This window comes from Martes martes (genome assembly GCF_963455335.1).
Source record: "Martes martes genome assembly, chromosome: 17".
NCBI lineage: Eukaryota > Metazoa > Chordata > Mammalia > Carnivora > Mustelidae > Martes > Martes martes.
This window is the reverse complement of record NC_137905.1, coordinates 59,533,883-59,595,717: the sequence shown is the minus strand read 5'-3', so window position 1 is coordinate 59,595,717 and position 61,835 is coordinate 59,533,883. Positions and strand designations below refer to the sequence as shown.

Here is a 61,835-nt window from a genome sequence, read left to right as displayed (position 1 = left end):
CTGCAACTATATGTAAGTCCTGCGCACAGAATCTTGGAGGGGGGCATTTTTCGAATTCTGCCTCCCTCCAGGAGACGGCTTACAACGTCTCAGAACCCTGCGGAATCAGGCCCACAAGAGGATGAGGCTGATGTTAGGGCCTCTCTTTCTGCTGAGGTAGCAGCAGTAGCTGTCTGTCAAGGTGAGGGACAGAGACGACCCCCACCTCTACAGGTCCTGGGACAGAAGACAGGGAGAGTCCCTAGAGGCGTGGACGTGGCCGAACCATGTGAGCAAGTGCTACAAAAAGGGGGAACAGCACAGGCCAGCCTCGAGGTAGGCAGAACCACAGAGCCGAGGAATGAGGAGTGATAGGACTGGAGAGGGACCACTGAGGTTGGATGGAGCAGACCCAGGCAGCAGGGCAGGCCATTCTGAGGGGCCCAGATTCTGAAGAAGGACACTGAGGTCCTTAGACTTGGGGTTTAACAAGGTTCCTCGGGGCATGGGCCACAGGATGGACTGCCAGTGGGGACAGTGGTTCCCCTCCCGACCTTCAACGCGTCTACAGCACAGCGGCCCAAGGCGGGAGGCTGGTACTCGGATCTCGTCCTCATCCTGGATGCTGAGTCGGCACCCCTACCCCCATGCTGGATTCCACACCCGCTGCAGGAGGCACGGGGTCCACCGAGGTCTCCGGGACTCTTCTGACCGTTCTGTCCTCCCGACTGCCTCTAGCCCCCATGAGCAAAGTATAAAGCGGGGCCAGCCCACCCCTCCAGCCCCCCGGCCTGGCTCACTGTGTCCTGGATAGCCCGCCCCATCTCAAGGTCCTCGAAAACCAAGGCCGTTTCCTCCGCCCGCAGACGGTCTCCTAAAGCGACTTCTGCTGCCCCCCGTCCTGGCAGACGCACCACCCATCTCACCCCTGCCCTCCCCTTGCTCCGACGCGCGTCCCAAGTGCTGCGTGCAGAAGGGAACCGTCGTTCACCGCTCGCCCCGGGGCAGATGCGCCCGGTGTGTGCGGGACGGGGCAGGGGCACAGAGACCGGCCGCCTCCACCGTCCGCCTGGGACCCAGGCTCGGGGGCGGACGATGGGAGCCGGGGCCTGGGGTGGTGTCTGCCCGTCACTCCGCTGCTCTCCCCGCAGGGCTGGAGTCCGGGGGACCTACGGCTGGTTCCACTCTTGCTACGGGCAGAAGGCCGTCCCCTGGGGTCGCAGTGCAGTCCAAGCCGGCCGAGACCTACCTTGGGCTCCCGACCGCCTTCCCGGCCTCCGCGGCCGCGCGCCAGTTCCAGCCCCGCGGGGAGCGCGCGGGAGCGCGGCCCAGAGATTGACAGCGCAGGCCCCGCCTCATCCCGCGCCTCGGGCCACGCCGGAAGCGTGCTCCGGCTCCGACCTCCCCCGCTGCCCGGCCGCCCGAGCCTCGGCGACTTCAGTTCCCCCTCCGGCTAGAGCCGGAAGAGCGGCCCGGCCGCGACGGCCGATCGCCATAGAAACACCGGAAACGTGCTCTGACCGAGCGCTCCCCGGCCCCACGGCGGCCGCCGACTTGAGTTCCGTCGGCGTCGCACCCCGAAAGTGCGGCCTTGTCGGTGCCGAGCGGGAGAAGGCCAAGTCCCGGCCGAGCGCCGCGGAGGAGCCGAAGGTGCGGAGCGACGGGCATCCGCCGCCGCAGGGCCCGCGGGCGGGCCGGGGGAGGGGCGCCGGCGCTGGGCGTGGCGCGCACGCCGCGGCCGTGAGGGGGCGCTGCGGGATGGGGGCCTGGCCCCGGCGGTCGCGCGGAGGCGGGAAATCCGGGCTGGCTGGGGTCTGCCGCGGGCGCCGCCGGGGCGTGTGCGAGGGGGGCCTCCGCGTTCCGGCTGGGGCGCGGGCAGCCGAGCCGAGCATGGGGGAGGGGGCTTGGAGCGCGGCGCACGGCGCGGGCCGCGGCGCGGCAGCCCCCACGCGGCGCCACACCCGGGAGGGCGGGCCTTTGTTCTGCGGCGCCGAGAAGGCCCTGCTGCGCCGGGACTGAGCCGGGGCCAGGAGCCGTGCGGCGGAGGGCCGGAGGCGGCGGGCGGCGCGGGTGCGGGTGCGGGTCGGTGCGCAGGCCCCCGCCGCCCGGGCGCGGATCTGAAGGTCTCTGGACGGTGCGTGAATAGAGACGGGGAAGGGGCTGGGGCGCAGGTAACGGCACGTGCACACACCGGGCGCGTTTGAAGAATCGCCAGGAATTTTGTCGTGGCCGTGGAGGGCGCGGAGTCCGGGAGGGTCCCTAGCTGTCGGGCGTGCTCCGGCTCCCTCTGCCTGTGGCGCGGGGAATAGGCCGGGAGGCGGGGAACCCAAGGGGGAAGACTCCTTCGGCCTGGGGAGTGGAGGTGTGCGAAGTGGTCCGTGATGGGGTGAGATGTGGAGCGTGCAGGGGGCGGGGGGCTGGCCCCCAAAGAGGAAAGGGGACCTGGGGGTGAGGAACCGGAGGGGGTGAGTCCGAGACCCCGTTAGACTCGGAAGGTTAAGAGAGGCTGCACTCCAGGGCTGTGGGACCCGGCCTCGCCGGGCCGGTGGAGAGGGGGTGAGTGTCAGGGTGCGTCCTTGTTCCAGCCGTTCTCTGATCGGGGTGCGCGGGGCTGGGTGCAGGATGAGCCAGGTATCCCATCTTTGACAGACGGAAGACTGAGCCCTAGTCAGCATGGGACCTGCTTGACCCATGAAGTAGCAGAGCTTCTCAAAATTCCTGGGGTTTCCTGGGGGATGGTGTCCCTTCCCCTTTCCAGCGTCTGACGGTGGGCAAATTAGGTAGAACTAGGAGGCCACAATTTTGACAAGAATCATCCTGATCTGGAGGCCGCTGCTGCACCACCTTTGCCCTCCCAACCACACACCCTGCACAGTCCACACGAGTCCTCTCTCTGTGCCACCCCAACACCTGTGCCCTGCAAGCCATATCGGGAGTCCAAGAACCAGGCCCCAAGAGGTTCCTCCCTACCTGCTGTGGGGGTTGGCCAGAGACAATGTATTCTTCTCTTATGGGCACTTGTCAGGCTGATGCCCAACTTACTCTCAATCCTCTGTGACTATGCACACCCTGAGTTGCTTAGCCCAGGACGCAGGTCATGCCATCCCACCCGCCAGAAGACCTCTGTATACCCTAGTTAACATAACCCAATTCCAAGCCAACAGACCTGGGTCTCCACAGGGCCTTGGATGCTCCAAGGAGGGGGGATGTGGCAAAGGAATATCAAAAAGCTGCTTGGGGAGGAGTCACAGCTGGCCAGGGAGGGGAGTGGGTAGGTGTGGCAGCCAGTTCTGTGTATGGGCCCCTGCGGTCTCCTCCCCAGAGCTGCCCCATTGAAGGGGGACTTTGGGAAGGTTTATGGATTTGGAGTTTGGGGAAGCGGGGGTGGACCCGTATAGGGGAATTTGAGCTCTGGACCCTCCCCTGAGAAGTAAGCAAGACTGGGAGGGAGGCAGGTCTGGGGTATTCCCAGCCTTCCTGCAGGGGGTGTTCTGGGTGCTTCCAAGGTAGAGCTGCGGAGGCCCTGGAGACTGGGGGTGGGGTTAGGCGAGGCCGGTGTGGTGTGTGGGGGACAGAACTGTCGGGCCTTTTTGGGAGGGCTGAGGTTCACAAAGGCTGGGGTTGTGGTGTGCCTATGGGCCTTGTCCTGCTCAAGAGCTCAAGGGACAGGGACAGTGGGGGGGTGTCCCCCGCTGACCTCCTTCCCCCCACCCCCATCCCCTCATGCGGTGCAGATGGCGGCGGCAGAGGCAGTGCACCATATACACCTGCAGAACTTCTCCCGCTCGCTGCTTGAGACACTCAACGGGCAGCGGCTGGGCGGTCACTTCTGTGACGTGACCGTGAGGATCCGCGAGGCTTCGCTGCGTGCACACCGCTGTGTGTTGGCTGCTGGCTCGCCCTTCTTCCAGGACAAGCTGCTTCTCGGCCACTCCGAGATCCGCGTGCCACCGGTGGTGCCGGCGCAGACGGTGCGCCAGCTCGTCGAGTTCCTCTACAGCGGCTCGCTCGTGGTGGCACAGGGCGAAGCCCTGCAGGTGCTCACAGCCGCGTCGGTGCTGCGCATTCAGACGGTCATAGACGAATGCACGCAGATCATTGCCCGCGCCCGCGCCCCGGTGCCGGGCGCGCCCGCGCCCCTCCCCACACCCGTGCCCCCACCTCTTGCGCCCGCGCAGCTACGCCACCGTCTGCGCCACTTGCTCGCGGCGCGCCCTCCGGGCCACCCAGGCGCCGCGCATAGCCGCAAGCAGCGCCAGCCAGCGCGCCTGCAGCTGCCCGCGCCCACCGCGCCCACCAAGGCCGAGGGGTCGGAGGACCCCGCCCTACCGGCGGCCCCAGACGACGGCGGCGACTGCGACGAGGAGACCGACGATGAAACCGACGGCGAGGACGGTGAAGGCGGCGGCCCCGGAGAGGGCCAGGCGCCCCCTTCCTTCCCCGACTGCGCCGCCGGCTTCCTCACCGCCGCCCCTGACAGCGCGTGTGAGGAGCCGCCCGCACCCGCCGGCCTCTCGGACTACGGCGGCGCCGGGAGGGACTTCCTTAGGGGTGCCTCGGCGGCCGAGGACGTGTTCCCGGAGAGTTACGTGTCCGCCTGGCAAGATGAGGATGGCACCGCCGCGGAAGCCTGCCCCCCCGAGACCCCGGCTGCGCCTGACTGCGTCCTGTCCGGATCCCGCGTCCCCAGCGTGAAGACCCCGGGCCCCCCAGTCTCGCTTTTCCCTTTTCATCTGGGCGCTCCCGGGCCGCCTGCGCAGCCTTCTCCCGCGCCCCCGGGGCCCGCTCCTGCACTCTCCTCCGCCTTCTACCCCGCGCTCCAGCCAGATGCGGCCCCAAGCGCGCCTCCGGGGGATGCACCGGCCCCGCCCGCTGCTCCTGCTGCGGCCCCCTCGGCCACCCCTGCCCGAGCCCCAGGTGCCGCCGAGCCACCTGCCTATGAATGCAGTCACTGCCGCAAGACGTTCAGCTCACGGAAAAACTACACCAAGCACATGTTCATCCACTCCGGTGAGCCGGGACGGGTCTCGGAGCCCCTTGGTCATTAGAGATTCAAGCCTGAGGGAGGATTGGGCACTGGGCAAGTGGGGTGGAGGCACTCATTCGGGTCTGATGCTCTTTCGTGACCCCAGGGGAGCCTGGAAATTGAGCACCGAGTGTGACATGTAGGGGGGAGGGGAAGCCCCTCCACTTGGAGAAGCAGGCACTCCTGCAAGTCCCCTACCTCGACTTATTGGTGCAGGAGGAATCCTAAGGCTGGGTAAAGGAGCAGGAACTTGCCCAGAGCTTTTGGAAAGCTGGCAGTGAGGCCTTTACCACTATCTGGGCTGATCTGGAGGAACGGAGCCTTGGCAGGCATAAATAGCAGGTTGGGAAGCAGTGCTGCAGGGAGCCTCCTGGGTCTTCTGGCTGTCCCTGGGTTCATTGACAGACTGGAGGGAGGGAGGATGAGTTCGCTGGCCTAGGGAAAGCATGCAGAGTAGGCAGAGAGGTGCCCTGATCAGGGCTGGGGGTGGCAGACGGGGCTGCATTGTGGGGACCCTGCAGCTGCAGAGGGAGGAAAGGGAAGCTCATTGAATACCATGGGGCGGTCCCCTAAAATCTCAGCTCATCCAGGAGGTGCTCTGCAGTGGCTGAGGGAGAGACAGGGAGTGTGCTAGGGTGAGCAAGTGGAGACTGTGGCACTAGAGGCTGAGGTGGTGGCTGGCAAGTCCTGGGTGTGTTGCAGGGTGTGGGGGGGGTGTGGGGGGGATTCCCTAGGGGCTCAGGTGGAGGACAGGGGTATGGAGTGTCAAAGACTGCTTGCAGGGCTGAACTGAATGTTAGGAAAAGCAAAGATTTGGCTGGGAGTCCTGTGGGAGTGGAGTGGGGAGTTCTGCAGGGCCAGGAATTGGGGATTTCACTGTGAATGGATGGGAGGGCATCAGTGTTCTGAGGTGAGGAGTGACTGAGATGTGGTTTACATCATCATCCCCACCTGGCTGTCTTGAGATGAAGGGGAGAGGATACAGGCATAGGTGTTCAGCCTGTGGAGAGCTGCCAGGGGCCTCAAGGTAGTGCCAGCCAAGATTTGGAGCTTTGTGTCGCCTTAGCCAGGTGCCAGGCCTGGCTGGTCTGGGGGAACCCCCTGCCCAGGCATTGCCCTGCAGTCCCTCTGCCACTGAGATGGGTTTTTTTTTTTTTATTAATACCTGATTATTTAAGAGCCAACACCGCCTGTGCTGTCACCCCAGGAACATTATAGCTGCCAGCAGACAAAGGTTCTGGGCAACAGGGGCTTCCAGTAGGAAGGGGGCAGGTATGCCTCCGTCTCTCCCAGCGTAAGCCCACCGGGCCTTGCAAGACTGTCCTCAGAACAGCAAGCAGAGTACGGAATGCACCATGGGCATCGCAGGAGTGGGGGGAGGGGAAGTCCTTAGAAGTGGGGAGAGACCTCAGTGGTCAGTCACGAGGGGCAGCGTTACCCCAGACCAGCAGGAGTCCTGTTCGGAGGGTACCTGCTAGAGCTGGGGGCCCCTGACAGTGGTATCCTGGTATGACGGTAAGGGTCTGGGACAGGGGTGTCCCCGCTGAGTGGGGGTGTTGGGGGTGGGTCCCTGTTGAGCAGGAAGGTCCGGGAGTGAGGGGCGGTCCCGGGAGGGAGTGTCCCTAACGGGAGAGGGGGATTCCGGGAGGAGAGGGGAGAGCCCCTTCCCAGCTGACATGTGTGCGCGGCATGCGCTGTCGCCCACAGGGGAGAAGCCCCACCAGTGCGCCGTGTGCTGGCGATCATTCTCGCTGCGCGACTACCTGCTGAAGCACATGGTCACGCACACGGGCGTGCGCGCCTTCCAGTGCGCGGTCTGCGCCAAGCGCTTCACGCAGAAGAGCTCGCTCAACGTGCACATGCGCACGCACCGGCCCGAGCGCGCGCCCTGCCCCGCCTGCGGCAAGGTCTTCTCCCACCGCGCGCTGCTCGAGCGCCACCTGGCCGCGCACCCGGCGCCCTGATCCGGTTCCGGGCCCGGCTGCCCCCGGCGCGGGATTGACCACGCCCCCGCGCGGTCGGCCGCCCTTCGCCGGGATGGGGACGTCCGGTGGAACTAGGCCACGGCTGCTGCGGGACCGGTTCATACCTGCCTAGACGCCTGGACCACGCTGCCACCGTCAAACCGCACTTTCCCCAGAGCGCAGGCCTTCCTTCTCCTTCCACCCTTTTCCCCAGACCTGACCAGGGGTCCAGCCTGCCTTACTCCTCTCCTCCCTCCTCCTTAGACCCTCCTGATGGCGGCGGGCGGGGGTTGGTCAGGGACCGGCCATCCCTGAGAACTGGATCACCTCTAGACTGGCTGCTCAGACCCTTGGGCCAGGCCCAAGGTTTGTGGCTTGATGGGGCTGGGCTCTGGAGCTGCTCCTCTGCCCCAGTGTCAAGCTGGACATGATCCTGAACTACCCCTCCCTCAGTCTGGCTTCTAGGGGGCTCAGGTGGACCCATCGTGGACTGGGACAGGGCCTCAGGACCCCCGCTCTCTAATAAAGTACTGTGGGCCATGGGTTCCAAACTCGGAAGCTGTGAACTCCCAGACCCATTCATTTCTCACCATCACAGACTGGTTGTGGGCATCGGGGCTCAGTGCCCCCATCCCTGGGCAGCTAACCCTAACCTCCTAGGCTCCCTGGGCAGAGACAGGACGGTCCGCTTGGCCACTCATGCTTCTCTTCTCCGGGTGGGAATGGGATGCTTATATGACTGGCGCTTGACTCTTCTAGAGCCCTCGGTCCTGTGCGGAGAGGTGTAGGCCAGCCGAGGTGCGCTTGGAAGGGGGAAGCCATATGTGGAAAAGATGGAGATTTTGAGGCCTTTCCCACCAGAACGTCAAAGCCCTTTGGGCTTTAGGCTCCGCTACCCATTCTCATGGGCACAATGGTTGAGCACCTTCCTTGCCCAGGGCGGGGTGGCGCATCCAGGGAGTCTTTGAGGCCAGGCAGGTGGGCATCTGAGCCCCAGGATGCCTACCCTGGTATCTGAAGCGCAGGGAAAGGGGGGCTAAAGGGGAGCGGCAGCCAGAACCCTTGGGCTGCTAACCTGGTGACCAAAAATACTGATCCCTAGTAGCAAACCAGTGTCACGAGACCCTGTATCACGTCGGCTGTCAGCCCAGAAAGTAGCCAGTCATCTGTTTCCAGAACATGGGGGCACCTGACCCTGGGCATCCTGTCTTAAGAATGTAGAGCAGTTGGAGAGGGGTTTGAACTGAAGACGTGCAGGCTCCCAGGTCAATGACAGCACCTCTCTGAGCTCCCCCTCTGTGATTGCCTCCAAGAGATGAAGGGCTAAGGGCTTCTGGTCCAACCATTCATAGACTGTCCTGCCCACGTTTGTGGGGGGCAGTGAGTTTAGCCTCCTGAACCCCAAGGATAGTCCCCATGGATGCCTGGGGGTGGGGATATAAGAACTGGGCTTGAATTTAGGCACTGAATTTGAGTGCCAGTCACGTACCTGGCTAGAGGCAGGCACAGTGAAAAAGTCTGGTTTTTAAAAAAAAAAAAAGGCTGGTGGGTGGAGTCCTGAGGCCAGAAGCATTGCTGTCAACACCCCTGGGGTGGAGGGGTGGGACTAAGGGGTCAGAGATCTAGGCCAGGCAGCCCCTGGCCAAGTCTCTAAGCTTCTGTGGACACTTCTCTGAGGAGGGAGCAGGTGCAATGAACATCTGGCTGCGACTCGCCTTTTCACTGTTGCTGCCGCAAGCCCTGGGGCAGCCCTCATGGCCTGCCGCTGTGGCCCTGGCCCTGCGCTGGCTCCTGGGAGACTGGATCTTGTGTGTGCTGCTTGGCCTGGCCATGCTGGCACAGCCCTGGCTCTACACCTGGATGCCCCACTGGCTGAGTCTGGCAGCCGCAGCGCTCACGCTGGCTCTGCTGCCTCCACAGCCACCCCCAGGGCTGCGCTGGCTCCTTGCGGATATGGCCTATACGGTCAGGATCCTCCACCTGGGCCTGGTGGTCAGATCACGCATGAGACGCCACCCGCCTGATACCTTTGTGGATGCCTTCGAGCGACGAGCACGAGCACAGCCGGACCACACACCCTTGGTGTGGAAGGGGCCGGGGGGCCGCTCGGTCACCTTCAAGGAGCTGGACGAGAAGGCATGCCAAGCAGTGTGGGCCCTGAAGGCCGAGCTGGGCGGCCTCACAGACTTGCTTGGCGGGGAGTCGGCCGCCCTCCTGGTGCTGGAGTCCCAGACCGTTCCGGCCTTGGGTTTGTGGCTGGGGCTGGCCAAGCTGGGCTGCCCGGTGGCTTGGATCAATCCACATGGCCGGGGAGCACCCCTGCTGCATTCCGTGCTGAGCTCTGGGGCTCGGCTGCTGGTGGTGGACCCAGGTGAGGACCCCAGAGGCTAGCAGAGGACGGATGGTGAGGTAGCAGGGGACATACATGGAGGACTGCTATTCAGAGGGTCCTGATGAGGGAGCTGGGAAAGGAGCTCCTTGCTTCCTACCTACCCTCACAGGCAATTAGAGTCAAAACTTAATTGCTAGAAAGTAATTTTGGGGTTACCAGAGGTTTGTTGTTTTTTTTTTTTTGTAAGATTGATTGATTGATTTTAGGGGTGCCTGGGTGGCTCAGTTGGTTAAGCCTCTGCCTTTGGCTCAGAGTCCTGGGATTGAGCCCCGCATCGGGCTCCCTGCTCAGTGGAGAGCCTTCGCCCTCTGCCCCTCCCCCTGCTTGTGCTCTCTCTGTCAAAAAAATCTTTTTTAAAAAAGATTTATTTATTTTAGAAAGAGTGAACAGGGGAGGGGCAGAGGAAGAGGGAGAGAGAATCCTTGCGCTGACTCCCCGCTGAGCGCAGAGCCCCATGCAGTGCTCTCGGGGTCCAATCCAAGGACACTGAGACCACGACCTGAGCTGAAACCAGGAGCTGGCTCAGCATAACCGACTGAGACCCCCAGGCGCCGTGTTTCAATCCTTTTTGCCAACAAATACTAATTATGGGGCTCTTTACAGAAGACTGTGTAAGTTTGTCTCTGCCAGCTGCTTCCCGTTTTGCTCGCAGTAGGCTCCCCTCCCCTACATTTGGGTCTCAGGTCTTCCCTCCTGACCTCATCTATGGGCTTTTCCCCAATTTCTCTTCTGACCCATCCCTGCAGAACTCCGGGAGAACCTGGAAGAGGTCCTTCCCAAGCTGCAGGCAGAGAACATCCGATGCTTCTACCTCAGCCAGTCCTCCCCAACACCAGGAGTGGGGGCCCTGGGAGCTGCTCTCGATGTGGCACCCACCGACCCGGTGCCCACTGACCTACGTGCTTGGATCACACCACAAAGTCCTGCCCTGTTTATCTACACCTCTGGGACCACTGGTGAGGGTGCCCAGCAACCCTAGCCCTGACCTCTGAACCCTAACGCTGCCCTAACCCCAAGCTTGACATGTGCCTCAAATTTGACCTCTGAAACCCATCCTACCCTTTGATTGTGCCACCTGGCCTGAACTCTGACCCCCAATGTGTTTTGACTGCTCAGTGCCAGAACCCTGCCTCTGCCCAGTAAACAGCCACTGAAACCCAAACCGAGCTTTGGAATTTACCCTCTGAGCCCCAAATCCAATTTTTCTTCCCTGAGCCCACCCACAAATTCCCATACTTGACCACTCTCTAAGAGCCTCAAGCCCCTCACTGCAGACCTGACCACAGTGACCCACTTCTACCGGCTGTCCTCTCACCACCCACCCTTCCCACTCCATTCCCCAGGGCTCCCAAAGCCGGCCATTGTCACACATGTGCGACTGCTGCAGATGTGCAAGATGCTGTCCCTGGCTGGGATCACAGCTGATGACGTGGTCTACACAGTCTTGCCTCTGTACCACGTGATGGGGTTTATCCTTGGGGTCCTCGGCTGCCTGGAGCTCGGTAAGCCCTTTCCTGAAGAACCTTCCAATCCATGGGACCTCCTCAATGTCAGGGTGGTACTTTCAGGGTAACAAGGCCCCACACGTTACGCAGCACCGAAGCTTTTACCCTTGATAAGGGACACACAGCAGCAGGCCCCAAGGCTACTTGGGTAGAGACTTGGTCACTTAGACAGTCCCTAATGGTTTTGCTGTTGTCAGAAGGTGACAGGCTGATATGAGTGTTGAGATCGTCAGTGACGGTTAGGTGTGCGCCAAGCATTCCACTGGGCTTTCTTCCTGGACACCTGACAAGCAATTCTGACTGGGAACTCTCCAGTATTTTCTTTTTGAGTTTTTATAAAAAGTTTTGAAACACGTACAAATTTCCAAATATAGCTACATGAATCCTCATGTGCCCACCACCCAGCTTCAGCCACCACCAGCACTTTGCTTTCAAACATACACAGTAAAAGTAGAGAAAAGAGTCTGATGTCTCACATATCCTCACCCACCCTTGACAACTGTTAACATGTTGCCAATCTTACTTCATGTTTTCCTCTTTTTCTCAATTATTTTAGAACAAATCCTAGACGCTGTATCTTTTTGTCTGTAAGTTTTCAGTATGTATCTCTAACACATAAGGACTTAAGAACTGTCACCGTAGTGATATCACATCTGACAAGATTAACAGTAACTCTAGTATCATCTGATGCACAGGTACGTCTCATTCAGATTCCCCCAATGACACGTCTGTTTGTTTTACAGTTGAAGTCCCCTCACTGCACTTGCTGGTTTGTTCTCTGCTCCTCTCTTCTGCATTTCTGGTCAGACTGGAAACTTCCTCTAGAGATGTTAGATTGAGGTCAGTTATTGATGGCAAGAACCTTGGTGGAATCCCGTGTACCTCCTAATACATCACACTGAAGGCAGCTCGTAACTGTCACCCTACCTTAGAGGCTGAGATGAACTGGGGAGCTGTTAAGGGTGTACGGGTGTATGTATGTATGTATAGCTGACACGTTACATTAGCTTCAGGTGCACAATGTAGCAACTAGAGAAACCTATACGGGGCGGGGGGGGGGCTTTAATTGGAAAACTCCCTATCAACCTTCCCCCCTGTGGTTTTTCCAGCTCTTGAAGACCTTTCCTGAATCAGGCATTTCATTTCGGGTTGCAAAGTTGTCACTTTCAAGACCAGCATCCATTTTCACACAGAAGGCACTATATTTTACCTCCCTGCCAAAAATACAGCCTCCAAGAAGGCACATACTTGCTACCTCCCCAGGCACACGAGCAGTTGTCCCTTTGGGTGCCAGGATGGTAACATTTAGCTTGCACGGTTTTGTTGAGGATTAGGGTTGAGGTAGGGAGAGTGCCTTCCACAAAGCCAGCTGCAGAGGAGGTGAGCGGCTAAGAAAGGATCACCTTCCTGGAGTTATAAGTGGTGGCCTGTAAAATTTATTAATCCATGTGTGCATCCTCCGAAACATCCTTCCACCATCTACTAACGCATCCATCTAACCTACCTCCTCACCCAACACCCATCCATCTGTGCCACCACCTATCCATCTGCCCACCCATCCACCCACCTGTCTGCCCAGCTAGACATTCATAAAACATTTATCATAATCAATGATTAATATTCATAGCCCTCATTTAGCAGTGCTCACTTGGTACCAAGCATTGAGCTTAGTATGCATTCTGAAGACAGAATTCAAACCCAGGCCCACCTACGCTCTTCTCACGTGGGCAGTCCTTGCTGGGTCGGGGACACAGATGAACTCCAAACCCTGTGCCTCAGAGGGCCACAGTTAGGTAACCCAAGCAGCTTGTCACAGTGGCATGGAAGCATGACCAGAAACCCTTTCCTCTCCCCGCTCAGGAGCAACCTGTGTCCTGGCCCCCAAGTTCTCTGCTTCTCGCTTCTGGGATGACTGTCGCCAGCACAGTGTGACTGTGATCCTGTATGTGGGCGAGGTCCTGCGGTACCTGTGTAACACTCCACAGGTGAGGGGCTAAGACTAGGGCTCCATGGCGAACACCTCAGGTGTGATCCTAGACGTCATCTCAGGTAAAGGTTTCAGAGAGATTCAGGTACAGGACTCAGGTAAGGTCCCTTAGGTAAAACACCTCAGGCAACAGCCACCGATAATGCAGCCCACACCATCATGGCTCCTGTGATGGTCAGCAGTGCTGCTTTGGGCAGGTGACTTCACCTCTCTCAGCCTCAGTGTCCTCATTTGGAAATCGAGGATAGTAACTCAAAGGGGGTATCTGTGAAAATAAAACATATATTAAGTGCCTAGAACAAAGGGTGGCTCGGGGTACACTCACTAGATGTGAATTTACACAGCAATAAGATATGGATCCCAGGTAAAATGCTTCAGGTTAACTACCTCCAGGTAAGGCCCCCAGGTGTCTCCCTTCAAGTCACTCTCGGGTTTACCTCCAGGTAAGGGCTCCTAAGTAACCCCGCCAGGTAATCTCCCCCCAGGTAAAAGTTCCAGGTACTACCCCTATATAAGATCGCAGATATTTCCCCTAGGTAAGCCCTGGATAAGGCCTCCAGTCACCCCTAGGTAAGCCTTTTAGGTAACTTCCCCCCAGGGAACCTCTGCAGGTAACCCTCCAAGTATAGACTCCACGTAACTACTCTCAAGTAAGAACCTTTGGGAGACTGCTAGGTATAGATGCCCCCGCCCCCATCACCTCCCAGGTAAGTCCTCAGGTAAGGACCAAGAGATGGCCTTCATAGGTAAGGGTCCTAGGGCACACTCCTCCTCACCCTTCTTGGGATGTCCCTACAGCGACCAGAGGATCGGACACATACAGTCCGCTTGGCAATGGGCAATGGACTCCGGGCAGATGTGTGGAAGTCCTTCCAGCAGCGCTTTGGCCCTATTCGGATCTTGGAAAGCTACGGCTCCACGGAAGGCAACATCGGCTTCGTCAACTATCCGGGGCGCTGTGGGGCCCTGGGCAAGATGAGCTGCTTGCTTCGAGTGAGTGGGTTGGGTGGGACAGTGGCCCTGATGGAGGCTGAGCCCACAGGACCTCTACTGACACTTCCCCACCCCCCCACTCAGATGCTGTCCCCTTTTGAGCTTGTACAGTTTGACACGGAGGCCGAAGAGCCTGTCAGGGACAATCAGGGATTCTGTGTCCCTGTGAGGCCAGGTATGTTCCCTGGGTGTGGGAAGGGCGGGGGCTATCTGCTCCTTGGCTGGAACAAGTTTTGAGGTCAGTGCCCAGTGGTGGTGTCTGCTGCCCTCACCTGTCTGACCACTGCTTGGGGCCCTCTGCCTCTCAGCTACTCAGCCCTGCCTGGCTCCTCTGCCTCAATCCCTTGCTCTGCTGGGTCTCTGGGGGTTCATCTGTGGAAGTCATGTCCTCCCAGGCATCAGTCTCCGGTCCAGTACCTTCTCCCTAGGGTCTTCTCTCCTGGAGCGATGCGTGGTCTTGGCCATATCTTTCTTCCTACCGCCACCTGTCTCTGTCCCTTGTCCTTCCCTTGTTATCCTATTTCTAGTGGGCTCCCCAATGTCTCCTGTCTCCCCCGCAACTCTCTCTCTAGGTCTCCCTCTGTCTCCTCTTTGGCCGGCTCTCGGGGATGAAGCCTACCACGGCTGGGAACCTCCGGCCGGGGGCTGGTGGGCTGTGCGGTTCCTGGCCAGGTTAAGGCCCTAATTCCACCTCCTACCCCCAGGGGAAGCGGGGCTGCTGCTGACCCAGGTCTCGGGCCACCAACCTTTCGTGGGCTACCGCGGGGCGCGAGAGCTGTCGGAACGCAAGCTGGTGCGGGATGTGCGGCGCAGGGGCGACGTCTACTTCAACACCGGCGACGTGCTGGCCATGGACGGAGAAGGCTTCCTTTACTTTCGCGACCGCCTCGGGGACACCTTCCGGTCGGGTCCCGGGCGGAACTGCGAGGGCGGGTGGCCGGGACTTCCGGGTCCTTCGGGGAGCCAGGCTGAGGGGGCGGGGCTTCCGGTCCCGATGGGGCGTGGCTCCTGGTCCCGAGGGGGCGGGGCTCCCGGTCCCGAGGGGGCGGGGCTTCCGGGCCCGAAGGGCGTGGCTCCCGGTCTCGAGGGGCGCGGAGCCGGGCAGAACCAGCCCCCAGGAGCCGCAGGAGGAGGGCGCGGTGGGCAGGAGGGCGCCTCGGCTTTGCCGGGGTTGCTGTCTCTAGCACTGGTCCAACCCCACAGATGGAAAGGCGAGAACGTGTCCACGCGGGAGGTGGAGAGCGTTCTGTCGCTCGTGGACTTCCTGCAGGAGGTGAACGTCTACGGCGTGTCGGTGCCAGGTGCGGAGGGCTTGCCTCCCTTTAAACCGCCAACAGCTTTGTGGGCACAGGGGTGTTACCCAGACTTCACGGGGGGGGGGGGCTGCCGGAGCAGAGCCAGTGAGCAGAGAAGGGCCAAGTGAGAGGGTCAGCCGTGGGCGCTGTGAGGTGGGTGACCCGGAATGACTGGTGTGTTCCCCAGGTTGTGAGGGCAAAGTGGGCATGGCTGCTGTGCGGCTGGTCCCCGGCCAGACCTTCGATGGTGAGAGGATGTACCAGCATGTGCACACTTGGCTCCCTGCCTATGCTGCACCCCATTTCATCCGTATCCAGGTGAGCTGTGGGTGGCAGAAGCAGGTGGAGGGGACGTCTCGGCCAGGGGCTCACAGTCGGGTTATGCTTACTGCCCCTGCAGGACACCCTGGCGATCACAAGCACGTTCAAACTGGTGAAAACGCGTTTGGCACGCGAGGGCTTCAATGTAGGCATCATTGCTGACCCCTTGTTCGTGTTGGACAACCAGGCCAAGGCCTTCCGGCCCCTGACGCTAGACATGTACCAGGCTGTGTGCAATGGAACCTGGAGACTCTGATCATTTAGGCAGTCAAGAGGACATATGAAGTGGTAGCGCCCAGTGCTGACTTCCACTCCCATTTGCGGGGTCACCTCCCCCCCCAAACCTGCTGAGGGTCATCATGAATCCTAGCCTGGCCAGGATTGAGATGATGCTAGGCCCAGTAGCAGAGTGAGAATGAACTTGGATGTGTACACAAATGTCTACTACAGGTGTAGGGGCCAAGGGCAGGTAGCCCCAAGATAGGCCACTTTGGCAAAAAGATTATTTTGTATTAAAAGCAATAAAAGGGGCGCCTGGGTGGCTCAGTGGGTTAAAGCCGCTGCCTTCGGCTCAGGTCATGATCCCAGCAATCCTGGGATCGAGCCCCGCCATCGCATCGGGCTCTCTGCTCAGCAGGGAGCCTGCTTCCTCCCTTCTCTCTCTGCCTGCCTCTCTGCCTACTTGTGATCTGTCAAATAAATAAATAAAATCTTTAAAAAAAAAAAAAAAGCAATAAAAACCTAGCAGATTCAGGGGCACCTGGGTGCAGTGGATTAAAGCCTCTGCCTTCGGCTCGGGTCATGATCCTGGGGTCCTGGGATCAAGCCCCACATCAGGCTCTCTGCTCAGCAGCGAGCCTGCTTCCCCCCTTCTCTCTGCCTGCCTCTCTGCCTACTTGTGATTTCTGTCTGTCAAGTAAATAAATAAAATCTTGAAAAAAAAAAAAAAAAACCTAACGTATTCAAAAGCTCTTTATCTCCCCCACAGATAACTACATTGTGACAGGGAGGAACCTAGCAAGGCCTCTTTGATCAAATTCCTGTGTCCTCTGGTTTCTGAATGGCCCAAAGACCATTTGTTTACCAAGTATTTACTCTTTTATCTTCCTTTAAGTTGCATTCTTTCCTACCCAATTCCGGGACCTCTATACCTTTCTCAGTTCAGTATGACATGTATACCTCATTTTGCCTGTCTTTGGAATTTTATGGCTGTATGTATTCCACATACGTACCAATTTAATTTGATTTTCTCCTGTTAATATGTCTCATGTCCATCTGATTCTTAGTCAAGCCAGAAAGTCCTGGACCGACAGAAGAAATTATTCCTCCCCAACAGTGGATGGAGATACAGACAAGGACTTCAGGGCCTAGTGCACTCGAGAGAGCTTACGTCAGGATTCCCTCCACCTACCATCACCCTGCCAAGGACCTTGGCAAGTCTCAGAGAAAACCTCTCTCTAGGCAACGCCACCCGTGTGGGAGGAGCCAGCAGCCTCAGAGTCATTCGAGGGTTGAGACTTAAGGCTCACTCGAACTGTAGATCTTTTTGTGGCCTGTGACGGGCTGACCCCAGGCTGGCAGATGTGGTGTGGTCTGGAGGGTGTAAGAAGTGCTATCATGGTGAAGCGACAAGGACACCAGGCTAAGCCCAGAAGGATGAGCAACAAGTAACCGGGAAAAGAGTGTCCTGGGCGCCTGGGGGGCTCAGTGGGTTAAGCAACTGCCTTCGGGTCAGGTCATGGTCCCAGAGTCCTGGGATCGAGCCCCGCATCGGGCTCCCAGCTCCATGGGGAGTCTGCTTCTCCCTCTGACCTCCCCTCTCATGCTCTCTCTCACTCTCTCTCTCACAAAATAAATAAATTTTAAAAAATCTTTAAAAAAAAAAAAAAAAGAGTGTCCCTGGCAGAGTGCACCTGCAAAAGCCCTGACGCAAGTCCTGTGGGGAGGGGTGTGGAGCAGATGAAGCCCTCTGGAAGATGAAATCAATGTCCCAGGGGCCAAAAGAGCCCGCTGGGCACTGTGTGTACTGTAGGCAGGATCATGTTTTTGCTGGTTTCAGAAAAGTGAAGTACACACTATCTCGGGGGCTTTAAACGTTAGTTGATCATTACCCAACTACACAGTCTGTGGGCCAAGGAAAAGTGAGTGCCAAAGCCTTGGGAAGTGTAGTCCTCAATGTCTCAAGAACCAAAAGTGCTTCCTTGGGAATTAGGATAAACACAGATAGGAATTTCAGGGCACTGAACCCCTGGGAAGTGCAATCCACCCCAGGTCAAGGGGTGCTGCCTAAATGTGGATGTGGGAGGAGGGGAGATCTGCAGGGTGTGTTTAGTGCGGGGGGAAGGGGATAGGCACAGCTGACTGACACTGCAGGGCGCGACAGGATGGGTGTGGCCTTCACTGAGTGGGAAGCAGGATGGAGCAGACACATGGCCGGACCCTTGTTCAGATAGTGTTGGTATTGCCGAGACCCCGGAAAACACAGGTCTCCTGTGAAAGTGCACTGCCTCCTTGAGCACCCATGTGCCATTAGGAGAGGGTTCTACCCTTAGGCATCTGCCCTTGTGGGAGGAGGCTGTGGGCTGTGCGGACCCCAGAAAAGCCCCTGCTTCCCGAAAAGATGGTGCCAAGCTCTGTCCCTCTCTTCCATTTGTGTCTGAGTCAGCAGCATTGATGTAGCAGTCACCTGTTCGTGGGCATCGCTGTGGGCACAGTACTTCGCCGCACGCACAGCTGGTGTAAGTGTCCACACTGCTGCTGGTGGGTGTACCAGCGAGTGCCGAGGCAGGAGGCAGAAGCCCTACAGTAATTTGAATAAGGTAGATTTGATACATAAAGCTATTAACTATAGGGGCATGTGCGTGGCTCAGACAGTTGAGCATCTGGCTCTTGATACTAGCTCAGGTCATGGTCTTAGGGCTGTGAGATGCAGCCCCACATCTGACTTCGTGCTCAGCCAAAAAGATTTAGAAGTAATTTTTTTTTTTAATGAACTATAAGGACACCTGGGTGGCTCAGTCAGTTAAGCCTCTGCCTTCGGCTCTGGCCATGATCCCAGGGTCCTGGGATCGAGTTCTGCATCAGGCTCCCTGCTCAGCGGGGAGCCTGCTTCTCCCTCTGCCTGCCGCTCCCCCTGCTTGTGTGCTCTAACAAATAAAATCTCAAGAATAAGTTACATAGTTATTAACTATAACAGAGGAATAACTCTTAAAATTCTTCAGCTGAGAGAATGCCCAATGTAAGAGTGAATTTTCGAGTGGGAACCCTCTCCTCAAGGTTGGAGATCAGACTTCGTTGGGGAAGATGCGTTTGCAACACACCAGGAGACAGATTCTCTGGGTTGCCCAGGCCGAGCCAAAAACACCTTGATGTGGTGGTGGCCAGAGCGATAAGCAGGCGTGGGGATGACTTGAGGGGCCACTGCAGGAACAAGGCCTACAGCATGAGGTATCTGCTGGGAGGCGCTGGGAGGCCGCTCGCTGGCAGGGTACCTTGGGGCGAACGGTCCCTATCGGGAGGGCCGTGGTGAGGCGGCGACTGGGCCAGGCCAGGGCTCTGAGCGGCTTTGGGCGGAGCCTCCGCGCGTCCCCCTGCTGTGGTGGCAGGAAGAGGAGAAACAACGCGCGGCCCCCGCCGGTGCCCTCTACAACCGACCGAGCTCAACAACGTGCTGACTGCGAGGGCGAACCGGCTGCAGGGCCCGGCCCGCCACAGCGGACGGCACCGGTACGAAGCAGAGGGGCGATGCGTTGGCAACTGCAGTGCGCTCGGCCTGTTCTCTGATCTTTTTGCTTTCACAGACTGTGCTCTGTTTCTGTACCTGTCTTTGGGTGCTCATAAGCATTCATACGTTTTTCTTAAAGATTGTACGGATTTGAGTGAGAGACAGAGAGATGGGCTGAGTGGGAGCAGGAGCAGAGGGAGAAGGAGAAGCAGACTCTGTGCTGGGCCTGGAGGCGGACTCGGGACTCAACCTCACAACCCTGAGATCATGACCTGAGCCAAAACAAGAATTCATCTGTGGGGTGCACAGCCAGGACTGGAATTGCTGAGTAAGAGTATACGTAGGTTCAGTGGAGTACATACACGCAAGGTTTTCCAAAGTCATTGTTTTTTTCAATTCTTATTAATACTTTTATTGAAAAACACTATCACCATTTTATTCCACACCCCATTCGTCCCTGGATGAAGGCCAGTTGTATATTTTTGGCCATGAGGAGCACTAATCCCGTTAACAATACGTGGTTGCATTATGTTTTCTGTGCGCTACTTAAAAAATTGCCACAAATTTAGTGGCTTAAAACAACATCCATTGATTAGCTCACCGTTCTGCAGCTCAGAAGTCTGGGAGGCACTGGCTGGGTTGTCCGCTCAGAGTATCACAAAGCTGAAATACATTGGCTGGGGAGGCTCTTATCTGAAGACCTGGGAGTTATCTACTTCCACACCCATTCAAGTTGCTGGCAGATTGCAAAGCCTTGTGGTGGTAGGACTGAGGTCTCTGTTTCTTTGCCAGCTGTCAGCCAGGGTTTGTTCTGACCTTCCAGAGGTCACGGTGGGACTCCCTCTATCTTACAAGCCAACAGTGGTAAATCAAATCCTTCTCAGGCTTCGATTTTTTATTTTTTTAAGATTTTATTTATTTGAGATGGTGGTGTGGGGAGCAAGGTGGAGAGTGGCAGAGGGAGCAGCAGACTCCACTGAGCAGGGAGCCCAAAGCGGGACTCGATCCCAGGACCCTGGGATCATGCCCAAGCCGAAGGCAAATGCTTAACCGACTGAGCCACCCAGATGCCCCACGCTTTGAGTCCTCTGGACTTCCTTTCCTGTCACCAGCCAGAGAAAACGCCATGCTTTAAAAGGGTTCACGTGGGGCGACTAAGCCTGGGTGGCTTAGTCGTTAAGTGGCACTGCCAATATTCTGACCCGTGGAAAACAGAGATCAGGATTCTCATGCAGAAACTTTCCATCATGAAATTTCTAAAAAATCTCAAATGTGGACGGGCACTAGTTTTCCATCTGCCTACAAACAGAGGCAAGGCACGTTCTCCCGGGCCGTCTGCACCTTCCACACCGAGACGTTGGGCCCGGAAGCTTCAGGAAGGGTGGAAAGGGGCAGTTTCTGAGCAGCCACCTGGGGCCACTGAGGTCCCAGGGGTAGGGAGAGTCCTTGGCCTGTCAGCCTGCATCGGGTCACAGCTGGGGTCTCAGAGCCGGGAAGTCACCAGGCTTAGGCAGCAGATTCTAACCCGGGCCTCACGGGGCGGTGGGAGGAGGGGCGGCTTCTTCCCACTTACACCCAGGTAGCTGTTTTGGGGAGACCGAACTGGGGCAGGGGAACCTCCTGGGAACCCTGATTCACCAGTATCCTCTGCTGCCCCCAAGAGTCACAGAGGCCGAGCGGCCCCGGGGAAGGCTGGAACCGGAGCCCCGGGAACCCCCAGGCCCGCAGGATGAGGTCACCTTCTCGGGCCCTTCACGGGGCCTCGGGTCGGTGGCTCTTCCTGTGGATGACCAGCTGCGACTTCCAGTCAAAGCCACGGCCGCAGTCCCCACAGAGGTGGCGCCGCTGGCCCACGTGGCCCTTGCGGTGGATGACCAGCTGCGACTTCCAGCTGAAGCTGCGCCCGCAGTCCTCGCACGCGTAGCTCCGGGGGCCCGGGAGCGCGCGCCGGGGGGGCCGGGGGGGGCCCGGCTCCCGGGAACCCGGAGGCAGCTTCTGAGCACCCCCGACGCCCAGGGCCCGTGGACCCTGCCCATCCGCATGGGTCCGGTGGTGGATGACGAAGACTGATTTCCAGTCGAAGCCCCGGCCACACAGCTCACAGGTATAAGGCTTCCTTCGCGGGGCGCCAGGCTCCGGCCCTGCTCCCGGCATTGCCCTGGCAGACCCAGAGGCCCCCGACGGGCCCTCCCAGGTGACAGATCCCGGGCCCCGGGGTGGCTGGGCCTCTGGGCACTGGGGTGGCCCCTCGCAGTGGCTCTCACTTTCCTCTCCTGGGGGAAGGAGAGGTGGCAGTCCCAGTAGCCCAGTACCCTTGACATTGGCCCACCCTCTCCCGTCAGGTATGTGCGGGTGGACGAGCTCCCACCCCAGCAGAGCACAGGTGGTTCGGGTCACATGGAGAAGAACTCACCCGGGTGGAGGCTTCTTCGACCCTCTGTCCCCGTACGCAGTGCCCCCGGCTCCAACTCCGCCCGTGCCTCTGGCTGGGGGGCTGGTATCCCTGCTGGGGTGAGGGACAGTCAGGTAGCAGTCATGGCATGGGGGTGGGTGAGGGGCTCTTACATATTAGGGGCGCGGGTGGGGGCCCTGGTGGGTGACAGGGTGCCCGTGGGTAATGAGCAGGAACTCGGGTAAGCACCGGGAGACGTGCACAGGACAGGGCTGGGCAGAGTGCCCTACGGTTAGGGGTATGCAGACACTGAAGGAGGGGTGATGGCTGGTCCTCACCCAGGGAGACCACCGTGCCATACTTCTCCAGCATTGCGTCCCAGTACAGTTCCTTCTGTGACGGGTCCAGTAGCCCCCACTCCTCCTGTGGGGACACGGCCCATCACCCTTGGTACCTGTCCACCCCCTAACCTCTGCCTCGCCTGCAGTGCCCACCCTGCCCGTGTCCCCTGGTCATGACCTTACTCATTACCTGAAGCAGCGGGCAGGCTACCTACGGCTCTTTTGCTCGCTAAGGGTGAAGCTGAAAAGGGCGTGTGAAGGTTGGGAAACGGGGCAGAGAGGAGCTGTCCTTCAGCTCCCTGGGGAGATGCTGCTAGCACCTGTCCCCCTCAGAAGCCCCACTCCATATTCTAGCCAGAGAGAGTGAAGCTGAGAAGCCCTTAATGGGTTCTGGGAGAAGCTGAGGTGGGCACAGATATGACTGTCCCCACCTCCTTGCCTTGAACAGTGTGCTGCATTGAGAACAAAAGGCCTGGGGACCCAAGGGAATCCAGCCACCTCTCCCCAAACCTCCGATTACAGAAGTAACAGAGATCCTCCTTGGGGGAGCTGCTGAGGCCTGTCATTATCCTAGATGTGGGGACCTAGCTTTGGGGAGGTTGAGGGCAGGAGAACTCACGTTAGGAAGTGCAGCCCAGCATCTCTGGGCTCAGAGGGGGTATATGGGTGGGGTGGTGGGCTGGGTGCCGCCTGCTGCACAAAAGGGTGAACTCTGGTGGTTGAAGCAGGACCCTTGTGGACTTTCCCAGGGCACGCACTCCCTGTCCCTGGCTTCTGCTCTCCTTGCCTCCCCAAATCCCATCATCTGGGGCTTTGCTGGGGTGGGAAAAGTAATCCTGCCGGGCGAACGCCTGCAGGTCCAGGGACAGGGAGGAGGCGGCCCCACGAAGCCACAGCTGGCTGGAGCTCAGCGGCTTTGGAGGGTGTGGCCTGCCCACCCAGCTGTTGGGCACTGTGCCATCAGACTGTGGAGAGAGCCTGGAGGAACTTTCCAGTCTCCAAGCACATCTCAACCACAGTGGAGTGGCTTAGGAGCAAAGCTGCTGGGAAAGGACAGGACCCCTGCTGTTCACACTCAGGAACCAAGCAACCAAACACTCCAGGTAGCCGGGACCTCAGTGGGACTTCCACGCCCAGCTGGCCGCAGCCCAGGGCTAGCTGGCTGCCTTCAAAGCAAGCCCCAGGAAACAGGTGGCTGCAGGTTACTTCCTCGAGGAAGGCCGCCTGTTGTGTGGAGGGCGAGGGGACACCAAAAGGGGAGGCCAAACTGTTGTGTGGCGCTCAGGCTTTCTTGCCAAGGTTCACCATCTTGACCCCTCCCCCCGTGCCCACGGGGGTTCAAGTCCCCAAGTACCAGTTTAAGACTGCTAGGTGCCGGAGTGCCTGGGTGGCTCAGTCGTTAAGCGTCTGCCTTCAGCTCAAGTCAAGATCCCAGAGTCCTGGGATGGAGACCTGCGTCGGGCTCCCTGCTCAGCGGGAAGCTAAGCCTGCTTCTCCCTCCCCCACTCCCCTGCTCCTGTTCCCTCTCTCGCGCTCTCTCTCTGTCAAATAGATAAAAATCTAAAACAAAAACAAAACAACAAAAAATTTACTTAAAAAAAAAAAAGACTGCTAAGTGCTTCAGAATCCCTGATTTCTCTGTAAATGAAAAAACCAACCCTTACCAGTTCCAGTCACTCTACACCAGATTCTGTGGCCTAAGGCCCAAGTTCTTCCCAATTTTAGAGAGACCACCAGCCTGCCCCTGTCCCTGAGGATCTGCAGAAGGGACCCTGGTACCAACTCCATTTCTGGGCAGCAAAGAGCACAAAAGCTAGCCAAGAAGCCTGAAAAACTGGCAGGGCAGAGTGGCCACCAAGGACACACTCCGTCTTCTGGGTGTCTGCACCTTCCACCTGGGGCTGCTTACCTGAATCCTGGGTGGGTGGAAGGACGTGGAGGCTGGTTCCCGGTGTCCAGGGTGCCCCTCGTGGCACTGGGCTGGATTTGGGGGATTGGAAGATGCTAGGAAATGAGGCAGATGAGGGTCAGGGGCCGGTCATGCGAGCCAGGGCAGGTGACCTGGTGTTGGTGCTGCAGCCTTGGCCTTCCTCTGCCAGGAGCCAGGAGGCTACTATGTGTGCCAGTCACATGGCAGGCAGCCTGCCAGTCCTTTCCTCCTGCCTCCTGGGGACTCAGCTCTGCAGTCCTTCCCGAGTCCTCGTCCCATCTGGGGACATTCACCTTCCTTTCGAGAGCCCCCCAGACCTTGTGCAGCTCCCACTCTCACCCATCTCCCGCCCATCAGCATCCGGCTCCTCCTTCACACTGCAGCTAAGCTGGGCAGACCTCTCCACGTGGGTGTCCTGGGATCCCTCCCGAGAGGTGGCCCCGAGAAGCTCCACTGTCCCTGAAGGGTGGGATCTCCCCAAGGACTCCTCTGTCTTCTGTGCTGCTGGGAGCACCACTTGCTTCAGGACCCGGGCTGTGATCTGAGGGGAAGAGGAGAGTCACAAAGGCTCTCGTGTGGCTCTGTCCCTCAGAGAAGCCAATGCTGGCCACACTCACCCAGCCCAGCAGCTGCCCAGGGTCATGCTGCAGGCCCTCAACCAGGGCTGCAGCCTCCTCAGGGCTGCCTGGCCGCTGGCCCCGCACCCAGGCCTGGATCTCGGGGGGCAGTGTGCTCAGAAACTGTTCCAGCACCAGCAGCTCCAGCATCTGCTCCTTGGAGCATGCCTCTGGCCGCAGCCACTGGCGGCACAGCTCTCGAAGCCGGGCCAGGGCCTCACGGGGACCTGCCACCTCCTGGTAGCAGAATCCTCGGAAGCGCAGGCGTGCTGCCTCAGGCTCCTCCAGGATGGCCACGGCGTCCACGGAGGGCAGGCGTGGGGGGCCCAGTGGGGATGGCATTGTTGTACTGGGTGTCTTCTTGTAGCCAAGGAGAGGGACCTGCAGGAAAGGAGGGGTCAGGGTGCGGGCTAAGAGGCCATGGCCAGGGTAAGGCAGACAGGCCCAGGCCAGGGGGCTGAGGCTGGTTGAGGGAGGGCTCTGGCCCAGGGAGGCATGAGGCTGGGAACGCTTTGTGGAGGGAGAGGTCACAGGAGCCGGCGGCTGACAGGAACTGAAGGCAGAAGGAAGCCTTGCGGTTGGATGCTCTGGAGGCAAGCTGTCCGATGGAGCTTCCAGGAAACTGCAGGAGACGAGGAAGAGGAGGCAAAAGGCGTCATCGCGGTCTTCCGGGGTCTCACTCAGAAGCCCAGTAAAGTGACAGGCAGGAGGAGGAGGGGCAGGCAGCCAGGGACTGGGTGAGGCCATCACCCCTGGTGCGGGGGAGCAGTGACGGTGGGAAGAGGCCGCAGCAGGACGCAGGGCCGTGCTGGGCTGTGGCGGAGTGTGTGTCCCCACGACCTCCAGATCTCCGGGACATGGGGACATGTTGACCGAAGCGGGCCCCCCGCGGGGCCGGCTAGGAGGAGGAGGGACGTCTGCGTCACGGGGCGAGCCAGAGGCTGTGTGGACTCGGACACACCGCGCTCGCTGACCCCAGGGGACTGGGAACGGCTCGCGTCGCCCGAAGCAAGCGTGTGACAATCACAACAAAGCAAAGCTACGAGGTGCGTGGGGTCCCGAGCGGACACTGTCCCGGCCGTCAAGAGGGTCTGGGATGAACCAGCGCCACCTGGGGGGCCCGTCAGACCAGCTAGACCAGGCCTGACCCCCCCGCAGAACGTCCCCCCAAAGGCAGGGGTAAGAAGAGGTCCTGCCGGAGGAAGGGGAATGCCGTTCCGGGTGGGAGGAAGGGCCCGGGCCGAGGTGGGAGGTGGGGCGCGCGGGGCGCGTCGGGAGGTAGGCGGGCGCTCCGAAGTGCGGGGAGCGCGGGGCGGCCGGGTCCCCCGGGGATGCAAGGAGCCGCGGCCGGGCAGACCCCGCCGGCGCTCACCTCCGCCGCGGCGCCGGCGCCAGAAAGCCGCCCCCGCGGAGGGGCCCCGCCCCCCGCCCCCGCGTTGCCATGGCGACCCCGCCCCGGCCAACCACGCGCCTGCTCGGCAGGTCCCGCCCCCCCTTCGGACTACGTTTCCCGTGAGACTCAGCAAGCGAGGACGGGCGCGGCCTCCGCCCGCGGATGCTCGTTGCCAAAGGCCTCTCACGCCGGAGAAGAGCTCCGTTCCTCTCAGAGAAATGGGAAGAGTCGCAGACTGTGGGGGCTCCCTCCCTCACTGGCGGCCGCTCTTCCCTCGCGTCCGCGCCCCGGACTCACCAACGGCCGCGGCGGACGGTACGTTAGACTCCTGCGCGTGCGCAGTGGCCCCGGCGCCTATTGGCAAGCGGGGGGGGCGGGAGGAGCGTGACCTCACGGCCGTCCCGAGCTAGCGCCCCACCTAGGCCGCGTCCTAGTCGCGGAGCAGTCCTCTGGGTGACCGCTAGAGGACACCCGCCCACCCCCCGTTTCCAAGGCAACGGCCAGAGCGTCGCCGGGGCCTCCCGGGAGGCCGGAAGTGACTGCCGGACAGTGCCGTTCGGCCGAGACGCGCCTCCGGGTGGTCCCAAGAGGAAGCAGGGGCCGGCCTTATCTGTGGACTTTCTGCGCCAACCCCGGGAAGGATTCCAGCGGGGATGGTGCTGGGGTCCTTCGTTCGACCTCTGCTGGGTGGCCTGCGGACATCGAGAACAGGGACCACGGTGGACACATATTTACGGAAGATACTGTCCCATGACTTACACCCTCAGAGTCTCAGACACGTTTTCATTTGTCAGTACTGCAAAGTGAGGGATGAAGGGTTTTGTCCAGCTTATGGGACGCCGCTAACCTTTTACATGAGGTACCGGAACGAGTAAGAGTACCTTCAGTTTATCTCAGTAGCCAAGAATCACACTGTGGGAAGGGGTGCTTCGCTTCCGGAAACCAAGTATTCGGTCCTAAATTGCATATGCCTGTTTGATTTCTTGGGATACCTAGTAATCCCTAGCTGCTAGCACTCAATGAAGAGCAGTGGTCGTACACACTGGATGCTCTGAGCATCTGCATGGGCAGGGCCTGTCAACTCTTCCACGCGTCATCAGACTGAGCTGTTTGGGGTGGGGGTGGGGCACTTAGATTGTTTCTCTGGAACTGTATGGATTCCCCAGAAATGTCTCTTCCACCATGGGGAGAGCTGGTGCTCTAATAGCTTTAGTAGCTGTCCCCCAGTCATCTTTGCTTTCGGTCCCTTCTCCCAGGGGGCTGCTGGTCTACAGGCCTTCTAGAGTTCTGCACTATAAGCCTGGTGGGACCTCTGCCCACTTCCCCCAGGGCCAAATCAATATTTGGCTTTCTCTAAATCGGAGATAGATCCCACATCTGCTTCTTGTTCCAGAATGCCATTGCTTCTAGTTTCACCATCCTCGTTTTTGTGGGTTCATATTTTTAAATACTCTCATCTCTGTAGCTCCAGTGGGTTTCTGAACCAAGTGAAATGCATGTGTTCACACCACCGTCTTGCCCCAGAGAGCTCAAGGGCACTGTTACCCTCAGCCTATTCAGGATTAAGGACTAGGCTAGAAAAGAAAAGAGAAAAGAAGAAAAGGAAAGGAAAGGGGGGCAAAAAAAAAAAAAAGAAAAAAAAAAAAAGGAAGGAAGGAAGGGAGAGAGAGAGAGAGAGAGAAAAAAAAAAGACTAGCCTGACAGGACAAGGCTCAGCATGACCACAGAACTTTAGCGGAGGACAGTGTAAGGCCCAAGATATGGGGGAAGGCAGATAATCATGGTCACTGTTCCCCCTAAGGCCCCAGTGTGGGCCACTGACCATTCCTAGGCACTGGGAGGGGCGGGCTTGAGAAGGGTAGAGGAAGTGAGGCATAGCAGGGGCCAAGCACACAGGTGGGAAGGACCTCAATGAAGTGGGGAGATGGCTCAGGACATCAGACACAGCTCAAGGGGTCATGAGAGCTCCAGGAGCTCCAGTCCAAGATGCAGAAAAGGTTGCATATGACTTGAGCCACGTGCTACTTGACAGTTGCCTTTGCCTCTGAATCCCATGGGCTCCCAAGAGCTATCAAAGTGGGGGGTTGTCTGCATTTCACAGCTGTGCAGACTGAGAATGGCACCCTCATGATGCCATTCTAAGGGAAGATGGGGGTGAGGCCAGAGTGTATACCAGATCAGAGGAGAAAGGATGAGTCCAGGAGGGGTGAACAGTGGCTCAGAGGCCTGTGGGGTACCCAGGAGGTGCCACAGAGGACCTGCATCTAAGGGTCTTTGGGAGTGGGTTCAGCAAGAATCCTCTCTCTGCAGGAGTTATGAGGTTCTAGAATAAAAGGTCTGGCAATGCTGGGAGGAAACGACTATGAGAGGGCAATATGTGTGGTCACAGTATATGACACATAGCTGCCAAGTCTTGGAGATGGTGGGACTAGACGATACACCAAACTGGAGTCAGTATTTCTGGCCACTATTGGTGACCCAGCCTAGATTCCCTGGCCTGGATCCACAAAGATAGAAGTCCTGTTTGGGGCCACCCCATACTATCCTCCCCACTAGATCTCCTGGGCTGACCCCACACCTCTGGCTACCAAGGGAATAACAGGTATCGCAGATACCCAGTGACCTCAGACAGGCTACATACCTACCCTTTCGCTCTCAGAATGACATGGTCAAAGCCAAGTGTCTGCAGATCTGTCACAACACACAGTGATGGCATGTACGCAGTCTGCTAAGATGAAACAGGCATCAGACTGTTACCGTGCACACGTTTGACAAATTTTTATCAGGAAGCCTCTCTGGACTGTGATGTTAAACCCTCTGACCCAGGACCTGTAGGCTGAGGCTGTGGACTTCCACAGTGCCCTGCAAGGATTTACACAATGTGCGTCCATTCAACTTCCGATTTGGGGTCTTGTTTGTTCCCAAGTAAAGAGACCACTACCACCCCTGGGTTTGAGGACTGAGGTGAGGATGGGCCCTGGTCTGCTGAGGGCCACAGGGAGAAACCTGGGTCCCACCCCACCCGTCCAACTCAGTGTCCCAGGATGGGAGGGTGCACACACACATGGCCTTAGGTCACAGCAAATCCTCTTTCCAACTCAGGGAAGTGAACAGGTGGGCACTTGCCTGAAACAAGTAGTCCCATCTGGTCTCCTCCAAACCCGTTGTTGTAATCACCTCTTGTCGGGGCATTGGGACATAAAGGGTCCTGTAGCGGTGCCTTTGGTGACAACGGGACATGGCTAGTGCTGACACTGCCATGAGAAACTGAATAAAAGAGCATGGCTCAAGAGCCACCACCTTGATGTCTGTCTTCCTCTGCCCACCTAGGGGACCGCCCCCTCTACTTGCCCCACCCACTGGGAGACTGCCACGTGCATGCAGCCAGGCCTGACATCACCCAGCTCTCACACCAGCAGGCCAGAGCGCGGGTGCCAGAGCGTGAGGGCAGAGTGGTGAGCTGTCTGGATACTGGGCCTGTGGCCTGGATTCAAGTGCTGGCTCTGCTGTGTACAACTCATCCCCTCTCTCTGTAAGGTGGGGATACCAGCCACAGTAGCCTGGCAGGTACTACTCAGTGTAGTACAGGTACTGTGAGTGTAGCCTCACAGGCCTGCCAACTGGCACGTGTTGGCCCTTACCAAGATCCTGCCCACAGGATGCTGCAAATTCCCTCTGTAGGCCCGAATCTCTCTCTCTCTCTCTCTCGTGTGCTTTGTCCCAGAGGTGGAAGGTAAGACCTAGAGCCCAAGGTCAACCCCAGACCCCCACATGAGCTCCTGTCCACTGGGTCCACTTCCAGGAGATCTGGAGGAAGGAGGCCTTGGAGGACTATCCTGAGGGTTGGCCTGGTGGCCAGTTTGTGCATGGGCAGGGCAAATGTCGAGGGCTGCCTCCCCAGCATTCCAGCACTCCCCCTCCTCACCTGAGCACCCACAGTCATAATGGGCATGAAACGGCACTCTGACTCCAAGTCTCTGCCCTACTGAAGTCCCAGCATCCGAATGGGGGGACGATCCCCCTGATATTTCTGCAGCCTGACCACTTAGGGGTGGAGTGAGCTGTGGCTGACACGGCAAACATCGTCACCACGTACAGACGGAACCACAGTGCACATACGGGTCTCCTCCAAAATGTGGATACGGAGGGAACGCAGCTGTGTTACGACAAGCCAGGGAAGCCTGGAGCTGTGAACTCAGGCTTCAGCAGGCTTCGAGACTGCGGCTGGACCGGAGGCAGGAGTGGGCCCCGCTTCCCTCCCCAGTGAGCCCTCTGATGAGGCCACCGAAGAAGGCCTGGCCTGGGGGCAGAGGCCTGCCCCACGCCGGGGTCTCCGCACAGGTTTCTCTCCTGTGTGGATCCTCTGGTGGTGGAAGAGGGCCGGGCGCTCACGGAAGGCGCGGCCACAGTGCGAGCACACAAAGGGCTTCTCGCCCGTGTGGATGCGTCGGTGGCTGAGCAACACAGCGCCCTTGGCGAAAGCCTTCCCGCAGTCGCCGCAGCGGAAGGGCCGCTCGCCCGTGTGCAGCAGCTGATGCTGCGTGAGGTTAGAGCTGTGGCTGAAGGCGCGGCCGCACTGTGCACAGGCGAAGGGCTTCTCGCCCGTGTGCACACGCTGGTGCTTGAAGAGAGAAGAGCCCTGGCTGAAGGCGGCCCCACAAAGGGCACAGGTATAAGGCTTCTCCCCCGTGTGTGTGCGCTCGTGCTGAATCAGGTGTGAGTTGCGGCAGAAACGGCGGCCACACTGGGCGCATGCGTACGGCCGCCCGCCCGCGTGGATCTTGCGGTGCTGGCTGAGGTTGGAGCCGTGGCTGAAGGCCTTGCCACACTCGCCGCAGCGGAAGGACTTCTCGGCGGTGTGTATGCGCTGGTGCCTCACCAGCGAGGAGCTGTGCCGGAAAGCCTTGCCGCAGGCCGGGCACGCGTATGGCGTCTCCCCACTGTGGATTCGCTGGTGCTGCGTCAGGTGTGAGGTCTGGCTGAAGGCCTTGCCGCACTGCGCACACTCGTAGGGCCGCTCCCCGGTGTGCGTGCGCAGGTGCTTGAGCAAGTCGGAGCTCTTCACAAACACCTTGTTGCATGCCCTGCATTCGAAGGGCTTCTCCCCGGGGAGGAGGCCAGGGCCCACGTGGAGGGCCTTGCCCAGCTGATCCCAGGCTGGGGGCTCCTGGGCAGCAGGGTGTCCATGAGACTTGTGGCTAGCCGGACTCTTTCTTCCTTCCCCGGAGGTGAGACCAGCCTCGAATTCTGGAATTTTGGGGAAACCTCTCCCAGAGGCCTCCCGCCCACATGCCCTTAGCTGCTTGCCTGGCATGGGGCGGGTCAAAAGGGCCTTCTCCCTAGGTGGGCAGTCCTCAGCTGGCCTCAGTGGGGAGGTCAGGCGCAGACTGACACTGGCCTCCCCACTGCCAGGACCTAGCAGGAGCTGTTCCCAATAGATTACGGACACCCCTGTGGGTTTTTTCTCCTGAGAGGGGGAAGTGCCCTGCCAGCCCTCCAGGCTCTTCCCACGCTCACAGATGCCAGTGAAGGGGAGGACCCTTGTAGATGCTGGAGGGGAGCCGTCACGGAAGGACCCTGGCAGCTCTGCTTCTGCCGGAACAACCCTGTCGTACGCCAGATGACGGGGACCTGAAGGCACAGAAACGGCAGATCCTGGGTCACCCTGGCCAAGAGGGCATTACTGGGCCAGGCCTGGTGGTCAGGCAAAGGGGATCCCAAGGACTGGGTGTGCAAGGTGGGGAGAAGAGCAGTAGCCAGACACCAATGTATGTCATTCCCTCTGGCCCGGGAACTCCTCAAGCTTGCTTTTCCTCCTTACACAGATGGCTACCTGATGCTACAGGCTTTACTCACAAATTCATTTCCCCAGGCCTCTTCCCTGGCACGGTCAACTCCATGGGAGCAGGACCAGGAGCATCCTGGGAAAGGCTGCACCCCAGTGCCTGGACCCCGGTGCCTGGACCCCGGTGCCTGGGCTGCTCTGGGAGCTCCCACTTAATGGGCAAGCCAAGACCAGAGCCTCCAAGAGGGGCTGATGAGAGAAGGACAACGGGAGGGAGCCAGGTGGGAGGCAGGAGATGAGAGTGTCCAGGAGGGCAGGGAAAGGGAGACAGAAGCCTGGCCATTGGTGGGCCCAAGTTCACACTCTCCAAGTCCCCACTCACCAGGGCTGGGCTTCCTAGGAGCATTCCTGACTGGTGTCACAACTGTCCCGCTGAGAACCCAGGGCTCCTCGCCACGCTCAAGCTGAATGACCACCCGTGGTCGTGAGGCAGAGAGTCCTGTGAGAAAAGACAAGCAAGTGAAGGGCCAGGCCTGGCACAATGGAGAGCAGGAGCCAGGACTTTATGGGACACAGATGGTGTCATCTGGGCAACGAAGAAAACCACACCACAGGGCAGGACTCACAGGAAAAGAGCAACGGTTCCCGTGAGGAGAACCGGGTTGGCAATAGCAGATAAAAGGGGCCGAGCCTGGACACAGACGTGCCACAGCGGGACAGGGACACTCGGCCAGCTGGTGTGAGGCTGCTCGTAGGCCAATGGGAGATGCGGGGTTAGTGCTGCCAACAGCTGAGCTTCCCATGGAAAACCCAGGGCCTTACCCAGTGAGGCCACAAGTGCGAAGTTCTCTAGCATCACGTGGCAGTACAAGGCCTTCTGGGCTGCATCCAGGAGCTCCCACTCCTCCTGGGAGAAGTACACGGCCACATCCTCAAAGGCCATCAGGCCCTACAACAGTGGGCAGAGAAAGATGGACACAATCTAAGCTATGGTTCTATGACCCAGGACCCACCTCCCTGGCCCAATGGCTACTTTTCCCATGTCCCTCAGAGGCTTACCTTCCTCACCCTGACCCCCTCCTTCCCCGGCTCTGCAACTCTGCCGATGAAACTTCCCTCCTCTCCCCTAAACCCTACCTGTCTAGGGCATAGATGCTTTCCCGGCCTCCACACTGGTCACTTACACAAGGCAGCCAGAGCAAGCTCACGGCGGGTTCAGATGGCTGCCACCCCAAAGGCAGGCCCAGGTGCCCCTTGTGCTCCAGCCTTTGCACAAACTGACCCTCCCGGACATGCCCTTAGCTCTTCTTATAACTAGCGATTGTACAAGTCCCAGCTACGAACCCGCCGGGACACGCCCATGCCTCGAGGGATACCGTCTTCTGCAGAAGGTGCCTGACATCCCAAGGCTGCTCCTCCAGCTTGAGGACTGACTGGCTGATCCCCTCCAGGCACTACAGGAGGGGGCCCAGGGATCCGGTGGCCACACAGGAAGCCAGTTCCCTCCTCCCTCCATAACTGCGCACAGCCCACCCCTCCACTTCCTTGGCCAAAACCCCTGCCTTCAGCCACTAGCCAAGCTTCCTCCCAGAGCCCCAGGGGCTATCGACCTGTCTTCATCTCCCTGGAGAGCTACCCATCCCTGGCTGAGTCCATTCCCAGGCCCTGCCTTGGCTCGGATTATCAGGACCGTGTCCTTGGACGTCCGCAGTTTCGGGTCCACGTGACGATACCTCTGCTCTGGGACATACTCTTAAGCCTGCTTTCCCCTCAGATTCCTGTTTCTGATACAGCAGTTCTGTTCTTCCGGGTGTTCAGGCCAAAAACCCTGGGACTGTGCTCCGCTGGGGCCGCTCGCTCCCCCGCCGCACCTGAGACATCGGATCTATCCCGAACCCATCACGTTTCCCACCGCCACCGGCCCAGTGCGCCGCAGGCGGCGACTCCGGCCACCTGCTGTGGCACTGCCCGCTCCCTGCGCACGGCCACCCCGCTCTGCGTCTTTTCTCCGCCAAGCACACGCGGCGACACTTGAAAAGCCCTAACTTGAAGCATGTCCGGTCTCCGTCGAACCCTCCACGGCCCCAACGCCAGCTCCTCAGCCTGCCATTTCTGTCCGGGGCTCACGTCAGAAGCCCAGCCCCGGGAGCACCCAGGCTCGGTCTCCCCTCCCGGCTTTTGCACGTGCGGCGCCCTCCGCCTGCAACTTCCTTCTCCCCTCACTCCCTCGGCCGCCGGGACCGGGGATCTCACACGTGCACGCCCCCCCCCCCCATGGCCTGAACGCCGGGGCCCGGGACGAACCGAGACGGGAGACAAAACGTCCCGACGGGGTCCCTCCCTGAGTCCGGACTCGGGTCCCTCCAGGAGTGACCTAGGCGGGTGGCTGGGGGGCGGGGAGGGAGTCCGACGCCTCCTCGACTCACCTGCGCCGGGTCAGTCAGCGCCGCGGTCGCCATCAGAGCCTGCACTCGGGGACGCGCAGAAAGCGACGGACGACGCGGACGTCCCGGCTCCGGGCCTCAGGCTCCCCGTCCGTCTAGGGCACAGACGCCCCGGAGCCCAGGACGCCTCCCCTGCCGCCCCGGGGTCGGAGAACACGTGACGCGGGCCACCGCCCCACAGCCCCGCGGGGCGGCCCAGGCTACACCCGGAGAAACCGAGGTTCGGGGGGCGCGACGGCTGCCCGCGACCACGCCGTGCGCCCAGCGGCCCTCCGCTCGCGCCCTCGTCGCCGCCCTCGCCTCGGGTCTCCACGCCTCCTGGAACCCCGCCTGGGCCCGCGGCGCTCCGGTCCCCAACAGCGGTGTGGCCCCGCGCCCCGCTGCAAAGTGACAGTCCCCGGGCGCCGGAAGTCCAGCCCCCGCAAGCCCTCATTGGCCCAGTGCGCGCTGCGGATGTACGCGCGCCGCCTTCTGGGAAGCGTAGTTGCCGCCCGCTCTGAGGCCGGGCGGGCGTCGCCCTTTCGGATCTCCGCGCAGCACGCTGGGAAATGGAGTCCCGCAGGCGTGCCCCCACTTCCGCCGGCCCGCGCGCGTTCGCTGGGTAGTCGGCGTCCTGGGACCCGAGCGGGCACCCGAGCGGGCACCCGAGCGGCCCCGAGGCTAAACGCTGCACGCGCGGCAGCGGGAACCGCTGCGGTGCCAGGAGGCGACCCCAGCCCGGGGCTTTAAGGACAAAGCCCAGTGGGAGGGGCGGGCCAGGAGGGGTGGCGCTGGGGCAGCGAGCCCGGGAATGCGACCCCAGGTCCGTTTGGCCTCTCTGTGGCCTGTGAAGGGTTAACACCAGTTTTGCAGCCCCTGCACCAAGAGGTGCAAGCCCCCAGCCTCAATTACTTCCATACGTACAGGCACGCATGCATGCATACAGACAGACAGACGCGGCACAGTAACGTTACCCAGCGCCTTGTTGCCCACTGTTGTAAGGAGATAGGGAATTCATCTTTGTCAAGCTCATTCATTCTTTCTGCCTTCCTTCCTCTCTTTCTCCCTCCTTATATATGTATCTGTCTCAGCCACAACTGTCTTTGGAATGTAAATCCTCGAAATGCAAGAGAACCCATCAATTTTGGAATATTCGTGTGTTAAGTATTGCTCACTTTGAAAGAATTTAAGGAAATCTAACATCTTAACTCATGATTTAATCAAAAGCTTAGAGGCATTAACATTTCAAGCACTGTTTGAATGTTTGGAGACATTTAATTTCTTAAAACCTTATTTTAAAATTATCCCTGTAATGTGTAATTACTTAGACTAGAGGGATCCTGATGGCCTAATATTTAGAGGTATGCTAATTCTTTGATAAATTCATAATTTAATGAACTGGAAATGAAATAAAATGGCAACTTCCTCTGTACACAAAATAGTTCCATATCCCTGGCTCGGATCTCCCCTGAACAAGATTGCACTGCGGTGGGGGTGGGGGCTGTTATCTGGTGCCGGTGGTTGGACTCCAAACAACCCGGTGGGACCTCTGTGAACCCCCGTGTACACCTGTAAAACAGATAACAGTAGACACTTGCATTCTGTGGAATTGTGCTGAGCACCAGTTCTTTCCTCGGCTGGGCTGAGCCTACTGATGAGCCCACTGAAGGCACTCTTCATTTCTTTCTTTTTTTTTTTTTTTTAACATTATTTATTTATTTATTTGACAGTGAGAGATCAGAAGTAGGCAGAAAGGCAGGCAGAGAGGGAGAGAGGAGGAAGCAGGCTCCCCGCTGAGCAGAGAGCCCGATGCGGGGCTCGATCCCAGGACCCCGAGATCATGACCCGAGCTTGAAGGCTTTAACCCACTGAGCGACCCAGGCGCCCCGCACTCTTCATTTCTACTGGTGTTGTTTCCTTCAAGCCTTCACTTTTGACCTTTCCGTAGCTTCCATCTCTCCGCTTACATCATCCATTTCTGCATTTTGTCTGCTTTGTCCGCTAGAGCCCTTAACATCTTTCTTAATCATTGTTATTTTACATCCTGATAGTTCCAACCTCAATGTCCTATGTGACTGTCTTGTGATGATTGCTTTGTGTGTCCTCAGATTTTTATTTTTTCTTGCCTTTTGACATGCCTTGTCAGTTGCTGCTGAAAGCCAGACATATGTTTGGTAACAGGAAGTAAGGTAAACAGGAGGTTCGTGTGAGGATTTATGGTAATGTGGTAGGAGTAGGGCTGAACTTGCTTGCTGTAGCTACGGATGCCAGAAGCTTCAGATTACTCCCGTGCACTAGTTTTCATCTCTTCTCCAGACTTTGTGCTCTGGTGAGTATTCTTCACAGAGAGTCCCTGTCTTGTATCTCTGTTAGCTGTAACCCAGTGTTGTTACACTGCATCTCCACTGATGCCGTGTCAGGTGTGCGAGGGCAGGAGCATACTAAATCTTCCAGGGAAATCTCAGTCTTCGGTGGGACTGAGTCTCAGGAGCACATCTCTACCACTGTAGTTTCTTTTATTTCCTGACCCCAACTGCCTTCCCTGGCTACGGCATTCTCGGTGTATTTCCCTGAAGCCCTAGCACCTGTTGACTATGACCTCTCACTTAGGTGAGAGAAGAAGGCTAGAGCAACCTGGAATGGGAGCAGTGTCCTTCACCCAGCTGGAAAGAGCTCTAGCAGCTTTACTCCTGGTAGTATATGTCTTTGCAGGGAAAAGGCTCTGCGTATATTTCATAATGGTTATGTTTCTGGTCGTATGACAGCTCCTCTTCCTCTGCTCCATGCTAACAACCGAAAAACAGAGAAATGCCAGTTAACTGAGGGCATATTGGACACAACCAGGATGGAGTCCATGGAGTCAGTGCCAAGGGACAGGAATTAGGTTGACTGCGCGCCTCCACAGCCTAGACTGGGGGACCCCACGCAGGTGTGAGTACAGACTGACATGGTAGACCTCTTGCTCACTTATCTGTTTGGGGGATTTGGTACAGCCTTAGCCTCTGCTGACAGGGGAGCACCATGTTGGGGAGCAGGTCTAGGCGCTGGTTATACCTGGACTGCAACCCCTTGGAGGGAATACATTGCTGTCATCAAATAGCACATTAACAAGACATTTCAAAGACATGCAGCCAAGTCAGGACACATTAAGGGGAGTCTGGTGTTAGAGGACCTAGGAAAAAGAGATGAGGGTTGAGGGAAAAGGGTGAGATATGAGGCCACGAAAGTTGGGCACAGCAAGGGGCTGGGAATCAGGAGAGAAAAAGAGAGTGGAAGGACATTCTGGAGTGTCTACTGTTTGAAAAGACACAACAACAAACCCAAGTGGAGTAATTTGCCCCCATCAAGATGGCAAACTAAGACACAACTGAACCAATGTCCCAAAGTAATAGAATATGTATAAGTTCCTTAATATATATGCAAGCTCCCTGTCCCCACACCCCAATACACTGAATAAAAGTTTCCTAGGGAGCCTGGGGAAGCTCTGTCCGTTAAACATCTGACTCTTCATCTCGGCTCAAGTCATGATCTCAGTGTACTGGGATCGAGCCCCATGTTGGGCTACCTTTCCCACTCTTGCTTCCTCTCTCCCTCTCTCTCTCCCAAATAAATATATAAAATCTTCCCCCCCCCCCAAAAAAAAGCAAAAAAGCAACATGGAAGAAGAGGAGTCAGAGCTTAGGCCCAAGCTAGGTCAGGCTGACCTGAGTTTGCAGCTGGGGTCCTCTGACTATAACCTGCATGATCTTGGGCCCTGATGTCCCGTGACTTCAGTTTCTTCACATCTCAAGTACTGGACTGAGATTGCACAGCTTGTGGTTTGGGGGAGTATCAACATTCAGCCCCTGGCCCAGGCAGCTTTGCATTAATGTTGGGCACCTCCATGACTTACGGAAAACACTGTACCTGTCTTGGGCCACACCCCTAACAGTGTTACAGCCCCACACATGTGGGAGCCAGAAAGTGCCTCTAGCCACCAGCGTCCTCTCCCACTCCATCCCAGTTCAGAGGGTTCCATTCTTTTTTTTTTTTTTTTTTAAGATTTTATTGATTTATTTGACAGATGGAGATCACAAGTAGGCAGACAGGCAGGCAGAGAGAGAGAGGAAAGGAAGCAGGCTCCCCGCTGAGCAGAGAGCCCGATGGAGGCTCGATCCCAGGACATGACCTGAACTGAAGGCAGAGGCTTTAACCCACTGAGCCACCCAAGCGCCCCTATAGCAATTTTTTTTTTTTTATGGTGGATCCTAGGGTCATCTCATTTGAGTGACAGGCCTGGATTATATAATAACTGGCCAACTAAGCCTGTCCTTTCCTGCATTCAAAATGCCTACATGGGGGTGCCTAGGTGGCTCTTTCCTCTAAATAAATAATGAATAAAATCTTAACAACAACCCCCTCAAGCCCGCAATTATGTGCACCCTAGGAAACCTCAACAGGATTTCTGTTCTAGAGACACAGGTCACACAAGGACAAGCAGCTGCTTTTGCACAAGGGCAATCAGCACACCACACTTAACTCTTCCTCTTCTGGGTTGTAACCACAGACAAACTGCTAGATAGGTGGGAGGGGGTGTGCCCTGGGCAGGCCTGGGTTGCAGTGGGGCGCCTGGTCGGGACACCTAAGGTCTATCATCCCATCGCTCATGCCTAACCTCTAGCAGGAGCTGTGGATTTCCTGACTTGAGACTGTCAGGCAGTATTGGAGTTTTCCTTCTGGTCCCTGAGGAGGCCACACTTGGACTCAGAGTCAGGTATAGCCCCCCGGCACGGTGCTGGGCCTGCTGAGCACCCTGAGGGACCTGAAGGCGTTTTCCTTGCCCGGCAGGAATTTATAATCACATCACTTCACCTTACAACACAGGATAATTCGAAGAGTTTGCCTTCACTGAATATTGAATTCTGTAGTTCTGCTTGGACTGGTGCAGCCGGCCCTGGAGCTGTGGCAGACCGTCTCTGCCCTGTAACGGTCAACAGACACCTACCCTACAGCTCAGCTATTCTTTGAGGGATTTAGCCACGGAAATAAAAGCACGTGACCACAAAATCCTAGTACGTGAGGGGCACCTCAGTAGAGCGTGTGAATCTTGAACTTGGGGTCATGAATTTAAGCCTACATTGGGTATAGAGATTGCTTAAATGAAGAATCTTTTTAAAAATTTCTTTTAAAAATCCTGGTACATAAATATTCATAGCACCTTTATCCATAACAGCTAAAAGTTGGAGACAGCTCTGATGGATAACAACTGGTGAGTGGAATAAACACGTAGTAGTACAGTAGTATCTCCTACAATGAGGTACGACTCAGTAAGGAATGACACAATGGTATGTTACAACACGGATCCATCTCCCCAAATTCTGGTGAGCGAAAGAACACACAAAACAGTCCATACGGTATAGATTATCCCCTTCGTGTGACGTGCTAGAAAAGACAGCCCTAACCGATAGTGGCAGAAAGCAAGTCCTTAGTAGTGGCCTGACACATGGGTTGGAAGTTAACGAAAAGTGAACTTTAGATGTGATGAGAACGTTCAGTATTGTAAGTGTGGCCATTTCATATGCGTATGCATTTGTAAAACTCACCTATACATTTAAAAGAGTATTTTGGGGCATCGGGCTGGCTTAGACAGTAGAGCATCTGAATCTCGATCTCCAGGTTGTGAATTTGAGCCCCACGCTGGGTGTAGAGATTACTTTTAAGAATTAGGAGCATTTGGGGTGCCTGGGTGGCTCAGTGGGTTAAAGCCTCTGCCTTCGGTTCAGGTCATGGTCACAGGGTCCTGGGATCGAGCCCCGCATTGGGCTCTCTGCTCGGCAGGGAGCCTGCTTCCTCCTCTCTCTCTCTGCCTGTCTGCCTGCTTGTGATCTCTCTCTGTTAAATAAATAAATAAAAATCTAAAAAAAAAAAAAAAGAAGAAGAATTAGGAGCATTTGGGGTGCCTGGGTGGCTCCGTCCATTAAGCATCCAACTCTTGAGTTCAGCTCTGGCCACGATCTCAAGGTGACCAACAAGCACTGATTTCTCCTTGCAGACACTTCTATTTGTTGGGCATCTGTGCAGTCTCTCTTCAGGGTGAGTCAGGTGGCTAAGGAGGGTGGCTCTCTTCAGGAAGGCTGACCCCCAGCCGCTGCACTTGAAGGGCTTCTCTGCAGTGTGGGCGTAGGGAACTGCCCAATATTGGGGCTGGGTGGGAAGGCCTTCCTGAACTTGGTGTTCCTTCACGGCTTCCTATCATGGTGGGTGGCTGGGTGTTAGGTCATGGCTGTCTAGGACATCCTTGTGTGTGCACAGCTTTCCTGCAGTATGTGCTCATCACAGCTGAGAGGTCTCTCTCCATATCGAAGTCAACTGTCTCAGATGAAGGTTTCAGTGGAGCCATAATTCTCTCCTCATGTGCAGTTTCTGCACAGGGTCTGTCTCCATGCTTCTCCAGGGACAAAGTCTCTGAAGACTTAACCACCTGGGTTACAGGGGTGGACCGTCCAGCTAGAAGGACCAGCACTGGGAGTCCAGACCTGTGATGCGATTTGTCTAAAAACATCTTATTCCAACAGTGCCTCGTCTTCTCTTCCACATGAATCACCTGAAAATCGGGAAATGCCCTTTCCATAGGCCGTGGTAGGTGGGTGAGGATGGATCCATCATTACATGGTGTCTAATAAGCTAAGAACTGATTCCCTGTGCTCCTAAGAAACTAAGGGGGCTGGGATCAGGGGCAAGGAGCAGATCCTGTCGATACAGGCCAGACCAGTGCAAAGTATCTCAACAGGGTCAAAGATTCAATGTAGCCGGCAGGATCTGCGGCTCAGCCTCCGTGAACGCAACTCAGTAGGAATGCTGGGACAGGCAGACGCTGCGAAGAAAATGCCCAGACACGATGTGACATCTGCCACCTCTTAGAATCGGGCTTCTGAAGATTCTTTACCAGTGCATGAACACACCCGAACAGCTAAACAGAAGCTGGTGCCAGAGGAGCCGGGATAGGGGGAGCAGTTATGAGATGGAACTGGAGGACGGAGAGGTAGGAACTAGACATCAGAAGGACGAGGCAAGAGGACAGGATGTTCAGAAAGGTGTAAAAAGTTGGACTGAGGTTGGCACGATGACTCTGGCAACAGGACAGTGATGTGGTACAGGACCACGGCCAGGTATGATTCAACATAGACCAGGCCTCAGCCCAGTCCCAGATTTCACTCAGCAAGGCCCACCTCTCCCGGGACACTCTTGTAATGGCTAGAATTGCAACTTCCCGGCTAGATAACCAGCACTCATTGCCATGCTCTGGCAAAATGACTTTGTGAGATGGAGTGGCCACGAGTCCTGTGGAGGACAGGGCAGATGAGGGGCCTGCCCCGACTGTGTGACCTTTCTGCAGAAGTCAAGAAGTTTGCTTCATCTTTAACATTAGTGAGGAGGAAGGAGGAAGGATGTCACAAAATGAAACTTTGAGAGGGGTTTTTCAGGAATAGCCAGGGGGTGCCCCTGGCCCTTTGTTCAATCTGTACCTTGTAAGCAATGACAACAGGACCCCCAGAGATTGGCATTGGCAGTTTTAAGGAAGTATCTGCTGGAGAAAGAAAGCAGAATCCATGGCACAGAGAGACCCTGTTATGGAGGCAAACCCAAAAAGAGAACCTTGACCCTTCTCCCCAAGCCCCAAGTCTAGGGCAGCAAAGGTGGAGTGGCTCAGGAAGAGCCCAAGTGAGTACCCATAGCCCAACCTGAATGCCAACAACTCTGAAGAGGAACACATAAAAAAGAGACGCAGGAGATCCCCTCAGTAAGGCTGTGAACATGAAGTCATCCAACATCATGTCCTGGCACAGGATCCTCTGAGCCAGTGAAGAGTCTCCACTCCTCCCAAGAGAGGTCCACGGCCACGTCCTTGAAGGTCAGCAGGCCCTGCAGTGAGGAAGACGGCTGACGATCCTGCAGGGCACGTGAGTGGATATCTTCAGGCCCCAGGCCTAGAACCCAGGGCACCTCGCTCTCTCCCCTCTAACACCTCCCAGACATACTAACTCCTCCAGCTTACCCTCTTCTCCAGGCCTCCATTTCACAGGGGATGCTAGTCTACCAACATTAGGGCCTTCTCCTTCTCCCAAGACCCACTGGCCACCGCATTGCAGCCACTGTGTCATAAAGTAGGAGGGGAAGTGGATATCATCCAGTCTGTGTATGCCCTACTTCCAAGTGGCTCCCTGGACACTCCCCATAATGTGACCCCAGGTTCAAACTTTCCCCTAGGGCCCCAGAACCAAGCCCTTGTACCCCCTGTTCTGCCTGACTCATAACAGATTCATCCGTTTGCGACAGCTCCTTTCCCACACTTCTAGGTCCTCTTCTCTCTGTCGTCCTTGGATGAGCCCTCTCAACTCTCCCCAGGCTGCTCTGCACATGGAAGCCAGTGAGCCTGGAAATGATAACCAGGATCCAATTCCCAGCTGGTCTTGCAACAAAACGTCCAATGTCACTCAGGGCTAGGGACTGCCCCTGGTCCTTTGTTCAAGCCTTCCCTACCTGTCACCGTCCTCTGCTCATCTCTCAGCTACAAACACATGGATTCCCAAATACCTCTGGCCCTCTTACACCTCTGCCTTTGCTTTTCGTAACGCCTTGCCAGGCTTGTCCTACCTGTTCCACCACAGGACAGTCCTCCCGGTCCGAGCAGCTCCACTATCATGGTGGATAGTACATCCTGACCCCGCACTTGCAGGCCACTGAACCATCATCCTATAGCAGCATGCCTACAAGGCCTGCAGTCCCAGTGTGGAGCCTCGTAGTGTGCAGAACCTCCCGGGACCCTTCCCTGTCACATGCTCTCACCATCTGTCCTCCTTGGGACCACCATCTCCTAAGTCTGATCCAGGGCCACTTCACCAGTCTAGGGCATCATTACATGCCTGGACTATTGCTGAGTAAGGCTGGTGCTTAACTAGTGCCTCTAAGTCCAGTGGCTGTATCTCATTCCTACTGTCCTCTAGACCCAAACTTCCTCTCATGTGACTCCTGGGCATTGGCTGTCTCCCAGCCTCCTTGAGCTGAGCCTCCACACCTGACCCATTCTTTCCCACTGTTGCTTTCAGAACCTTCAATTCAGCTTCTCCTTCCTGGTCAGCATCATCATGCCCCCTAACTTCCCAAGATGTTCACACCTTAATCCCTGAACCTGTGAGTATGTTACTTTATGTGGCAAGAGAGATGTGACCAAATAAATAAATAAATAAATAATTAAAAAAAAAAAAAGACGTCACAGTTATGATTAGGTTAAAGATCTTGGAATGGAGAGATTATCCTGGACTATTCAGGTGGGCCCTAAATGGAATCACAAGCATTCCCATAAGGGAGAAGCAAGAAGGTCAAAGGAAATCTAACACCTTCTCATGACAAAAACTCTCAAGAGAACTAGCAATATAAGGAAATTTCTTCAACATGATAAAGGGCATTTGTGAACAATCTCCAGCTGACATACTTAAAGGTGGAAGACAGAAAACTTGCCCCTAAGATCAGGAACGAGACAAGGATGCCCGCTTGCACCACTGCCACTTGAAGTTGCCAACTGAGCTTGCCAGAGCAATTAAGTAAGAGACAGAAATAAAGGGCATTCTGATTGGAGAGGAGGAAGTAAAACTATCTCTATACACAGATGATATGAAAATCCCAAAGAATCCATAAGAAAGCTACTGGAGCTAATAAACAAATTTGGCAAAGTTGCAGGGTACAGGACCAACACATGAAAATCCAAGTGTTCCTATATACCAGCAATGCACAATCTAAAAAGGAAATTAAGGAAGCTATATTTACAAGAGGATCTAAAAGGATACAGTAACTATAATAATACACTGAGGCAAAGAGGTGAAACACTGTGCACTGGAAACTAGAAAACATCATTGAAGGAAATTAAAAATATCTAAATAAGTGGAAAGTCATCCCATATTAGTGGACAGGAAGACTTAATGTTGTTAAAATGTCAATGCTACCCAAAACTACAGATTCAACGCAATCCCCTTCAAAATTCCAACATCCCTTTTATGCAGAAATGAAAAAGCTGATCCTCAAATTCATATGAAACTACAAAGGACCCCAAACAGCTGAAACAAACCTGAAAAAGAACAAAGTTGGAGCACTCACACTTTCTGATTTTAAAACTTACTACAAAGCTGTAGTAATCAAAATAGTGTGGTAGTGGCATATACACTAGTGGATAGACATATACACCAATGGAATAGACTTGAAAGTCCAGAAATAGGCCTATATAACTATGGTTAATTGATTTTTTACAAGGGTGTCAATTCCATTCAATTGGTATTGAATCTTCAAAAGATGATGCTGAGAAGGCTGGGTATCCTCATACAAAAGAATGAAGGTATACCCCTAACTCACACCATATACAAAAAATTAACTCAAAATGAATCAACAGCATAAATATAAGAGCTAAAAACCATAAAATTCTTAGAAGACAACATAAGGATAAATCTCAATGGCCTTTGATAATGACCTTGGATTTGTGACACCAATAGCTTAAGTAACAAAATAAAAAATAAATTGGGGGCACCTGGGTGACTCAGTTGGTTAAGTGTCTGACTCTTGAATCTGGCGGAGGTCATGATCTCAGGGTTGGGAGATCAACTCCTGAGTCAGGCTCTGTGCTGAGTATGATGTCAGATTAAGACTCTCTCTCTCTTTCTCCCTCTGTCCTTCCCCCTCCCTCTCTAAAAAAATTAAAATAAATTTTTAAAAAGATAAACTGGACTTCATCAAAATTTAAAATGTTTGTACATCAAAAGGTATTCATTACAAGCAGAGTGAAAAACCAACCCAAGAATGGGAGAAAATACTTGCAAATCACTTACTTGATAAGGCTTAATATCCAGAATACATAAAGAATTTAATAACAAAAGAACAACCCAATTAAAAAATGGACAAAGGACTTGAACAGATATTTCTCTAAACAAGATATTCACATGGCCAATAAGCACATGAAAAGATGCTCAACTAATTAGTCTTTAGAGGAATGCAAATCAAAAGACACCATTTCAAACCTACTAGGATTGCTATCATGAAAAAAAGAAAGAAAGAAAAAGAATGGTTCGAATGTGGAAAAATGGACCCTCATACGCTGCTGGATAGACTGTAAAGCAGTGCAGCCATTATGGAGAATAGTTCGGCAGTTTCTCAAAAAGTTAAAGACAGAATTACCATATCACCCAGCAGTTTCACTCCTAGGTATATACCCAAAGATTTGAAAACAGGGACTCAAACAGATACTTTTATGCCAGTGTTCATTGCTCATTAATCATAATGGCTAAAAAGGTGGAAGCAACCCAAGAGTCCCTGAGCAGATGAAAGGACAAAATGTGTCTTGTCATACAATGAGATACTGTTCACCTATCAAAAAGAATGATGTACTGGTAAGTGTTACAACATGGATAAACCTTGAAAACATTATGCTACGTGAAATTATCCAGACACAAAAGGACAAGAGTAGTTAAATGAAATCACTAGAATAGGCAAATTCATAGGAGTAGAAAGTAGATTAGAAGTTAACAGGGGCGCCTGTGTGGCTCAGTGGGTTAAAGCCTCTGCCTTCGGTGCAGGTCATGATCCCAGGGTCCTGGGATCGAGCCCCACATCGGGCTCTATGCTCTGCAGGGAGCCTGCTTCCTCCTCTCTCTCTGCCTGCCTCTCTGCCTACTTGTGATCTCTGTCTGTCAAATAAATGAATAAATAAAATCTTAAAAATAAATAAATAAAAAGAAGAAGAAGAAGTTAACAGGGTGCATGGAGCACTGGGTGTAGTGCATAAACAATGAATTCTGGAACACTGAAAAGAAATTTAAAAAAATAAATAATTTTAAAAAAGATTTTAAAAAATTAAAAATAAAAAATAAAAAAGAAGTTAACAGGGGCCAGGGCAAGGGGGAATGGGGAGTTATTGTTTAATGGGTACAAAGTTGCTGCTGGTGGGGGGGGAACCCAAAGTTGCTGCTCAGGTGATGGAAAACTTTTGGAAATAGGTAGTGGTGATGATTTTACAACATTATGAATGCAATTAATATCATGGGACTGTACACTTAAAAATGGTTAATGTAAGGACCTATTTTATATTTTTATTTTAGCCAGAGGCTTCCATTGAAGTTAAACAATAACTTTGTTGTTTAACCCTTAAACTGTCCTTGCTCCCCTTCCCCCAGGGGACTTAAAAACAAGTCCCGGAAACCAGTTCCAGGTAACAAAGCCCAGGTACAAGGGTGGGTCAGGCCAGGTGAAGACACCCGATCAGTGGGGGCGCATACTGTCTCCTAGCTACCAAGGTGATGGGCTAGTTTCCATGGCTACTATGGGGTGAATTGTAATTCAATTAGCCACCTGTGTGTGGCCAGGCCCAACCACAAGGCCTTTACGCTATAAAAGTTAGTCTGGAAAGCAGGGAGGGGTCTTCCTCTCTGTAGGGGCGTCCCCGACCGGTCTGTTTGACGGTCGGTCTGATTCTTGATGCCTGGCGCGAAATAAAGCTTTGCTTGACCTTCGCTTTGTATCAGTCTCGCTCCTTTAATCACGGACCCGTTAAATGGGCATAACAGTTAAAATGAAAACTACTGTGTTTTAACTACTGTGTTTTAACTACTCTGGTTTAAATACACTACTGAATATTTAACCAAAAATTTTAAGTGTAGTAGTAATTATAATCTGAAATTACTCCCCCCCCCAAAAAAAACTGTTTTAGATTCCTCTGCTATCTGAAAATTAAGTGTCAGTGAAAAAACACATTTTTGTGGAAAAAGAAAGTCAAAAGAGGAGGTAGGAGATGCAGCAACAGAAGCAAGAGGTTGGAGTGATGTGAGGAAAGGAAGTCAAGTGCCAAGGAATGAAGGCTTCCTCAACAAGCTGGAGAAGGTAATGAACAGATTTTCTCCTAGAACCTCAAAAGAAACCAGCTGTGGTAACACCTTGATTTTTGCCCAGCTAAATTAATTTCATCTGGCCTCCAGAATTGGAAGAGTAAAAGAAAAAAAAAAAAAAAAGAATTGGAAGAGTAAACTTGTGTAGTTAGTTTTATGGTAATTTATTAGAGCAGCAATAAGAAACTAGCACAATCCCTGCATAGCTCACATATCCTAAAATGCAGGATTTTAGAGGTGGGCAGGCTCTTGTTCCCTCTGGGGATTTGGAGCCCTAGTGCTACCAGCTTTCCACCCTGTTTGGCACTCCTGTCACTAGCACCAAGGCCGGAGGGAATCCCATTTGCAGACAGGTTAGTGGACATCTTTGGGGTCATTATATTCTGCCTAACACAGTACAAGAATATACTTTTTTTAAAATTTTGAACATTGCCTATATGGCTACTTGCAAAGTCAGGATGAGGGCGTTTTATTCTTTAATAGATGTCAACAATGATTCTCAAAAGACGTGTTTCCAATTTGCCCTCCCCTGGCAGTGCTATGAGAGCCTTGGGACGATGATGGTGATGATAATGATAACAACAGCTGTCTTATTTATTTAGTAGTGTTTGTAAGGGCTTACTTAAGCAGAGGGACCCATATTGTTGCAGTGAACTTAGATTGACCCTGCCCCTCCCAAAGGAACTTCCTTACAAAGCCTAGATACAAGGGCAGGAGGGCCAGGTGAAGACATCCAATCAGAGGGGCATGCGTATATCCACTAGGGTAAATTGAAATTCAATTGGCCGCCCGTGTGTAACCTAGCAGTTTTTTTTTTATGTGTGGCAGATCTAGCATGACTGTGCAGTTTTCTCTGTGTATTGCAATCTCATTGGCTACCTGTGTCTAGCCCGGCTAAAAGTGCCTCTATAAAAGCTGGTTTGCGTGGCCAGTAGGCTCAGTCTCGCCGGAGCAGTAAGAGCTGTCAGCAGGAGCATAAGAGTCCTCCGAGAGCGGCCACGTCCAGAGCAGCCTCATCCAGAGCGGCGTCATTGGAGAGCAGCCTCCCTTTCAGGGGAGTGGCCTTGCCAGAGCAGCCTCCCTCCGGGGAATAAGAGCTGTCCCCTGCAGGAGTAGGATCTGGAGCAGTCTCGTCCAGAGCAGCCTTGTACGGAGCGGCCCTGACGAGGTCATCGAGGTCATCGTAGTCATCTCTTCGTAAGAGACAGCCCTTACCAGTCGGTTTGATTTTCGATGCTTGGCGTGAAATAAAGCTTTGCTTGACTTTCACTTTGCATCACTCTCGTTCCTTTGATCACGGACCCTAACAGTGTTAACCTTACAAATAAAAGTTACTTTACCAACAAACATGGGTTTATTTGGGAATAGGAGAGAATTACAATTCTGGACATGCAAGATACAGCAAAACTGTAGGCAAGTGTAACAAAGGAGAAGAACGTTATTGTATGGAGAGGACGAAGGGGGTTAGGAGGGGCTGCAGTGAAGGAAGGTCCAGCGGAGAAGAGTTCAGGGTGATGATGGGTTCTCGCTGGCTGAGGCGCCGGGCCCACTCACGGCTGTAGGAGATGCAACGCGCGGCTTTTCTGTCGGGGCCCATAGCTGAGGATTCTTGGCTGCTGAAGCTGCTTCTGTCGGTCACTGACTCCAGCCGTGCCAAGCGAGAGCCCGCCCTTTCACACCTTAGCGGGGTCCCCTTCCTGGGTTTCACAGCACTATGTGCCTGGCCTGTGCTAAATACGTCTCCGTCACTGCTCGCGAGGAAAGGTGCAGTAGTGACCAAATCTCGTCACCGAATCTCGAGTTAGAGCTGCTTCTGGGAGAGCGTCCGAGCCCCCAGGGGCTGTCCAGGCACGGAATGCTCAGGCTCGTCCCAGAGGTTCTGACGGGGCAAATGCAGAAGTGGAGCTGCGCCCCAGGGGCCCCCTCCGGGCTGGTCCTCCCTCCAGAGTGCGGGGCCCTGCATCTCTGCGGGAGGAATCCGGGGTAGCCCCGTCAGAGCAAGCGTAAGCACCGCACCGCCACTCCGCACCGCGGGCTCCCCTTCCCAGCAGCCCTTGCGGGGCCACTTGGGCGTGGCCAAGCGGAACGCGCGCGCCCCCCACGCGAGGCCTGTGCGCGGCAGAAACTACAACGACCAGAAGGCCACGGGGACGGCGGCGACCCGCACACCAATCCCAGCGCAGAAGAGGGGCTATTTCCTGCGGCTCGCCGGGCTTCCGGCGTCTCCCTTGAGCACGTTCGTCTTGCCCTTGCCGCGCCCTCGGGGAATCTGAGCTCCGGCGGGCGCCTCCTTGGGACCCAGCCGGGGGGCGGGAAGGCTGGGAGGAGCGGCTCCGCTCCGTCCCAGCCGTGATCTCCGGTAACGCGGCTGTCCTCTTCGCTCCGCACTCGCCCGCCGTCCCCTCTGACTGAGGCCCCGATTGCGACGGGCGGCGGCGGCGCTGGTGGACCTGGCGCGGGTGAGTGGGGCCCACGGTAGAAGGGAGTGGGGAGTCCCTGGACCCTTCCTCCGCCTTCACTTCTTTTGCTTTGCTGCTGGGACCCTCGGATCACCCCAAGCCTGAGGTCCTGAGTCCCGGCCGGAGTTTCTGTGGGAATTTTCACGATTCTGGAATCCAGTGGGACAAGATGTGGAAAGCTGCTTCAGGCACAGGGACCGGGATGTGCAAATGCTCAGAGACGAGACTGAGCTGGGAGTATTCGGGGAACCAGAGGCCTCCGTTATTTATGTCCGGTGGGCCGGAGTCAGGCCTGGACATGGCAGCCTGGGGATCTTGGCCTGAGGGTGGTGGGAGCCACGGAAGGTTTGGAGTAGAGGAGGTGTTCACAGGCTCCCTTTGGCTGCAGAGTGGAAAACAGAGGTAGGGTGGGGTAGGAGGTGAAGTTGAGGGAGCAGAAAGGGAGGCTCATAAGGATGCTCTTTTACTAGATTAGGTGGGTGATGGTGTCATGGCCTGGAGTTGGGAGAAATGGTTGGATTTTGGATCTGTCTTTCAGGTCAGCCAGATTTTGTGATGTGCAGAGAAGTGGAGCCTGGGCTAGCTGCATGGATTTTGGCCTCGGTTACTAGGTGGAACTGAAGTGCATCGAATGAGATGGGGAGGTTCCTGGGTGGAGCAGGTTTCAGGGAGGATCAGGAGGCAGATTTTGACCCTGTCCAGGCTGAGATGTCCTAAAGACTTCCTAAAGGGCAGCTGGACATGGCAGGTCTAAGTTATGCTGAGGAATTCAGCTTGGAGACATCCAGTCAGCAGCAGTCAGCCTGTGAGCTGAAGTGGAGCTCTGGCTCAGATTTGAGAGGGGGCATCTTTGCTTATGGTGAAGATGTCCTACAGGGGCATCTGAGGGCCTGGGTGGCTGGCCTCGGTACTGGGCCGGGTCGGTGGGTGTCACTAAGTCAGATGAAGGGAGGAGGAGCCACAAGAGAAGGTGTGTGTGAGAGGAGGGTCCAGAAAGCGACCAAGGTCCCTGGGACAGAGGCTAAGGCATATTGGAGACTCAAGTAGCATGACAGTGGAATGGGGACTCGTGTTTAGTCACCTCTGTGTGGGCTCACAGCCATTTCTTGGCCACCCTCTGGGGGGGTCTGAGTGTTTCAGTCAGGATGACAGGTTAGCTCAGTGGCAGTAGGCTGAGTGTCCTAGGCTTGGGGCAGGGGGGGAAAGTGCATCAGAAGGAAAGAGGAATACTGAGGCCTGTGAGGCGACACCACGAATAAAGGCAGAGAGACATGGAGGTCCCAGAAGTCTTTGTGGCCTAGTGTGGATGGCTAAATGTTAAAGGCAGGAATAGGACCAGTTAGAGAAACTGAAGGAGAGGCGGGTGCCACCTCTGGAAGTGGGGACTTTTGTTAGTCTGGGTCAGGATGGGATCCTGGTTGACCTCACCGAGTTAGCCACATTTTGTACACCATTTGCAGAGTGATCTGTAGGGCTGCTGGGAGGAAGAATGGGCCATGGGATAGTGGTGGGGTCTGGAGATGTGTGGTACAAAGACGGACGTGCACATGCAGGGGCGTATGAGTTGACGGACTGGAGTCCTGGTACTGGGCCCTACGTGAGATGAGCCCGTGCCGTTGTTCTGGGAGGCAGGATCTGGGGAGCCAGGAGAATCGCCTGGCAGGAGGCAGTGAGGCCCTACAACCAAGCCCAGACCTTGTGGCAACTATCTGCCCACCTCCCTGCTGTGTGAAGGAGGACACAGTGATCAGTGGGACACGAGGAGGCAATGGCCCCCATGGCTTTGGAGCTCAGGGAGAAGGGTGACCTAGGAGTTTGTTGGCAGGGTTGATTTGGGAGTCAGAGACTACCCACCAGAAAGATAGCAGCACGGGCCCAGGTCTGGATGGGTTCATCTGTGGTTTTTTTTGTAGTTTTCTTGCTGCCCTGTCCTCACCATGGCTGACTTAGCTGTCTTCACCATTACAGGACTGGGGGACCTTTGAGGACGTGGCCATGTACTTCTTCCAGGAGGAGTGGGAGCTCCTTGATGAGACTCAGAGGCGCCTGTACTACAGTGTGATGCTGGAGACCTTGGCGCTTGTGGCCTCAATGGGTAAGGCCCTCCCACCCCAGCTTGCTGTTCTGGTCTCTGTCCTTCCTCTTCTCCCGGGAACAGCTCTGTGTTCTGACAGCTGAGCAGACAGCCTCTGGGCTACCTGCTGTGTGTGCAGAGCTGGGGCACAGGCACAGCCTTCTCCTTCCCCTGAGGAGCCCCAATATCTGCTTCCCTTCCTGCAGAAGGGCTCAGGACCGAGGGGCTCAGTCTGTTTGCCTGAGTTTGTCTAGATCGGTGGCACCTCTGTGCCCAGGTTCTTCCCCCCCACTTTTTTATATCAGACATTTCCAGGAGCCCGGCTACGTCATGAACTGTAGACACGGACATCGTCACTACCCGTGGCTGGGCTCTTCCTAGGAGATGCTCCTCATAGGCTTATTTTGTAACGCTGGGTTTTCTCCCCAGTTGCGGAGATGACATGAGCTCCCTCTCGTCTATCACAGGGTAGGTTGCCCTTGGCTGGGCCAGCCACTCACCCACTCTGTCTTTTTCCCAGGACTTAGAGCTTTCAGGTCCTGTATGGTTGCTCACCTGGAACAGGACAGAGAATACTGGGAGCCTGACAGGGTGCACAGAGCTCCATATACCACAGAAGAGGCTGGGAGGGGATCTGGCTCTGATGAGTGGGAGCTGGAGCAGACGTGACACTGGGGCTGGGTTCGTACTGTACTACCTGCCCTGTATCCACTGGCCTTTGTTGCTGGGGCCAGTACCCGTACCTTACTCCACTTTCCTTCCTCGTTCTAGACGATGCATTCTCGCCATTTCTACTTTGTCTCTGTACAGTGCTCTGATCTCTGTGTCTCCCTTATTCCCCTCCACTCCTCCTTTTACAGGGATGTCCCACCTTAGCCCACGGTCAGTGTATTATGAGATGTGCATATATCCTCATGTAGGCTTTAAGCACCAGATGCCTGGTTGCAGCTGGATTTTCCTGCGCTCATGGAGACTCTGTGGCCCCTCTTCCTGTCTGAGATCTGGGGCCTGCCTGTACTGGGTCCTGCTGAGAGCTGAGGGGTTGCAGTTCCTGCCTCTCCTCCCAGCTAGAACCCTCACATGTGTTCTCACGTCCTGGATCTTCACCTTCGGTGGCTTTCCTGGGCCCTGTCCTGCACCACAAGCTCTACCTCCGCCTGACTTGATCCTGCAGACTCCCTCCTCAATTTGACAGATCCACATCTGGGAGGGGGCTGCCCCCCCCCAACAAAGCCCCTACACACTTTGCTGGTATTTCTCTGCTTTCAGGTCGCTGGTGCGGAGTGGAGGAGGCCCCTCTCGAACAGGGTGTTTCTGTAGAAGGAGCGCACCATTTCAGGACCCCTAAGCATGTCCTTCCACCCTGAAGGCCGACACCTGTGACACGTGCGGCTTGGTCTCGAAAGACATTACACCTGGCTAAGCGTCAGGGAAGTCGCCCTAGGGAGAAACCATACAAGTGTGAGGCATGTGGGAGAGGCTTCTGGCTCAGAATAAGCTCTCACCAGTGCCAGCAGGAGCCCAGCAGAGAACAACGCTTCACAAGCAGCAAACGTGCTAAGCATGTCCTGGACGGCCTCGACCTCCTGCAGTACCGGGCCGCCCCCAGCACGGGGAAGCCACACGGGCACCAGGCACAAGGAGGCCTGCCAGCTGCCAGCAGCAGCAGAGAGCCACACCACACACAAGTCCTTCAAGCGCAGCAGCCGTGGGAGCAGCTTTCTGAAGGCCTTCATGCTGCCAGACCACCTGCTCTCTCATTCCAGAGAGACCCTGCAGATGCCCAGCACGGGAAACGCCCCTGAAGAGCACGCCACCACCGTTCCATCACCCGAAAAACCACACCGGGGAGACATCCCGTGTGGGTAAGGAATGTGGGAAGGCCTTCAGCTACCTTTTGAAAGTGAGGACACATGAGAAAGTTCCTACTGGAGAAGTGCATCACGGTTGCAGCGAGTGTGGGAAAGCCTTCACCAGGAAGTACACACTCGCTCGGCACTGGAGAGTCCACTGAAGAATGGCCTTATGCGCGCGGCCACTGTGGGAAAGCCTTCACTTGCAGCTTCAGTGTCGCTCGCCATCAGGAAGTCACAGCAAAGAAAGGCCTTGTAAGTGCAGACCGCGCCGGACAGTCTCCAGCTGCCAGTTTTGTGGAGCACCAGAAAACACACACTGGGGCAAGGCCTTGTATGTGCGGTGAATGCGTGAAAGCCTTCATTAACAGTTGTCATCTTCATCGGCATCAGGAACTTCACACCAGGGGCGCCTGGGTGGCTCAGTGGGTTAACGCCTCTGCCTTCGGCTCAGGTCATGGTCTCGATCAAGCCCCGCATCAGGCTCTCCACTCAGCAGGGAGCCTGCTTCCCCCTTTCTCTGCCTGCCTCTCTGCCTACTTGTGATCTCTGTCAAACAGTGTGGGAAAGCCTTCAGCTGGCCCTCTAACCTTATTGCACACCAGCGAGTTCATACTGGAGAAAAGCCTTATGAGTGTAACAAGTGTAGAAAAGCCTTTAATCAAAGCTTTGCCCTCATTCCGCACCAGAAGGTTCACACCAGAGACAGGCCTTATGAGTGCAGTGAGTGTGAAAAAGCCTTCAGCTAGAGCTCCAACCTTGTCACACACCAGATAGTTCACACTGGAAAGAGGCCTTACAAGTGCAGCCAGCGTGGGGGAGCCTTCAGTACAAGATCCAACCTCGGTCGGCACCAGAGAGTTCACACTGAAGAAAAGCCTTATGCGTGTACCGAGTGTGGAAAAGCTTCCCGCTACAGGTCAGACCTCTCTCAGCTCCAGAAAGGTCACCGGAAAAGAGCCACCTGAGTGCAGTGGACATAGGAATGCCTTCAGCCAGAGCCCAGCCTCACTCAGCACCAGAAAGTTCATACCAAAGAAAAGTCTAAGGAGTGTAGCAAATGTGGAAAACCACTAACTGGGGCATTTTCTTTGTTCACCTTAAGAGTTCACTCCTGGGGCGCCTGGGTGGCTCAGTGGGTTAAGCCTCTGCCTTCGGCTCAGGTCATGATCTCAGGATCCTGGGATCGAGCCCCACATCGGGCTCTTTACTCAGTGAGGAGCCTGCTTCCCCCCTTCCCCCCCGCCTCTCTGCCTACTTGTGATCTCCATCTGTCAAATAAATAAATAAAATCTTTAAAAAAAAAAAAGATTTCACTCCTAAGAAAACATGTGAAAGGAACCTTTGTGAAGAAGCCATAAGCCAAAAATTGAAAAATATCCTAACACCCCTCCCAGGAGACAGCCAGATACCTGGGAAGCTTTCAGGAACTACATCACACTTTCTAATCTGTCCAGGTGCTTTGCCAGATTATGTCATTGCCAGATGGCATCTCGCTTCTACAGGCTGGAGGGGCCCCCCACAGCTTGTCATCTCAGCATACTCAGGGAAGGCTGACTTTGTCCTCACTCATTCCCAGGAGGGAGACATGAGTGATGGGAGCTCTTGGGGGCAGCCTCATTTTCCATCTCTGCCCTGTCCCCAGTGGTTCAGGCATGGACCTGACTGACCTCTTTTCTCCAGGACTTTCCAGAAATAGCTTCCCTCTTTTGTGGGTAATTTTAAAAAAAATGGAAAGAGAGCAAGCACAAATAGGGGGAGTAGCAGGGAGAGGGAAAGGAAGAATCGGGGCTCGATCCCAGGACCCTGGGATCATGACGTGAGCTGAAGACAGACACTTACATGACTGAGCCCCCCAGGCGCCCTTCTGGTACTGTTGTCTACAGATGGTGCCTGCGATGGATCTGTCCAGTCTCCAAATCACCCAACCCTGGAACTGCCTGCCTCACTGCTGAAGCTTTTATTTCTATCCATTGTGTGTGTGGTTGGGGGTGGGTGAGATGGAGAACAGAAAGGGGCTCTAACAGGATAAAGAGGGAGAAAGGTCTTAGTGGGAGACCTCACCTTCCAGCAGGATGGCACAGAACACCTTGCAGTCTAGGCTCAGGGCCTCCTGGGACAGGCTGAAAGTCTCTTGAGTTAAATCTTGGTCCCGATGCCAGGACAGCCTGACAGGCCCAGAGCTTTGGACACTGGGTATTCCATATGGCGATCTCTAGTTCTTCCCGGGCAGCAGGGGTTGGGTTCTTTGTTCCTGGGAATGTCCACGTTCCCCCAGTAGAGTTGAGGGGTCGCTGTCTCCTGGGACCTGCCCATGAGTAAGGCCCCTGATGTCCAAAATCTATAGATAGGTTGGTTACATCACTGGATGCAAGATCTCCAAGGGCCAGGCAGAACCGTAAGTGGGTACAGAAACACCGGTTTTGAGGTGAGGGGGTCAGGGAGACTGGCAAACGAGACGCTATGCTTGAGCCACATTATACCCACTCGATTCCACGTTCACACGGATGGCTTCCAGTCAGCCACGGTAGAATTTATAGCACAAAAAAATGAACAAACAATAATCCTTTGAAAACAAAAAAAACTGGAAAAAAAAAAACCCAGTTGACACTGTCTTTGGCCACAGGAGAGACTCAGCTCTGGAGGTCTTAGAAGTCCTGCGTACTCTCACCCTGTCCTCTAGCACGTGTACAGTGACCCTTCACGATGGGCATACCCAGCACGTGCTGCTCACTGCCAGAGCAGATAACCTAAAGGTGGTGTGGGTTCCTGTAGTCTCCCTGCGCTGGTCACTTCAGGGCCATCAGTGCACAGGCAGGAATGCTGTGACTGTAGTCCCGGATTTTGGCAGCTCGGCCAATATTCCAGGTCACTGTGTCCGTGGCCGCCATCATCTGCTGTTTTTTGCTGCCCCTGAGACGAGGCTGTCCCTGGGTACAGGGATCAGAGATGATGGGATCGACATAGGGTTGCCCCCATTCCTGGGTTTTCCAAGAGTGAGAGATCCATATGTTTACGTGAAGCCTTTTGATTCTATAAATGTTGCAAACTTCTGAACAAAGTTTCTAAGTATATATGCGACCTCTCTATGTGGGCAACACGGAAGGGCTACTTGGAGTTAGAGGTGAGTCCAGCAGAGCCAGTGGAGCTCGGCCCTGAAAGCAAAGTGGGGCAGACACTCATTATCAGAACGCAATCCCCTTTTTTTTTTTTTTTTAAGATTTTATTCATTCATTTGACAGACAGAGATCACAAGTAGGCAGAGAGGCAGGCAGAGAGAGAGGGGGAAGCAGGCTCCCCGCTGAGCAGAGAGCCCGATGCGGGGCTCGATCCCAGGACCCTGAGATCATGACCTGAGCCGAAGGCAGCGGCTTAACCCACTGAGCCACCCAGGCGCCCCTGGAACGCAATCCCTTTTATCCTGAATGGTCATCTGTGCGGAGACCTTGTAAAATGAAGTCTTTTGGCAAAGAACACTGATTCGGTGAAATGCCCTGACCTGAACCTGACTCTGCTCTCCCATTCAGGGCTCTGTGCAAGGCAGCTGGTCTGCTGTGCGTGTGTGTGGCTGTGCATATGCATGTGCCAGAACATCGAAAACAAACCCCTTGTGGCTCTGAGTATCTAAACACTGGGGATACTAATGTTCATCTTGATACTACAGGAAGATCGTCCTGTGAACCAGCCACAGAAGGAGGCAGTGTCAAGTGAGAGTCAGAAGCAGGCCTGATCATTTGAGCCCCAAATCCATTTAGTGCCCGAAGCCAAATGCCAAGTGGACTTCTGGGTTCCATGCACCAAATAGGCCAAGGCAATTAGATAGGGAAAAAGATAATCTTCTCAACCAATAGTGCTAGAGCAACTGCAGAGACACATGGAACAACAAACCTCTAGGCTCACCTCCAGTCATATGCAAAAGTCAACTCAGTTCATCACAGACACAAGTATAAAACTTCTAGCAATAAAGCTTCCAGAAGAAAGCACACTGACCCTGGATTTGGTGGATTTCTGAAACATAACAAAAAGCATGACAAGAAAAAAGAGAAATCAATTGGACTGGATCAAAATTTTCAATTTTTGCTTTTCAGCAGTTACATCAGGGGGCACCTGGCTGGCTCAGTCGGTAGAGCATGCAACTCTTGATCTCAGGGCTGTGAGTTCAAGCCCCACGTTGGGTGTAGAGATTACTTAAATAAATAAAAACTTAAAAAGATTAAGAGGCTTCGGGGTGCCTGGGCGGCTCAGTGGGTTGGGCCTCTGCCTTTGGCTAGGGTGGTGATCTTGGGGTCCTGGGATCGGGCCCCACATCGGGCTCTCTGCTCAGAGAGCCTGCTTCCCTTCCTCTCTCTCTGCCTGCCTCTCTGCCTACTTGTGATCTCTGTCAGTCAAATAAATAAACAAAATCTTTAAAAAAAAAAAAAAAAGATTAAGAGGCTTCAATAGGCACATCAACAAAATGAAAATGCAAGCCACGCACTGGGAAAACTATCTGCAAAACAAACTGTGACAAAGGACCTGAATCGAGAATATATGAAGAATTCATACAACCTAATAAGACAACCCAGTTTTTAAAAGTGGGCAAAAGTGACTTGAACACTCACTTCACTAAAGAAGATATATAAATGGCAAATAAGCACATGCCTTCTATGTAAAACGTGTTACTATTTTTTTTTAAGATCTTATTTTTAAGTAATCGGTACACCTAACCTGGAGCTTGAACTTCAAACCTCGAGGTCAAGAGTCACATGCTCTACAGACTAAGCCAGCCAGGTGCCCCTAAAATGTGTTTTTATTTAAGGTTCACAACACTTCCACAGGTATTCTAGAGGTGGTGAGGTGGCCAACAGCACAGAGTCTGGAGCTACGCGTTGTACATTTACGTACGTGCTAATAATTAGCTGTATGCTCTCACGCAAGTTACCGCATCTCTGTGCTTCGGTTTGTCCTATATTTAATTGATGTTCTGAATGGCTGTGGCAGATGTGAAGGTCTGCAGGGACAGAGAAACTCTGCACACCATCACCCCACACAGACTCAGTCATCAAAGCAGGCACGGCTGCCCCACAGACAGAGCACAGTCACTCCACGTTGCCAGTCTCCAATCCCTATTTCCTCATACCCAGCGATTATCACTTAATACACCCACCTCGTTCTTAGACGAACACAGGAGGCAGCCCTGCCTCAGAGAGTCTGGTGTCTAGAGGGCATGTCCTTTTAGCCCGGGGGAGCGCTTCCTGGCATTGCTGCAGGGGGTTGGCCATGAAACATCCTCTCGAACAAGAGATCAGCAGCTCCTTCTGCATCGCTCTCAGGCTTTTAGACCCACTTCTCCCTTCGCTAGGTGAGCTCTTGGTATCTGACTTAAAAGATTGAGAGCCTAGGGGCGCCGGGGTGGCTCAGTGGGTTAAGGCCTCTGCCTTCGGCTCAGGTCACGATCCCGGGGTCTTGGGATCGAGCACCGTATCGGGCTCTCTGCTCAGCGGGAAGCCTGCTTCCTCCTCTCTCTCTGCCTGCCTCTCTGCCTACTTGTGATCTCTGTCTGTCAAATAAATAAATAAATCTTTAAAAAAAAAAAAAAAAGATTGAGAGCCTAGAATCTCTCAGCCTTTCCCAGGAGGGCATGGGATAGAAATGCAAATTAGGATATACACTGGAAAGGAAGAAGTTAAAGTGTTTTTTTTTTTTTTAAGATTTTATTTGTCAGAGAGAGAGCAAGAGCACAAGCAGGGGGACCAGCAGGCAGAGGGAGAAGCAGGCTCCCCGCTGAACAGGAGCCTGATGCAGGACACAATCCCAGGACCTGGGATCATGACCTAAGCCCAAGGCAGATGCTTAACCGACTGAGCCACCTAGGTGTCTCCGAAGTTAAAAGTGTCTTTATTTGCAGATGACATGATCTGGGTATAGAAAATCCCAAGGAATCCATTAAAAAGTATATATAAAAATAGGTATGAGGGGTACCTGGGTGGCTTAGTTGGTTAAGTGTCTGACTCTTGGTTTTGGCTCAGGGCTCGGCACTCAGTGTAGAGTACTCGTGAGATTCTGTCCCCCTCTCCTGCCCCTGGACCCCTCCCCCACCTCTATTCCTCTCTCCTGCTCTAAAAAAATATATGTATATATGCAAATATATGCCATATATATATATATATATATATATGCAACAAACAAGAACGAAGAGCTGCCCAGTTTCCCATAATGATCAAATACGATTAATGAAGCAATTCCATTCATAGCAGCCTGAGAAAGAATGAAATGAATAGGTCTAACAAAAGAAGTGCCGTACTCTGAAAGCACTCTGAAAGCTATAAAACAGTGCTAAGAGAAACTGGTGAAAACATTCCATGCTCATGGACTAGCTGATTCAATGTTTTAAGATGACAGTGTTCTCCAAATTGAAATACAGATTCCATGCAATCCCTATCAAAACCACAGCTGACATCTTCAGTAGAAACTAACAAGCTGATCCTAAATTCACAAAAGACCTACAAGAGCCAAAATGATTTTGACCAGGAACAAAGCCGGATTTACTTTACCTAATTTTAAAAATTTCTGTAAAGCTATAGTAATCAAGACAGTGTGGCGCTGGCATAAAGACAGACACACAGATCTGCAGAACAGACTTAAGAGTACCAAAATAACTTCACTCAAGCGATTTTCTTTCTTTTTTTTTTTTTAAGATTTCATTTATTTTTTTTTTTTTTAAAGATTTTATTTATTTATTTGACAGACAGAGATCACAAGTAGGCAGAGAAGCAGGCAGAGAGAGGAGGAAGCACGCTCCCCGCCGAGCAGAGAGCCCGACGTGGGGCTTGATCCCAGGATTCTGGGATCATGACCCGAGCCGAAGGCAGAGGCTTTAACCCACTGAGCCACCCAGGCACCCCAAGATTTCATTTATTTCTTTGACAGACGGAGATCACAAGCAGGCAGAGAGGCAGGCAGAGAGAGAGGGGGGGGAAAGCAGGCTCCTCACTGAGCAGAGAGCCTGATGCGGAGCTCGATGCCAGGACCCCCGGGATCACGACCCGAGCCAAAGGCAGAGGCTCAATGAGCCACCAAGGCGCCCCCAGTTGATTTTCAATAAAGGTACAATGTGGAAAGATGGTCTTTTCAACAAATAGTTCTTGGAAAATTAGGTACCTACATGCAAAAAGATGAATTTAGACCCTCACCTAACACTATACATGAAAATTACCATGCAATGATCATAAATGGAAATATAAGAGCTAAAACTATAAAACTGACAGAAGAAAAAATCAGAGAAAAATGTTGACTTTTGGTTAGGCAAATAATTTTTCAGATATGAAACCAGGAGACAATGTATAAAAGGAAAAACTAATAAATGAGACTACGGTGTCTAAATGGGGTGTCTCTCAATCGGATGGGGAACCCCAAATGCGAGGCAGAGATCGGGTGGAGATCAATGGCAGGGGAGATGAAGGAACTCACCTGAGGCAGAACGGAGGAGACAGAAGTTTAAACGGTGGACAGGTCAGCAGAAGAGCGGCTCTCAGCAGTGATGGCCGCAGTGGGCAGGGGCTGTTTTCAGTGTGGGGGAGATGAGGAGGCTGGTGACATGTGGAATTCTCCTTTTTGGTAACTGCCTGCTTGTAAGTAGTCCACTGGTCAGTTAGAGCCTGTGTATATACTTTCTTCTTTTTTTCAAGATGGATTTTTTTTTTTAAGATTTTATTTATTTATTTGACAGAGATCACAAGCAGGCAGAGAGAGAGAGAGAGAGAGAGAGAGAGAGAAGGAGGAGGAGGAGGAGGAGGAGGAAGCAGGCTCCCCGCCGAGCAGAAAGCCCCATGTGGGGCTCGATCCCAGGACCCTGGGATCATGACCTGAGCCGAAGGCAGAGGCTCCAACCCACTGAGCCACCCAGGCGCCCCTCAAGATGGATTTATTTATCTGAGAGAAAACCCACGTGCACACGGGAGCCCCCGGTGGGGAGGGGCAAGGGGGAGGGAAAAGGAGAATCCTGAGCTGACCACCCCCCCGAGCGCGAAGCCCCCACGTCGGGCTCAATCCCGTGACCCTGAGGTCATGACCTGAGCTGCAGTCGAGAGCGGGGTGCTCATCCCACTGAGCCACCCAGACCTCCCGGGTCTACGGATATTGTGAGATGGGTCACCCAGTGATCCTGTCTGCGTGCAGCCAGGGCGTCACCGTGGGCTCTTTCTACATCCCATCGCTTAGGCCTGTTTGCCTAAAAGCAGCCTCTACATGTAGACTTCATCAAAATGTAAAATAGTGCTCTTCAAGGGACACCCGGCTGACTTAGCTGGTACAGCAAGTGACTCCTGGATCTCAGGGTTGAGTTCAAGCCCCATGTTCGCCTTAGAGCTTACATTCAAGAAAAAATAAAATATCCCTCTTCAAAAGATGTTATTAAGAAAATTAAAACAAGCCACAGACCAAGAGGAAATAAATACGGAGTCTTAAGACAGAATATATAAAGAATTTGTGCAACTCAATGA

General features: G+C 54.9%; 4 protein-coding genes and 1 long non-coding RNA gene across 10 annotated transcripts; 3 read left to right on the top strand and 2 right to left on the bottom strand.

Annotated features, from left to right (window-relative positions):
• Positions 1-1,449: 1,449 nt before the first annotated feature.
• ZBTB45 (zinc finger and BTB domain containing 45) lies at positions 1,450-7,527 on the top strand. Of its 2 annotated transcripts, none has more exons than XM_080829544.1 (3): positions 1,450-1,629; positions 3,714-4,989; positions 6,713-7,527. In XM_080829544.1, the coding sequence occupies exons 2-3, from the start codon at positions 3,714-3,716 to the stop codon at positions 6,967-6,969; spliced, it is 1,533 nt and encodes a 510-aa protein (XP_080685670.1). In that variant the 5' UTR covers positions 1,450-1,629; the 3' UTR covers positions 6,970-7,527. The 2 variants fall into 2 exon arrangements, with proteins under 2 accessions (XP_080685670.1, XP_080685671.1); XM_080829545.1 differs by lacking the exon at positions 1,450-1,629 and adding an exon at positions 1,895-2,113.
• A 1,071-nt stretch (positions 7,528-8,598) lies between these two features.
• SLC27A5 (solute carrier family 27 member 5) lies at positions 8,599-16,414 on the top strand. Its single transcript, XM_080828005.1, has 10 exons — positions 8,599-9,340; positions 10,108-10,317; positions 10,705-10,863; positions 12,727-12,851; positions 13,652-13,846; positions 13,931-14,021; positions 14,551-14,749; positions 15,050-15,147; positions 15,329-15,459; positions 15,542-16,414. Exons 1-10 carry the CDS (start codon positions 8,662-8,664, stop codon positions 15,716-15,718), a joined length of 2,064 nt encoding a protein of 687 aa, XP_080684131.1. The 5' UTR covers positions 8,599-8,661; the 3' UTR covers positions 15,719-16,414.
• A 3,171-nt stretch (positions 16,415-19,585) lies between these two features.
• ZNF446 (zinc finger protein 446) lies at positions 19,586-26,186 on the bottom strand. 5 transcript variants are annotated; one of them, XM_080829377.1, is made up of 7 exons: positions 26,157-26,186; positions 24,467-24,847; positions 24,189-24,390; positions 23,829-23,923; positions 21,917-22,001; positions 21,600-21,692; positions 19,586-21,459 (listed from the first exon to the last, which is right to left on the bottom strand). In XM_080829377.1, the coding sequence occupies exons 2-7, from the start codon at positions 24,806-24,808 to the stop codon at positions 20,939-20,941; spliced, it is 1,338 nt and encodes a 445-aa protein (XP_080685503.1). In that variant the 5' UTR covers positions 24,809-24,847; positions 26,157-26,186; the 3' UTR covers positions 19,586-20,938. The 5 variants fall into 5 exon arrangements, with proteins under 5 accessions (XP_080685503.1, XP_080685505.1, XP_080685504.1 ...); XM_080829379.1 differs by having other exon boundaries at positions 24,467-25,088; positions 26,157-26,173; XM_080829378.1 differs by lacking the exon at positions 26,157-26,186 and adding an exon at positions 25,839-25,869 and having other exon boundaries at positions 24,467-25,088.
• A 2,434-nt stretch (positions 26,187-28,620) lies between these two features.
• Positions 28,621-34,200, bottom strand: LOC308358880 (uncharacterized protein). Its single transcript, XM_080829380.1, has 4 exons — positions 34,071-34,200; positions 32,467-32,593; positions 32,027-32,143; positions 28,621-31,490 (listed from the first exon to the last, which is right to left on the bottom strand). Exons 1-4 carry the CDS (start codon positions 34,101-34,103, stop codon positions 30,055-30,057), a joined length of 1,713 nt encoding a protein of 570 aa, XP_080685506.1. The 5' UTR covers positions 34,104-34,200; the 3' UTR covers positions 28,621-30,054.
• Positions 34,201-49,179: 14,979 nt separating this feature from the next.
• On the top strand, positions 49,180-54,675 carry LOC308358883. The gene is made up of 3 exons (XR_013968350.1): positions 49,180-49,428; positions 51,397-51,523; positions 52,772-54,675. It is a non-coding gene; the product is annotated as an uncharacterized lncRNA (long non-coding RNA).
• Positions 54,676-61,835: the final 7,160 nt, after the last annotated feature.

What these genes read in the sequence shown, in the direction of transcription:
- ZBTB45 (XM_080829544.1), top strand. Translation starts at nt 3,714, where the DNA reads ATGGCGGCGGCAGAGGCAGTGCACCATATACACCTGCAGAACTTCTCC. An exon ending in GCACATGTTCATCCACTCCG is followed by an intron (nt 4,990 to 6,712) that starts GTGAGCCGGGAC and finishes TGTCGCCCACAG; the next exon opens with GGGAGAAGCCCCACCAGTGC.
- SLC27A5 (XM_080828005.1), top strand. Translation starts at nt 8,662, where the DNA reads ATGAACATCTGGCTGCGACTCGCCTTTTCACTGTTGCTGCCGCAAGCC. An exon ending in GCTGCTGGTGGTGGACCCAG is followed by an intron (nt 9,341 to 10,107) that starts GTGAGGACCCCA and finishes CCATCCCTGCAG; the next exon opens with AACTCCGGGAGAACCTGGAA. An exon ending in CGCCTCGGGGACACCTTCCG is followed by an intron (nt 14,750 to 15,049) that starts GTCGGGTCCCGG and finishes CCAACCCCACAG; the next exon opens with ATGGAAAGGCGAGAACGTGT.
- ZNF446 (XM_080829376.1), bottom strand. Translation starts at nt 25,333, where the DNA reads ATGTCCCCATGTCCCGGAGATCTGGAGGTCGTGGGGACACACACTCCG. An exon ending in CTGGGCAGCTGCTGGGCTGG is followed by an intron (nt 24,391 to 24,466) that starts GTGAGTGTGGCC and finishes TCTTCCCCTCAG; the next exon opens with ATCACAGCCCGGGTCCTGAA. An exon ending in TGCTGATGGGCGGGAGATGG is followed by an intron (nt 23,924 to 24,188) that starts GTGAGAGTGGGA and finishes CTCATTTCCTAG; the next exon opens with CATCTTCCAATCCCCCAAAT.
- LOC308358880 (XM_080829380.1), bottom strand. Translation starts at nt 34,103, where the DNA reads ATGGCGACCGCGGCGCTGACTGACCCGGCGCAG. An exon ending in CGCTGACTGACCCGGCGCAG is followed by an intron (nt 32,594 to 34,070) that starts GTGAGTCGAGGA and finishes CCACTGTTGTAG; the next exon opens with GGCCTGATGGCCTTTGAGGA. An exon ending in TCCTAGGAAGCCCAGCCCTG is followed by an intron (nt 31,491 to 32,026) that starts GTGAGTGGGGAC and finishes CTGTGCCTTCAG; the next exon opens with GTCCCCGTCATCTGGCGTAC.